The 66,907-nt window shown below is 38.6% G+C and overlaps 3 protein-coding genes and 1 non-coding gene across 9 annotated transcripts; all 4 read left to right on the top strand.

The window, feature by feature from the left end:
* Positions 1-1,931: 1,931 nt before the first annotated feature.
* On the top strand, positions 1,932-2,004 carry trnat-ugu (transfer RNA threonine (anticodon UGU)). Its single transcript has one exon. It is a non-coding gene; the product is annotated as a tRNA-Thr (tRNA).
* Positions 2,005-9,920: 7,916 nt separating this feature from the next.
* glceb (glucuronic acid epimerase b) lies at positions 9,921-26,143 on the top strand. The gene is made up of 5 exons (XM_088296688.1): positions 9,921-10,093; positions 15,094-15,614; positions 16,686-16,931; positions 19,851-20,143; positions 20,757-26,143. The coding sequence occupies exons 2-5, from the start codon at positions 15,107-15,109 to the stop codon at positions 21,486-21,488; spliced, it is 1,779 nt and encodes a 592-aa protein (XP_088152814.1). The 5' UTR covers positions 9,921-10,093; positions 15,094-15,106; the 3' UTR covers positions 21,489-26,143.
* Positions 26,144-33,063: 6,920 nt separating this feature from the next.
* paqr5b (progestin and adipoQ receptor family member Vb) lies at positions 33,064-42,797 on the top strand. The gene is made up of 7 exons (XM_088296216.1): positions 33,064-33,224; positions 34,035-34,162; positions 36,081-36,286; positions 37,003-37,129; positions 38,483-38,579; positions 41,072-41,216; positions 41,926-42,797. Exons 1-7 carry the CDS (start codon positions 33,171-33,173, stop codon positions 42,180-42,182), a joined length of 1,014 nt encoding a protein of 337 aa, XP_088152342.1. The 5' UTR covers positions 33,064-33,170; the 3' UTR covers positions 42,183-42,797.
* Positions 42,798-42,811: 14 nt separating this feature from the next.
* Positions 42,812-57,006, top strand: LOC148336858 (kinesin-like protein KIF23). 6 transcript variants are annotated; one of them, XM_088296212.1, is made up of 23 exons: positions 42,812-42,928; positions 44,025-44,091; positions 44,475-44,603; positions 45,230-45,335; positions 45,444-45,580; positions 45,678-45,790; positions 45,874-46,044; positions 46,641-46,753; positions 48,296-48,417; positions 48,606-48,708; positions 48,784-48,863; positions 48,992-49,111; positions 49,345-49,504; positions 50,195-50,359; positions 50,477-50,643; positions 51,104-51,277; positions 51,416-51,607; positions 51,838-52,143; positions 52,867-53,100; positions 53,248-53,336; positions 54,820-54,880; positions 56,376-56,416; positions 56,515-57,006. In XM_088296212.1, exons 3-23 carry the CDS (start codon positions 44,529-44,531, stop codon positions 56,528-56,530), a joined length of 2,745 nt encoding a protein of 914 aa, XP_088152338.1. In that variant the 5' UTR covers positions 42,812-42,928; positions 44,025-44,091; positions 44,475-44,528; the 3' UTR covers positions 56,531-57,006. The 6 variants fall into 6 exon arrangements, with proteins under 6 accessions (XP_088152338.1, XP_088152337.1, XP_088152336.1 ...); XM_088296211.1 differs by lacking the exon at positions 42,812-42,928 and adding an exon at positions 43,030-43,261; XM_088296210.1 differs by lacking the exon at positions 42,812-42,928 and adding an exon at positions 43,345-43,750.
* Positions 57,007-66,907: the final 9,901 nt, after the last annotated feature.

Genomic DNA, 66,907 nt, shown 5'->3' with positions numbered 1-66,907 from the left:
TCTTCATTCAGCTCAACTGGAACAGTCGGATGTTATGTTAATGTGCAGACACTCTTATGCTTACTGTCATGAGCTAGCATTTCCACTGGCATGCGACTACATAGGTTTGTGGAAAAGTACAATTTCTGATTTTGCTCTTGATCTTTTGGGATGAAACCTTTTAAATGAATCAACGTAATCAGAGCGAGATAGAGAAATAGCTGCAATGTAATTTGATCCATTTTGATTTGGCGTTTACATGTGCCACTACATTTAATTCAAATAGCTAGATAGCTAGCTAGCTAGCTAGATAGATAGATTGATAGATAGATAGATAGATTGATTGATTGATAGATAGATAGATGTGTTGTGCAAAACACGCACACACGCTACTGCCCGTGCTTGATAGAATTTACATCAGGATACATAATTACATATTCACAGTGTGCCACTCTGCAGCAGATTTCTCATGTTAATTACGAGCTAACAGAGCATTTGACACCGATCTGATTATCTCAAGTACATGTACAACTGCTGCAGACACGATGAGACTATTTCCAAGTGGAATTTTCCGGAACATTTCCCTTCACATTCCTACTTATTGTTTTTATACTGTTGCAGAAGAGTCTAAACAAGGTCACAATGACCAAAGAACTCAAATTCCCACAGCTCTGTCTTCATGTTGCTTCTATCTCTAAATACAGTAGATTCTCAGTTTTATTACATTATGAACATTTTTTTTTCCTCTTTGTTGCCCTGAAGGCAATAGTTAATGTTGCTTTCCTCTGCTCGCACAGCAAAATGTAGCACACGCTCCCAAAGATCCAGAATGGAGCCAGAGACCTACATAGAGTGCTCTATCTTAGGTTCACAAGCACCTAAAAACAAGCTTTGCCCACTGGATTTAACTATGCATAACTTAAGCAGCTCAGCTTTGGGCTGTTTGCAAAACCCAGTGCCATCACTTGAGTGTTCACCCCCCCAAGATTATTTCTGCAAGTGTTGTGATAAGTGCTTCATAAATCCTGGCCAACCAATTGAACACAATTGACCATATTCAATAACAGTACTAATTGTCATAACGTGACACTTCACTGACGTTTACATTGGTAATTATATAATTGGTTTGCATGTAAAAATAACATAAGTGCTCTCCCAGCCCACGGGTAATAACATTACGTTTTTCGATGGTGTTAAAATTAACGGCACTGCTCAGGGCAGCAATTAGCTTTTGGTCGCTAAACAGACGACGTTAGCACCACAAAATTAGCTTCGTACCGGCAACTTGGTTGCCACCACCGCTTGCAGCCAATTCATGAACCTATCAGCGTCGTGGCGTGAGTCGGTGTCGATTTCGGATAAACTTCACATTGATGCTAAACTTCACAGGTGGTCTTCTTGAACGGTGCAAAGCGTCAATGTTCAGCGAACAAAAAGTTCCAGCGAGGAGGACGCCTCCACAATCGAGCGTGGCTGCATTAGAATGCTACATTGATTTGTGTATGTGTAGCCCGTAGCTGTTATGTTCCAAAGAATAAAACGGCTTGTTGTATTTATGTTGCCTACAGTCAAAAAACTGAGCCAATCCTCATCCGAATAAATGTGCATGTCTACTCATTTCCACTTCAATTTCTGTAAATATCCTGACTGGTGCTTTTATGCGGTGCTTAATCACGGTGATCAGCAAAGAAGCATCCTAACAGCACTTCCATAGTTCCTCATTCTCATATAAATACAGATGAAAATAAAACTAAACTGCCAGAGATCACACTTATGAGGACCTGACTTAGGAATGTTGGTTTTGGTGAAACCCCAAAGTATGATAACTAGGACTGATTGCTGCTTGGACGTGTCTTGGATGCTCGTTTGTTAGTATTCTGACAGGTGATGTTGGGAGCGGGGGAGACACCTATGCCTGGACTTAATTAGAAAAAGTCATGACATCCAGTATAGGCGCTGTGGCTTAGTTGGTCAAAGCGCCTGTCTTGTAAACAGGAATCCTGGCTTCAAATCCCAGCAGTGCCATTTGTGGAGCAAAGTTATGGATTGTCTGCTGAGGACCTAAACATGTTAGACCATCTGGGTGATGTAACAAAAGGAATTCCAGTGGTTACCATACCTTGACTACTTTTAGACTGCTCCAGTACAGAATGTGATTAAAAACAACAAAAAACACACAAAATGAACTCTGTCATAGTTTTTTTTTTTTTTTAAGCACCATAGCCTGTACACCCCCGTTAGGCACTGAGAGGGACATCTGTAGCTGCAGTGACGCCAAATTTCCTACCTCATCCTGGTTCCTACTTCAGATTGTCTTAGTGTTTGCACATTACAGTCTTGTTTTAATTCTTAAAAAAATTTAAAATAAATAATTCTAGCAACATGCTTTTTTCTCATGTTTCTGATACTGTTGACCATAAGTGTCAAAATCCAGGCCAGTAGGCCTGCTTTCCTGCATGCTTTCAATCTCTCCTGGCTGCAAAACACCTGATTCAAATGAGCAGCTCATCAGCAAGCCCTGTAGAAGCCGGATAAGTATCCTGTTCATTTGAGTCAGGTGTGTTGCAGCGGGAGCAATGGAGAACATGCAGGAAAGCGACCCTCCAGGACCCGAGTTTGACACCTGTGCTGTCGAATGAAAGCTGCTGTTGACTACTAGTGTGGATTGAATGGGCGCAAGAAAGGGAAATAGCTCAGAGCAATGTATCATTAAAAAAGTAGTCGTCATTTTTGGAACGGTAAACTTCGTTAAAAATTTTGAATTCCAAATTGAACTATAAACCTAAATTCCTATGAAGTTGTGGCATTATGTAAACTGTAAATAAAAACCTACTGCATATTCAATTGGATGTGCTACAAAGACAAGAGATTTACTGTTCAAACTGATGAACTCATGACACTCACCTGTTTCTAGTTAACTTGGTCATCGGTGGAATGTTAAAAAAAATAAGAATTAAGAATTCCTCAACTTTCCCAGTCTTTTGTTGCCCCTCTACCAGCTTTTTGGGGGAATGTGTTGCAGCCATAAATTCAAAATGAGAGAATATTTGCAACAAGAGAGTAGTGACAATAGTAACTTTGACTTCAATTTGGCTCAATCAGAATGGTATAAAGTAGACCAACAGCACAACTACGGTAGCTTAGTACTCGACGTAGTAGTTAGTGCCAGCACAGCTCCTTGTGGTAGGACATTTACAGCGACCTGTGACAATCATAAAAACTCCAACATCAGTCAAAAATAAAAAAATTGTCACTATATTCAATGAGAACGTATCTCAAAATTCTAATAGTACAGTGTAACCAACTTTGTTTGTAGTGTTTTGTAACATTTACAAAATTGAACATTCACTTTTTTCTTTCTCATTGATAAATTTGTGTTTTATAAAAGCATTAATGAGTAATTACTATAACCGCCGTATTATCTCGATCTTTGGGTTTATTTTGCTTTGAGGTTGTGGCTTGTGATCTCCAAGTGAGAGATTGCAACCTAGTAAACAGTGACAAGAAATGTAAACAGCCAAGGACATCGACACATTCCCCCAACAAAATATGAAATAATTCATAACATGCAAAGCTTTGACATCTTCTTGACCTCTCCTTTTGCCTGACCCTCCTCCTTTGTGAATAAATACCAGATCTGGACCACCACCGAATAAATCGCATTCTTGTTTTAATTTTATTGAAGTGGGTGGAGCCAGAATCAAAAGCAATTTTTACTTCTTTCTTCACTTGCTGCTGGTCTTTAATATAAATATGATAAGGATTTCCATTCACCGCTGTATTTGCTTCTTATCGTTATGAGCAGCAAGACTACCACAGGTTATCAAAGTGATTTGTACTCTGTTTGCGTTTATGCTTATATTAGCAACAATGATGTGATCAAATTTGCAGCACGTCTTGAAAATGACCTTTTTCAGAGTTCTACGCCAAGCAAACACTGTCTATCTAGCCAATATTTTTAAGCTCACTGTCTGGTCTGTTAAGATTCTTTATTATATCTCTTAATTCCTGCTTTTTCTCTCAGGGGTCCAATGTTGATTTCACAATCTGCATTTATTGATTTCCTTTTGTAGACTACAATTTTGTTTGTAGACTACAATTTTGTTATGTTTTTCCCATTTAAATAGGTTGTTTTTTCTTTATCAAATATTTTGTTTACAACCAACAGATTTTTTTTTCACTAACCTCACAGCATTAATTGTAATCAACCATTGTTAATATGTGCTGATTTCTTCTTTATATGAAAGAACTTATCCCTTAGTAGGGCTCCATACAAAAAGCTCTTTTTTTACAGACTGTCCAGGTTTGCGTGACCACTTTTTCTATGCATGAATCAATTTATAGAGCTCATCATTTTCCTCTTAAGCTATAAAAATGAAATTCTTATGCCAGTCACACAACCCACGAGAATGTTCCTGTTTCTACCGTGGCACCAAGCTCTGTAACCTTGGGGAGAGAGTCAGTAGGAACAGGGACAGACAAACACTTGAGAAATTACAGAGAAAGGACCAGTTTGCTATTTAAACAACTTATTCAATGAACGTTTTCAAGGGGGGAATGAAATATACACGGAGGAAGAAAAGTATGCCATGCGTGATTTGGTGGAAAACTGCCCTTCCTACCCCAAAAGAAGTTGTCATTGTCATTATGTAAAAAAAAAAAAAACATTCCACGATGATGTACACTGCAAAAAATGAGGAGCGATATTTACTTGAAAAATGCAAGTATTTTATTTTCACTCAGACATTCTTAGTAAATTTTACAAGAAGAGTTTTTTTTGTAAATTTTACTAGCTTATTGAATTAAAAAAGCAATACTGATGAGAAGTTTCCTTTTAGTTTTTCACACAGCTCTTTTCCTACACAAGGTCATTAAAAGAGATTGAGGATTTAACCAACAACCACCAGCTTTGAAAACGGTTGCTCTACACCTGCACTATGACTGTGCGAAATGTGGTGAGTATTGTTCTGTTCTGCTCTGCTAGAATTAGAATTAGAAATCCCTTGTAATACACTGGATTGATAGACTGGCGTATTTGGTATAAGTGTGACCTTTGCTCTTCTGCAACCACAGTGTGGGTGAGACCAGATTTGCAAGGGAGATTAATGGATCATTAAGTATGACCCGTAGAGCAAACAAACGCCTCAGGCTACAGTGGAATAGTCTGAGGTCGCCAAGGCTGAAGAAAGCAAGAAAGTTGAAGTACAAAGTCATGTTGATTGGATTTTTAAATTTGATGGGGCATTGTGACTGCAAAAACATGACAGTGGATATGAGAAAAAGATAAAAATAGATTTTTTTTCCTGCAAAATATAGCAACACAAAATTCTCTGTTCTTTTTTCTTCTTTCATAGTGAGTCCAAGAAAAGAGTCTAAATAAATCATTAATTTGCATATACCTGTTCTACCCCCACAGATTATAAAAGGAACTGCATAATAAATTAGCTTGTTACTCATATTGAATCTTGGATGCATGTGATCAGATCCCCTCCGCCCACATCTGTTTTGTGCACAATCAAGTTTGTGCCCATTTCAAGGATGAATATTTGCAAGGGGAAAAAATGTCCACTTGTATCTCAATGTTGCTGTACACTGTTTCACTTTTCAATAAAGGTTTTTCAAGGATTTTTTTCTGTAGCCCTTTTTACAGTAACTTGAAAAATAATTGAATATATGATATTTTAAAGTGTGTTTAAAGACCTTGAAATAATAAGAGCCACAAATGCTATAACACAGTGGTTCTCAACCTTTTTTCAATGAAGTACTACCCTTAATGAAATACAATCAGATTTAGTATCTGTGGCAGAGAGCTCTGTGCCTTTTACGTAAGATAAAGCAAGTAAGGCTCACTGAGTCAAAAAGGACCTCCTAAAACAGACATTAATTGCTATCCTCGTGCTTTCCAGCAAATGAGTCCACTAAAAGGTACTCAGCCTCAAATTTGCCACCCCAACCTTTTATACAGTGGTGGATTTTAAGCTCAATGCTGGGGCCAACTGAATTGACAGCTCTGTCATGTAGCTGCCAGCATGAGATCACAAAAATATTACTCACAGCTCTCACTGATGTGGCGCCCTTGATCACTCACCATCACAAACTACAACCACGAAAACCAACTCAAATCCAAACTATGAAAGCAAACTATATTATAGACTGTATTTTTTGTGTTGCTTCTCAATCTCCTGTGAAGGTCATCGTAATGACTTTCTGGTAACTGACGTGTTTGAATTTTTGTATCTGTACAATGCAATATCATTGCAGTTTTCACTCGTAAAAATATTCTCCGACCGTAAGGACATAAGAGTGGAAAATTTTGGTGACAAGATGATGAGGCCATCCTGTGAAGGGACACAAACTGCCACTTGATAATCAAGGCCTTCACCATCTGACAAAGATATTATAGTGATAGAGCTGTGACAAAGGAGTTTCATGTCTCCATCCACTATGACCATCCCCAGACATATGTGGACACACACACACATACACGCACACGCACTCGCACACACATTTGCTCCCTCATGCCTTAGTTTGATGTCATTTCGGGAGAATTCCACATTAAAGTGTAGGCCTCCTCTCCGTCCAAAACTCAAAATGAGAGATGGGCTTGGAATACAAATGAGCCAAAGATGAAATCACTGTTAGGGGTGGTGAGTGCCTTGTTATCTCTCCCAGCCAGTCAGTCAGTCAGTTTGGAGTTAGTGCCTACTATAAAGAACCATGAACAGGAAGGTGACCAGCAGCCAGAAACATGTTCCCACCACACTCATAACACTTTAAATCCTTCCTCAGGCTGAAATATTATACAGTTCTTAATTGTGAAGTCTGGGCAGCATTTTATTTTTCACTCAACACCAGAATTCTGCAAATCCCCTTTAGCTGCTACTGTCACCCAGGAGTGATTTTTGACAGGAATCCGAAGTGAAACTGCTGTTTGAAGTTCCTTCAAAATTGCTTCAGTGAACCCGCATTTTTGAACATGTCAAATTCAAGCCACCAAAAGAAACACCAAAAATCTCAGTTCTGCATACGTGCTCTGTGTTTTTATCATTCTTTGAAAGTCTAAGCACATTTTTGGTAAGCAAATGGGTTTTGGAGAAGGGTAATATTTTCTTGTGAAAATGAGAGTACATTGAAAGTATCATTCAAAATGAGAAAAGCTCTGTTTTTCTTCAGCTGGAAATGAGGCCTTGGATGAGATGGAAAGAATTAGGACAAGTTCTAAATTTCTGTGTTTGGCGGACAACCTTGCAGGTTCTGCAAACACACTTTCAAAAATGTCAGTAAAAGTCTACTAGAATATCTGAAATGAATTTGTAATTAATGAGATGCACTTTAAAATGTGGCTCCATTTAAACTGAGTTTGGAGGTGATTGGTTGATTTAGAACGCAGTCACACATAAATTGAATTTGCATTGTTTATTTTGAATCAGTACATTGTAAAACTGAATCTGAATTGTACCATTTGACTTCATTAGTTTGGAACTGAAGCCCAATACGGAGAGAGGGGCACTTATTTTGCCCGTCCGTCCTCTGTCTGCAGGCCGGGCACCCTTCCGTCATTGTCCCTTCATCCCTATTCACAATAATAATCGTCTTCATCCTTTTAAAACACTTTTTTCTCCCGCCCAAACAAAAAAAAAACCCTAACCCTACAGAAATGGCTCCGAGCCTTTTTGTATTGTGTAATCCTGAACCCTTTCGTCATTCCTTGAGTACAACCTCACTCATACGGCTTGATGATGACATTCAAAAGTAAAACATAACACAACTGATTATTATATGAAAACTGTTTTATTTCCTCTCTTTAATTTTAACATTTAATTCTCAGGCAATATCTTCTTTTTTAGCTCAAATTAAGCATAACAACATGTTGCCTTGAAATGAATACTTTAGATAAAAGAAAAGAATATGACAAAACAATTATAAGCATGCCTTTGTTAGACATAACTCATATAATTTACCACAAAAAAAATGGAACTCACTTGAATAAGTCCCCTTTTCGACATGCATTTACACTTTAATTATAAGGAACAAAACACTTGTCACTTGCCATAAAATATGTCTATATGCACATGAAACATGATATTAATATGTTTCATTTCTCAATTCATTTATAAAACTAATCTACAACCTTAACCCAACAATAAAGAGTTTGAAGCAAATAACAAAATAACCATTTACTGTTTTTTTTTTTTTTTGCAACGGGTTCTTGAATAAAAATTAACAATCAAGGATGGCACAAAACAATAAACCAAAAATGAGAGTAAAAACTCCTTTTGTCCATTGTTTCTCAAATGCCGGAACAATGAAATGTTTAATATTACTGTGCAACTATTTTTGCCCTACATATTATTCCAAATCTGTAAAAAAACATTAGGCCTACCCATGCTGCAGGATAGGGCAGTATGAAAATTGGTATAAGCGCAACTGAGCCATGTCTGCCATGAAAAGTAATTATTAGTTCTGATTTATCCATCCATCCGTTATCTGAACCACATATCGAATGTAAGTATTGTTTTTATTTTAAGAACAGCATTATTGTTGTTTTCTTAGAGGTCTAGCTTCACTCATCAGCGATGGAAATGTGGGACATTTTATAGTGTCTCTCATTCTTTGCCAACATCTTACATCAAACATGTCTTGTACTCTCTGACCTGACGTTTTTGTTTGTTCTATCTTGCAGTTACTTCACAAGATTTGGCATCAGTATTAAGAAGGCTTGAATTATTGAAGCCTTTGGTAAAGTCGCCTTGGCTGCCTCATGCAAAATACATTAGAGGACCAAAAAAAAGCAACACAATTTCCTCCGTGCTCTTTACAAAACATATGCACAACTTGCTTTACACATATTCTGTCAGATCAATTTATATTGTGTTTTTTTTTTTTTGCGTCCTCAGTTGCCTCAGTATCAGTAATCTGGATGTGCAAATCCTCCTGCGGAGACCTCATCTCTACAAGAGCCAAGCTCTTCAGTGCAGGAGAAGCAGAGGGATAGATGCGGGACTACTGCCGTCATTTGGCCAGTGTCCAGTGTTTTGATCCTTGCATTGTTGTGTGCTTGTTTGTCTGCTCAATTGCAGAGGCGGGCGATAAGTTTTAGACCTGGCTCAGACCTGGGGAGTTAACTAGGAAGTGACTTAAATCACCTCTTAATAATACCATCATGGCGCAAAATAATGTACAAAAATATTATATAACTATGTGTGGTCTTAAAGATGAGACAGAGGAATTTCTCATGTTTGAAGTTGACCATTATTACTAAAAGTTGAATACCATTATTACCTTTATCTTCCAATACCTTGACCTCCAAACAACTTCAAAGTTTTATACTATAGTACAGGTGTTCACAAGAGCGGTCACTATCAAATATTTTTAGAATCGCTTAGTCTATAGATTGTTCCATCGAATATGCAGATAAAATAATTATTTTGCTTTAAAATGTATTGCAAAAACACTTTTTTGTCTGTACTAGAGAAAAAAAGATTTGGAATAAGCGCAAAAAAAAAACAATTATGTAGGAAAATTTTCAGTATATCATGTTTCTGTTTTGTTTTACGTTGAGCTACACCGAGAATTTAAATAAATAAATAATCAAGGGAAAAGAACGAGACGTCCCAGTATTTAAAGCATAATTTCAGTGAAATGTAGCAATTCTACTATTTTATATTTTTCTGGATACTGTTTTTCTCCAGCCTACTACTACTATGAGAATATTTGAATATATATTGTCAATTTGGTATCTATTCAAGAGACGAAGAACCATCGGGTGATAAATCGTATTATGTTGTTATTAACAAAGATATTTAACTTCAGATGATTCTCTCTTTTGTGTACATGGAGCGTTGTCAAAGAAATGCGCCATTTTGATTGGTTAGTGTAGTTGTCGTTTTATCTCGCGATATTAAAAATCCTTACAGCTCCAAGCAGACCCTTGACTGTGCTGTGATCAGTCGCTGTGTGCTTGGGAGGCGGTACGAATCGTTTGTCCTCCCTGGTTGATTCTGCCTTGGATGAAGTAGGAATCTTTTAAACTGACCTCCAGGCGAAAACAACTACTGTCGGCGTGGCCGAACAAGACTCAGCTCCGCAGCGTTGACCACCATTGATGCCGCAGGTAAGGTCGTTAAACAGCACGTCTTTTTGCCTTCCTTTTTTTTAACACACTCATATGCACAGCTAGCTGGATCACACTTGTATTTAAAGAGCTCCTCCAAAAAAGAGAAAAAAACCCTCATCACCAATTGTCCTCTCCCAAAACATAGTCTTCTTTGAAACCACTTTCCTGTCCCGTGTATATAACGGCATCGAGCGCATTGGCTCGTGATAACGGAACTCGAAAAAGAATACAGCAACTTCAAAGCTCACCGTCCTGGTTGGGATATGAAACCACCCTTAGCTCGTATGCTAACGACACGTCTGCTTAAAATACACTGGCTTACTTGCTGAGGCACTGTGCTCCCTTTTTCTTCAGTTGCGTGTGATTCTCGTTTTTGTTATTGCTTTTGTTGTGAAGGGGCTGCACAAGGAGGCTCAACACTTGGTAGTTTCGGATCAATACCAGCAACTATGTGAACTTATGCACCCTTGTCTATTCCTCGTCAAAATGCACGCATCCTGCACGGGACTGTTGCATTTTAATCTCTTTTCGACGTTTTCATCCCGATTCCGTCCCTTTGCAAAATGTACGCAATGCAATGACGTAAAAAACGGCTCGCTTTTCTACTACGGTCCTGTTATGATGTACTTCAGTGATGTCGACTCGTTTTATTTATATTTTCTACCTTCGTAAAATAATAGCGATATTGAAATGATACAATGGCAACGATCAGTAAAACATGGAACTAATAAATCTGTGTATATTTATTAATTCATGTTATTCAATAGACAGCAGTTTTTGCTCAAATTCATACCCACGAAAACCAGCCCACAATTCTCTTTTTTTCCCCTCTCAGACTTAGAATTTTAGTGTTTCAACAGTAGAAAAGTAAAAACATTGCTGATTAAAACTGAGGTGTACTGAGTCAATTGTGTGAATTGTATTTGGATGCCCTTCGATCGTGATTATATCAACACACCTGTCAGACTTTTCAAGTCATACTGGAGTACTATGCATATCCATCCATCCATCCATCCAGCCATCCATCCATCCATCCATCCATTTACTGTCTTTTTGTAAATGCAATAAATCTCAGGTTTTTATTTTGTATATAAAAGCTTTAGCATAGTATGCATTGGTGTTCCTATATTTGAATACATTAGTTAATCCTACATCTTAAATGAGCTGGAATCTATCACAGTTGACTTTGGGGCAAGAGGTGGGGTAGACTGATCACCAGTCAGTCAGGGCACATATAGACAAAGTATTTACATGTAAATGTACACTTATGTAAATTAAGTATCTTCTAGTAACCTACCATGAATGTTTTTAGAATACGTGTAGAGGCACATGCATGGGGTGTCTATGTAAACGCCACACAGTATGCCTGCAGTTGAGATTTGAACCCCCACCCTCAGACCCACAGAATTGAGAGGCATGTACAATCCTGTTCTTTCTATTTAGGTCTTATTTAGCTCATGTCGTTCAGTTGTTGCGGTATTGGGTAGCCTTAGGCTGGATTTACACTGTGAGTCTGACTTAAAATCTCATTAAAAAAAATATATTGTACATTTTCAGGTCAAACATAGCATGTGACTTTACATTTGGGGTGGTTGTCTTTTAACATTTATTTGTAATGTTTGAGTTGGCGCGGGTTTACACATCACTAATCGGTGTATTTTAATTACGTCACACTTGATGGGGTGGATTTGATCGAGTGTTATCGCTGCTCTCACATTAACACATATCTGATACATATTGAATTTGTATTCATATTATAATCAGGCCAGATAACAATGCGAATATATTTTAGGCCATGCATTTTTAAAATTTATGTGATTCAATTTAGTTAGGAGTTGAATTCTTGAACCATGTAGTGTAAATCAAGCCTTAGTATTTCATGTTTATATAATCTAATACATAAGCTAGACCTGCATGATACTAGAAAAATGTGCGACATTAAGGTTGAATATAGCAGTATAGATATTATTGTGGTATTTAACATGGACCCAAAGAAATATTTTTTTTATTTTCTAATGAAAGAAGTACATTATTTTAATGCTACAAAATAAGCAAGCTCAACGTCCATCCATCCATCCATCCATTATTCTAGCCGCTTATCCTCACAAGGGTCGCGGGGGTGCCAGAGCTTATCCCAGCCGTCTTCAGGCAGGAGGTGGGCACTTTTACACAGAGATTCAGGATTGAACCCGCAATCCACCATTTATTTTGGTAACGCGTCAGTTCTCTGGAATGATGGTTAATAATGACTGGTCTCGCTACCAACCACTTCCTCTCAGTGATTGACTTGCCCTAAGGACAAATAATTTTAAACATGTCTGTACATTTTCACATCACTTGCCTGTTGTGTCCATTCTTTTTTAAGTGGATTCTTGCAAATAGATAATGCAATGTGGTATATGGCATTTTTCACAGGTTGCGATTTGACTTGGGGTGGTGGGTGGAGTGTGACATTGTCTCTGCATTATAAAATGACAGTTGTGTGGCTTGGCTGCATTTAGTTTACTGTAAATGTTTTTGTCTGTTAGTTATCCTTGCAGCACTACTAAGGATTTAAAATGCAACCATCAACCCAACTTTTGCAATTATTATACACAAGATGATCTAATTGAAAATGTGTGCGCGTATGTAAATGTACCTTTTTGACACATTTCAATTAGGAACAGGAACACAAGATCGCTATAGACATTTGTTTGTTGTTGCGGTTTGCAGGTGGCGAGATACAGGAACAAACATAACTGTGTACAGTGTATCGCTATAAATTAGCGTTGATTGACTAATTTGGTCCTCCTGGAAAGCTGGAGTGCGTGGGCCTTTTTCTGTTGCTTGGCTTGGCACCTGCTTCTTTTTTTTTTTTTTTACTATAGACGTTGTAGTACATAGGGCTGTGCAATATGGACAAAACTTAACATTCCTGTATTGGTAATTTATATCCCAATAATGACATTGATATTGTAGTGTAGGGATTTTATTTAAATTTACTTGAAAGAAAGCCTTTTAGGACCACAGAGCCACCACAAGTTGTGGTGGGCCGGTCAGAACCATTGGCACTACATATTCATTATCTGACAAGTTTCAACTTTCAATTGTATTGCAACCATTTATAAAAATAATACACATTTATGTTTTCATATATATGTTTTATTTTGGATGTTATGCAAGGCCACATATTGTGCAAGTTGTTCCACATAAAGAGATGAGAGAGGTCTGTAATTTTCATCATTGGTGCATGTCAACTGTGAGAGAAAAAAAATGGGAAATCACAATGTCTGATTTCTGTAAACAATTTATATGTATATTCTTGCAAAAAATATATTTGGACAATCAAATCTTTAACTATAAGTTTCACTGGCAATTACAGAAGTCAAACTTTTCATGGAGTTTTTGGCCATGTTTGCACACATTGTAGGAAGTATTTTGGCCAACTCCCTCAGCATATTTTCTGTTGGGTCGAGGTCCGAAATACTGTTGTCTCCGATGACAATATTTTATTTCTTCAATACACTAACTGCATAAGCAACCTTGATACCGGTATGGAAGCGATGCCATGGAAAAAATGTTATACATCTCTGGGAGACTCTGGCATACCCGCCACCCGAGTGAGGATATGGTGTACCGAGAACGGATGGTTGGAATTTGTAATAGATTTTTTTAATTGCCTCTGCAATATGCTCAAGAAAGAAATACATATCCTGATTGATTATTCCTCCGAAAGAGTCTAGGTTGAGCTGTTTTAATTACAGTGCAAAATCTATTGATCCATTCGACTGAACAAAACATGAACATGTCCTTTCTGTCACGATTTGGCAAGGAAGTTTGATGTGTTGGAGGTGGACCCGGAAGCAGGGAGATGAAAATGGAGTAACTTAATATGTGTTTAATTTAAAGTAGAGGTCTTCAAATGAGAGCCGGTGTCCTGCTGGAACACACCTGATTCAAATTATCAGGATCGCTATCTAGCAGGCAGGACACCGGCCCTCGAGGAACGGGATTGAGGACCTCTGATTTAACAAAACAAAAAGGCAAACAAAGCACTGGGAAAATCAAACATACTAAAGTTCAAAATAACAGGGATCAAAGTAACAAGCAAGCTCAAGGACTCGACTTGACCAACAATAAGACTTGACTTGACAAATGAAATGCGACAATAAACCCACAAGGATTGAAAGAAAGCAGGGAACTTAAATCCAGACAAATTAACGAAACAATGAGGAACACCTGGAGGAAGCAGAAAAGGTAGGAGGGAGCTGATTGGCTAACGAAGGATTGGTTAAACCATCTGTGTCTAACATACGGCCCGCGGGCCGGATTACACCCGTACGGCCCAACTAAATAAACAGCCGCCAAATTCACCAAATGGCCAATGTTAGTTGTTCACAATTAAGATACTTCTATAAACTTAATTCTATGCATTTTTACCATAACCTTAGATCTTTTAATATGAATAATAAAATTCAACGTGGCGGTCAATCCGTAAACCCTTCTTTCAAAGTGTTATTCTAGATATTTACAAGCAATGCTCACTTAAGTAGAGAAAGTTGAATATGGAATTGACCTGGATGTCACTTTTAAAACGCAACCTGGTTTTATTGGGAAAAAAACATAGTAGTACCCAAATACATAAATGTGTTAAATATGACACATTCAACTACTGGTACTACCAGGGTAGCATGCAAATAGTGATCATCTGCGTAATATTGACAGCAATATTTTAATGTTAGAGATCATGATTTGACTGGTCCGGCCCACTTGGTCATAGATTTTCCTCCATGTGGCCCGTGAGCTAAAATGAGTTCGACACCCGTGGGTTAAACGAACACAGGTGGACACAATTAGCATGTGTAGCTTGTATTTTGACAGGTACCGCTCCTATTTCATATATTGTAGCTGACCCCACTGCTGACTATTAGCATAATTAAAGCATATATCTAAAGATAAATATGTGCACCCAACAAATTTGTTCTTAATATTTAATGCTGTTTTTGTTCTTCTTTTAGGGGCGTCGTGACCATGCGTTGCCTGGCTGCTCGAGTCAACTATAAGACCCTCATCGTCATCTGCGCCCTTTTCACACTCATCACGGTGTTGCTGTGGAATCGCTGCTCTAGTAACACCTCACTACGTTTTTTGCCTCGAGCTGCTTTGGTGGCACCAAGTCCCAAGGAGGGGGATGCTAGCTTCGGCAGCCAACAGCACCCTCCGCAACCTCCAGAACCTCCGCCTGTTGTCGGTGGAAGCAAGTTTGAGGAAATTGACTGCTTGATCAATGATGAATCCACGGTCAAAGGCAGACGTGAGGGTGCTGAGATCTATATGCCCTTCAGTTGGATGGAAAAATACTTTGAAGTTTATGGCAAAGTGGTGCAGTATGACGGCTACGATCGCTTTGAGTTTCAGCACAGTTACTCAAAGGTTTATGCGCAACGGGAGCCCTATCACCCAAATGGGGTCTTTATGTCATTTGAGGGATACAATGTGGAAGTCCGTGACAGAGTGAAATGCATAAGTGGAGTGGAAGGTAAGGCAATTTGCAGAGTTCTACTTGTTTTCTAACAGAACTGCATGTGCATGCCTTCAGTTGTTGGTTCAGCTGTATTTTCTGAAAGGAAAAAGATTTAATTTCTGAAAACAAATAGAAAAAAGATATAGACACTTAGAAACGTAGCTACACTCAGAAAATCCACGAGTGTAATTTACAATTTTGTAATATAACAGTTTATATCCTAGATATGATATAAAACGTCTATCACAAAATGTAATGTTATATTGCTTATATAGTCGATTTGTTCATCTATTTAGTTTCTGGACAATGTGTACCTATATTAATTAATGTCAAAAGACATGGAGTCGCTTGTATTAGATTTAGCAGAAAGATAATTTCCATCTGTAGTCCATTTATCACAGAGGTGGGCATACTTTGATATAAGTGAGAAGTGCCGGTCCTCCATACCGCTGCGGACCGACCGGCATTATAACAAAATGATGTGAACGTCTTCGGTTCACAGTGTGTTTTTGTTGAATTGATTTCAATGATTATTAATTTTGATCAGGCCACATTAAAAAAACATACATGATTTATGAAATTGCATGTTAGAGCAAGAAGTTGCTACTATTTGCAGCATTGCGACATTAAGAATGTCTTCCATTTGAAAGAAAAATTGGTACAACTTGAAATTCTTAACTGAAACAAAAAATCAAAATGAATCGTGAAATCTGCATCTTGTTTTAAGTTTGAAGATTACTGCAATGGTGAAAAGCCATGGACGCTAATGAGTTAATTGCACATGTCTATGTGGTGTTCAAGTTGACTGCCTTGGCATGCCGCAGACTGAGCCAGGTGACAGAATGTAAGGTTCTGCAACTTTTTTTTTGTGTTCAACCAATTGAGTGCCATTAATTTTGCTGTAATTGCAAATTTGAATCTCAGGTGAGCGGTGAGGAACAACAAAATGGTAATTATATAGGTGTTACATAGGGGTGAGTTTTTTTTTTTTTTAATGACATTGTCAGGCTTGTTGTTTTTGGTTGACTGAAACTTTTATGACATGTCCCTGTAGGTTGTCAACATTCTCTCCTTTCTCTGCCACAGGTGTGCCTCTTTCTACCCAGTGGGGTCCTCAGGGCTACTTCTATGCCATCCAGATTGCCCAGTATGGCTTGAGTCATTACAGCAAAAACCTAACGGAGCGTCCACCGCACCTGGTGGTCTATGATACAGCCGAGGAGAAAGATAGCCGAGCCGGCATGGCAACTTGGAATGTGCCAAAGGGCTGCAGTCTCAGCCGTGTCCAGGATAAGAGCCGTGCTTCCTCAGTTCGCCAGTTCAATGCTCCGGGTATGTACGTGTGCCATAAGGCTATAGGGCCTTGGGGCAAAGAGTTTATCGCTTGTTAACTGCGGCTGTCGGAGGTTCGATAGGAGTTCCACCCTCAGGACAGAATGATTTGTGTGTGTGGTGTGACTCAACGAAACATTGTCATAATCGCAGCAAACTGCGTTGGTTGGCTGTAGACACTCTGCGGTGTGACAGATTCCTAAAAATAATTTTACTCAAGGAGTTACTGTAGTAGACATTACACAATGATTAGTGCCAGACTAAATTCATAGGCTCAGAACACTGACGATTTTATAAACCCTAGTCCTGATCAGTGTACAGGGAAGCGGTGTGGATGATCGCGTGACCACTTGGCCAAAAAAAAAAAAAAAATCCAAAGTGTGAATATTCTGGTTAATTATGTACCTTCAGTCTTCTTCTCTTTCTATATATGGTTGGCATACAAAAAAATGCCATACAGCACACTTCACAAATATACAGTGTCTGCATGGCGGCGGTAGACGTGCATTTATGTGATTTTATTTTTTCAGTGCTTATTCATATATTCATATTGAAGCTATAGTCTAAGGAAAATGTGACTAAATAACAGAAGTGAAAATTTCCACCCAAAGCTTAGCGTGTGAGCTGTCATGATTGCACCTGCTGTTTTCCTTTCTAGTTGTCCTCTACTGAGCTGCTGTCTCGACTGTAATTTTCCGCTCATCCTCCTCCCCCTTTCAGCCTCTCATCATCAACAATTTCTTTTCAGTTGCCAGGCCGTACACGGTTTCCCCCCTCCCTCTCCTGTCCTTGCTCACCTTGCTTTACGACTCAACTCCCAAACATCGCTTTCTTGTCTTAACGTGTTCATCAGTACTCCTTGTCTTTTCTCAGCACTTTTAATCCTCCATTCATCTCTCTTTGTCTAGCTGCACATTTCAGGCTGTTCTCTAGCGCCGTTTACCGATTTCCACGCAGGTTTCTATCTTTTTGTGTTGTGTAAGCATTGTGATTTGCAATCATACTGCATCTGTTGCAAGTATGTGTTCTTCTCTCTCATTAGAAAGACCATTTTGACATACATTATGTATGTCATTGTATTCAACTGATGTCTTTTTCTGTCTACTTTTGGTTCAGTCGACTTTCTCCTTTGAAGTTTTTTTTTTTTGTTATTGTATCTAGGGCACGATTGTCAAGCCCCATCTCAAATCCTCTGACAAATGGATCAATTGCCAGTCCCCTGTTATTAACCTACTATCTGGGATCTGCTTATTCCCGAACTGTCCACTACTGAGCGCCTTTATTGCCACGCGTTTTGGTTGACCGAAATCCACTGCTCCATTTTCCATTGCTGTAGAAAAAAGAAACATGTGCAATAAAGTAAACCACCACTATTATGCGACTGTATTTGAATAAATTTGCTTTTCAATGTGTCATATTTCCCATTCAGCCCTAAGAAACAAAGAAAGAACAAAGTTAAAACTGCTGTGTTTCAATTGGGGGAGAGCAGGTTTGACCTACAGCAGAAATCACACTTTAATAAGATTCCAAGTTCTCGTGACTCCTGTCATCATTGGCTGAGTGGTATTTTTGTCCGCTCTTTATTGTGAACATTTGGCTTTGTGTGACTAATAAGAAATATGTAACAGTTTGAGTGGTAATAGTTCAAGAAGACCACTTGTCTATTGTTGTGACTTGAAGATCAGAACACAATATTTGACCAATTCGTGCACAAATCCCAGTCATTTCAAAGAGCCAACATACATTTTCTTACAACTGGAATAAGTTAGAAGTAGGTCTATAATCACAAGAAAGAAAAGCAATTGAGTGTGTCATTAGCAAGCACTAGGAACAACTCACCATAAGGAAGACAGCTTGAACTGTGGCAGCTTGCCTTAACTAGTTGGGATGAAATGGTGAGAAAGGGACTACTGCATATTTTGACAGCAGTCATCTTTATCATTCCTTCCTTTGAGTCACTCTACATCTGTCTTGTCATGCATGAATAAAGTGATCATTGACTGTTGGACTTTTTTGTTTGCTTTTGAACATGGTCAGTCACTCAGCTGAATTAAAAAAAACAACAAAAAAAACGACGCATAGTATAGTTTACTACCGTACTTGACAACCCTGTCACCTTCAGCTAAACAGCCCCAGTCAAGTGAAGAACAGAAGAGGTGCAATCTCGTCTATATTCTTTCCCCTTCCTCTATTGATGGCAGAGTAATCACAGGGCCAGAGTACAAATCCACTTACTCTCTGCATTCTCTTAAGTACGTAATGGATTCACGAGTGCATTAAAGAGTCGTAGTCATCCAGAGGGGCCTGCCAGACTGTCTCTCTCTCCTTCATTTCTCCTCCCGATGACTGCCTTTGTGTCCGTGGTCCTTGCCATGTTTCACTATCTTGGAGGATGTTAGTGAGAAATATCTCTCTGCTTGTCAACTGCCTTCTCTGTTGGCTCATTTTCACTCCTTTTGCTGTCTGACTGCCGGCACCGTCTCTTAAGACCCACCATTCCATTTACTTATCTTCCTTTTTGACGTTTTCTTTTATGGGGTCTTGATTTTTGAAGTATTTGGGGTGTTTTTGACTGTGCTGAATAGGAAGTAGCATGGCCAAAGAGAGGAGATTATTCTGAGAACTGCGGGCATTTCGGGGCATAGAAGTGAATTCACAAAACCGACTGAAATAATTGTGCTGCACTTGAGCTGACATCTTTCAAAGAAAGGTGTTGAGGCAAACAAGCGTCAACTTGCAATTTCAGATTAAAAAAAAAAAGTCACTTCATTGCCACCTGGTGTTATATTTAACCTATGATTTCTCACTTATTGAACCTGCAAAAATTGTTTAGGATTGTCTACATTTGTCAGAGCCTTGGTTCTTATGCTGCATATTAACCCATCGGACACGACTCTCTCTCTCTCTCTCTCCACACAGAGTCTTCAGAGGCAGTGTCCCTCCCTCTGGATAACACCAAAGACTTCATCCTCAGCTTGGACATCAAGTTCACCTCCAACGGCAGCTTGTCTGTGATTCTCGACACTACAGAGAAAGGCACGCCCTTCACCATCCGCTATGTTACCAATACGCAACTCATCGCCTTCAAAGATCGTGAAATCACCTATGGCATAGGGCCACGAACCACTTGGAGCACCCTGACACGTGACCTCCTCACTGATCTGAGGAAAGGCATTGGTTTGTCGAACACCAAGGCTGTCAAAGCCACTAAGGTCGGTTGGTGTGTTGCTGATGATGCACATACATGTTGTGACGCTGTCCCACGGCTATTGTAGCTATCGGAACCTACAGTTGTGAATACTGCCAAACACATTTGCACTTTCTGTAGATTGTGGAACCTCTCTCTCCATTTAGTTTGGATTAACAGTAGAGTCAAAATTGTCCCTTGGGAAATCGTCGCAAAAGAGAAAATTTCTTATTGAATGGAGCTGTTGCCATTATAAAACCTTTAAGTCTACTGCCAATATTTTTAGTAACATTCTAAAAGAAGTTAACTTCCCAGTAACATAAAACGTTAGGACAAACGTGTCCTCTTCTTAACCATAACTTTGTTGACCGATGATGCGCCCCCTTGTTTATACACATTGCCTATTGGAATTAAGGAAAATGAATGTTCACTTTTGTGAATTTTTAATGACTTTTGAGATTCCACTGTAAATTGCTCAATCATTAATATACATTTTGAATCAAATGGCACATTAACGTGTCAACTAAAATGCAAAATTTTGAGTATTATTTTACTGTTGTTATTATTATTATTATTATTATTTGTTTTAAATGACCATCATAGTCTTAAATGTTTTTTGCATCTGGTTTCTCCCGTAGATCATGCCCAAGCGTGTTGTGCGATTACTCTTGCAAGGACGGGGATTTGTGGACAACATCACTGTCTCCACCACTGCCCACATGGCCGCCTTCTTTGCCGCCAGCGACTGGCTAAGGCGCAACCAGGACGAACATGGCGGCTGGCCCATTATGGTCACACGGAAATTGGGTGAGGGCTTCCGGCCGCTAGACCCCGGCTGGTACTCGGCAATGGCCCAAGGCCAGGCCATGTCCACCCTCGTGAGAGCCTACCTCCTCACCAAGGACCACGCTTACCTCAGTGCCGCGCTGAAGGCAATCGGACCCTATAAGGTGCCGTCAGGGCAGCACGGGGTCAAGGCTGTATTTATGAACAAATATGACTGGTATGAAGAGTATCCCACCTCACCTAGTTCCTTTGTCCTCAACGGCTTCATTTACTCCCTGCTGGGACTCTACGATTTGAGCGAGACAGCTGGTGAGAAGCTGGGCAAAGAGGCCGGGCAGCTGTTCAGCCGCGGCATGGAGTCGTTGAAGGCCATGCTGCCGCTTTATGACACCGGGTCGGGGAGCATCTATGACCTGCGCCACTTCATGTTGGGCACTGCGCCCAACTTGGCACGCTGGGACTATCACACCACGCACATTAACCAGCTCCAGCTGCTGGCATCAATAGACAACGCTCCTCTCTTCAAGGATATAGTAAAGCGCTGGAAAAGCTACTTGAAAGGGAATCGCGCTAAGCACAACTAGACAGACTTCAAAATCCAGCGTGTGAGTTGTGGGTTGACTGAACGTGAAGAGGAAGCTCATAGTGTGCGTCACTCTGTATGCATTGCGACGTAGTGTTTTTTTAAATCCCAAGGATGCTAAAGTAGCTGCAGCTATCAACATTAGAACGCGTGGGCTCTGTTACGGGTGTTGTGTTCTTTCAGCATCAATTGTAGCACAGATTCTTTCCAAAACTCATCTTTGTAATCGTGCAGACTTAGTTTAAGTTCACGTGCATTTCTTTTTCTCTTCAGAAACAGATTTTTAACTTTTGATGGCGAGCCCATTTCAACAATCGGCATCCTCCTCAGATGCATTTTTTACGTTTCATCTTAGATATATGTGAAAATAACAGAATTATATTTATTGTGTTTAGAAGTCAAAATTGCCAATAGATAAATCTTGCACAAAATATTATATATATATATAAAAATTACAATTCCATAACAATGCAAACAAGCAGCTATAAAGGTCCCTCACAACCCTGGCCATGTACAAGCACTTTGAGGTACTGGCAAACAGGAAAATAAGCATCTAAAATTTAAGTTTTTTTTTTTTGCTAAGTTTCATGAGTATTCACCCAATTTTAGAACCTCAAAAACGGCATATTTTTTCTTTGCAAACAGCGCATCGCCATGGCGACATTGTGCACCAAAATAAAAAACTTTTAAAAACATTTCATCCTTAACAGCTTTAGATGAAACACCCAAAATTTCATGATCAGATCAATTCTTTTGGAATTTGTTATAATATGACAAAAATGGCACAAAATTCCAAAGTAAAATAAAAATGACCGACTTACTGTTAAGTTTGGGATTTGACTCTAAAAAGACTTTTTGTAGGTCTTGGGCTGTAAAATATGCCTCCCAATTTTCAGAGATCAAGATGATACCTTTAACCAGGGGTACTTTGTTAAAAATGTATAGGGGAAACCACTGAAACATTTTTGCGGAACTGCACAATAAACCTAAAAATTATAATTGTTTTTGCCAGGCTTGAAGTGTGTGCAAAGTTTCATGAGTTTTCGCTGAGATTTAGACCCTCAAAAACTGTCATTTTGCTTTGTAAACAGTGCATCGCCATGGCGACAGTGTTCAGCAAATTAAAAAGCTGTTCAATAACTTTTCATCTTACACAACTGATAATCAATCTGATAAACTCTCCTGGAGGAGTTTGTTAAAATATGTTCTCTATAAAAGACCAAAAATGGCGCCCAATTCCAAAATAAACTAAAAATGGTGAACTTCATGTTAGGTTTCGCGTATCAAATACTTTTTTGACTTGGGTTGTTCCATATCCCTCCTAAAATTTTCACAGCTCTAGTTGAAACATATAACTGAGAATGCTAAGTTTAGAAGAAATTATAATGTGCAAAATTTGATGCCCAGTCTCATTATATATTATGTTGAAAACTGATTTTCTTTTCCCCGCTGTTTTTGTCCTAGGTGTTGATGTTACAACCTAAGTTTGAAGTCAATCAGGTTAACCATATAGATCAACAAGGGGGAAAAACTATACCACTGCAAATGTGCAAAAATGGGTCAAAAGTGTACGTTGAATTATTTAAGGCTCACTTCCTGTGCATTTTAGGGTATAGATACCATGTGTTTTTTTTTGTATGCCTCAGATTGCTACACAGTCCTCACAATTTTCGGTCAAACGTAATGGGACGCTGCTCCATTAAACCTAATTTCTTTTGTACTTCTGTATGGTAACTTTAAAATATCAAAATCTTTGCCAGGCCCAACATGTGTACAAAGTTTGATGAGTTTCAATTCATATTGAGTCCCTCAAAAATGCAATTTATTGCAGAGAAGTAGTTTGTTTAGAAACAGCTGCTCAGGCCCAAATAAGTTGCATTTGAGTGCCACAGTTTGCAGTGAAATGGTGGCAACCTTGGTCAACTAGGCTAAAACTAACAATGCTGCTATAAATTCAAAGGTTAGACTTGCATATGTGCAAGTGTGTTTTCGGCTTTCATGTAGGTTTGAACTATTGTTCTAGTTTCATTGGTTGTCGACATATCTTTTATGTTATAATACTTTCGTAGCCCTTTCATTGAGGTTCACATTTTTTTTTTTTTTACCATCACTCAAACTTATGAATGAAATGTAGATGGCAGACCAGGGAAATGAAAACACTGTAGCATTTGTACTATTGGCTAAATGTATGCCAGTGGTCTTTACCCGTCAAGATTGCTAATTTAGTTATTTAACTTAGTTTAGCATGATTTTATGAACATAGGCAGCTTTATGGTCTTTTTTTCCTGTTACACAAAGTGGATGAAAAGGAGCTGTTGAAGTAATCATTGGTGAAGTTGCAGTCAATATTTAAAAGTTCATTAGAGTTAATGAGGCTTTTGCCGTCAAATATGGTGAAAAGACAAATCTGCACAGCTATTTGTATGAAACGGTTTTAATGCCTTTTATCATTTTTTATTGACCAGTTTGACACACTATAAATAGTTCTCTTGACGCAACTCATCATTCCAATTTGTGAATCGAGCAGGCAACTTCACTTGACAAGACAATTTTGAAGTGCAGCTTTTTGAAAAATATTGAAAAGACCGAATGAGCGCCTTTAAAAAATTTCCTCTCAACGGTGGCTTCTCATTTTCCCTCGGTGCATCATGCATCACACAAGTAAGCCTTTTTAAATACAGTGAAGTGTAGCCAGCTTTACTGTCTGATGAGACTGAGTCTTGCCAAGGAATCTACAATTCAGACATCTAATGGGCTGGAGTGCCTGCACGCAGTTAGGGTGAGTCAACATCAGCATAAAATATGATCGGGCTCTCTGCGTTCAACGAGGACTCTAAAGAGACAAAGTTGTCGTTTTTTTTTTTTTTTTTTTAAATGGGAGATTAAACTAAAAACAATGTTCCTTATAACAATAATCAATGAACATCGACCTCACATCTCAAAATATTTTGCTTGAAGTAAAACGACAATGTTACGATATATAAGGGCCAGAATTGCAGAAGAACTTTCGTTACATTATTATTGTGCTATTTTGCCCATGATAGTCACACAACGGGGAAATGTGATCATATTTGGTGGGCTTATCGCGACAGCTACGTTACCAATGACGCGAAAACTTGTAGAAACAGTCAGATGCACATTTAAGCATATCTTAGTGATTGCATTTTTGTGAATATCGATACCATTCTGACATTAATTCAACTATCTGGTTTGTTGACAGTTTTTCAGGAGAGAAAAAAAAGGATTTTGTAATATGTATGTGCATATTTTAAAGCAGCCATACATAGTGGAGGACTGGCAGAATAGGCATTGCCTCTACATTTTACATGGACTTTTGCATAATTCAAATTCAAATTAACTCACCCGATTTTGACCTTTGTGCGTCAGCTTCTGTTCAGCAAAATTACTCTTGTCACTCATTCACTCAAATCGTTGACGGACGTCCTCGCAAATGATAATTGGGTCCATTCATGACAGCTTTTTTGATTTGCACAAAGTTGCAGAGGTGCCAGAATGTTAAAAACATGATAAAAATGATTTAATTGATTGTTTAGATACTAAGTGTCCATTTCGGTATATTTTAATGATATTTTTTTCCTGAAATTGTGACTATAAAATATGACATTTCTTTAAAATGTTCTATTTTTCAAAGATGTAATGTGGCCCAATTTCTGTCATCAAGCTCCACTCGGCATGATTCTGAACTGATCTTGTAAGTTATACACAGCTAACTTGACAGGAGGTTAAATTAAGTTCGAGTTTCCTTTCATATTAGTGAGTCACACTTTTCTCTAGTGTTTTTTCTTTCATATTTCATAGTTTGCAACATGATTTTTTGTTTCTGTGAATGCTAGTGCTTGTTTAGTTTTTGTATTTTCTCCACATGAAATCATTTCACACAGTCTGTCATTATTATCACGGCAGCTCAGAAATTCAATTTTGTTTAAACCAAAGTTGCAGAGTAAAGAATACTTAAATGTGTATATTTTTGTGCAAAACCTTTCAAGCATTTCATGAACTTTAGTCATTGTGGCAGACAAGTCCGTGTGACTGTGCCTTTTAACAGATTCTAGTAAAACCTGCTCTACTGTTTTAAACAGAAGTGGACAAAAAGCTGTACACTCCCGTGGATTTTATTTTACATTTTCATTTAATAGTGAGTGTTGGTTAGGGTCTGGTTGTCTATCTGTTTTTTTGATTAAGTTGCAGAAGCGGTTTGCTGCTTAGACAAAAGCACAAGTTCTTTTTCAGATGTTTACGAAAAAAAAAAAACACATTTTGAATAAGTCAAATTTTGCTGAATTTTTCCTGATATGAGGCGCACCACTTACAAAGAATGCGACTATTATTATTCAGTGTGTATTAACAACATTCTTTTTCTTCTTTTTAGTGACCCTCAAACTATCTGCTTGCATAATTGCCACTGAATCAAAGTAATTTATGCAATAAAATGTTTACTTTGGTTGTGTCACCACAGGAGTCCCAGAGTGGTTGTACAGACTTCTCAGTCTAAGCACAATGAGCAAATGCTACCATGTTTAGTCCGGTAAATAGATGTTTATACACAAATACAAATTTGTGCTTTAAAACTAGATTTTTTTTGGGGTTGGAAAAATTGTAAGAGGAGAAAAAAAATAAAGTAATTTTCTTTATCTTCCTGTGTGTCGAAAACTGTTGTCGTTTGGTGAACCAGAGGAAACTCGTATCTTTCATGTTGAACGGTGCATGTTCAAAGAATTTAAAGGCAAATCAATTTGCACGGTTATCCTCGAGACAGTGTCAGCCATGAGAGATTTCAAGATCTCTCATAGCCAATCTGAAATTAAAAGCACACAATCAACAGCATTTTTGCTTAGGATTTATTTTTATTTTTTTTACTTTAAATTTAGGAGGCTGCACTCAATGGCATCTCGTGTTTTAACACTTGACCTTTTCAAACAAAGAAGCCTAAAATTGTGCAGCGGTATGCTGTGGAAATTACCAGAGCTTTTGTGAATGCTAATCTGGTTAAAAACTTTGATATAGTTTCTTTGTCATCAAATTGTTGATATTCACGATCATGTGGATGGAAAATTTAACAGGTTATGCATGACTTCTGACATCATATGATCGATGTCATCCTGTTGCTGAGCTTCGTTTGACAGGAGGAGTTACTCCAATTTGTGCCTCAGACTCATGGCCATGTTCAAAACCGTGAATAGTGTTGTAAATGGATATGATGGAAAAGCGGCTGTCATTATGGATGCCGCTCGGCTTCTCATGGCTCCTTCAACAACTCAGAATGAAATGCACTCAATCCCCCACGTGTGTGGGTAGGCCTATTCATTTGTGGATTTTTAAATGACTGCAGGGAATATGTAGTGCAATATTAAAATCTTTGCGTGAGCTGATATTTGTGAAAAAAAAAAAATACCCCAAAGGAGGTTTTAACTTTGTTGGTTTGCTCTTCAGCAGTTCATTTTTGTTTTATTGTACAGGAGCTTTTTGCACTGGGGAAAACAAAAATCACAGTATGTGATAATTTTTTCCGTTTGCTTCTTTTATACATGTAGTCGAGCATGCAATATATCAAGATAGTGTGATATACATTCGTTTAATTACATATATTTTGGTCTTTATAAAATTATTATAAAATATATTCTCTGCCCAGTCTTATGTGGCTCCCTCATTGTGCTGTCAAAAAAAAAAAATGGTACCTCTTGCCATCATTCAAATTGCAAATCTCATTTGTTGGTAATAAATGAAAATAATTTAAATTGGTTTAGGTCATAAATGTGGGTCAACGCTTCTGATAGTGTTTTTGGGCAGTACAAAAGGCTGAACCAACCCTAATGCTCCGCCACCGCTTTAATATTGACTATAATTAAGCTCAATTGCACCTGCACTCAAGCTTGGCAACCTATCCACGCGGTTCATTTATCTTCATTGAATCTAGTTGAGAGTATTTGGAAACCCTTTGGCTTTCCGGGCTCAGTGGTTTTAGGTCATTTTATTTGATTTTTTTTTCAGCCTTCTTGTGATCAATCTGTTTTGCATGTCATGTTCATTAATGTTGAACATCCTTGACTTGACATCAGACAAACAACATACCCAATTTAAACCACCCTTCATGCCAAAACCTCTGAAGAGAGACAACCCAGATTAATATTTTAACCTAATTGCACTATTCTCATGCATTGAGAGGCACAGACACCTCGGAGGGACTGTGCCTGCTTGCATTTTTCATTACCCTCTTGCATTTTTGCTATCTGACCATAATTTGTGTAGCGCAGCAACATGTTCATCCATCCCCATGCTTTCTTCAGCTCTAATGATATTACCATCCCTCCTGACTGCTGAGTGCAGTCTCCCCGTCCTGTGATTAGCCTATCATGAAGCCAATAAGCTCCTTCTCTTCATGGCTCCTGTGTGGGCCTTCCTGTCAACTCGGCTGCCATTCAAATGCCTTTGAGATGGCCTCTGGCTTTACGGGCTTCATAAATTCAACCACTTGATGAAATTAACACTCTGTTGACCCCTCCTGCACTTATTGGCTTCCTGTCCCTGTTTTGGGGCGTTTTCAGACAGTGGTTTTTATCTTTTGTCACCACGTGGCCAGCATTTTCCTTTTGTCGTATAGTCGAGACCCAATTTTGTAGGCTTTAAGAACAATAAAGAACATGCTTTGTTCATGCACATGAGAACATATGTATAGTTTTCAAAAGCTGTTTAAAACGTGTGCTGTAGCGCTAAAAGCATCTCGCTCGCTATGACATCCAGTCGCCAGAGGCCGAGCGACACTATTTGTTTTCAGAGTAAATTTGTGGCTGAAGCGCGAGGCAGCGACACTTCCTGTTGCTTAATTATGTTCCATGTGAAAACTTGGTCCGCTTTTGTACTGGAGCAGAAAAATCGAAATCTGAACACGTCATTTTTTTTTAATAGCTGGCCATGCTCCACCCAAAATGGGTCTGCAACCCACTTTTGGGTTCCGACCCACGTCTTTAGAATCACTGTCTTAAAGGACCACTTGGTTGGAGGCTAACCGCAGAATGACAGTCTTCTTATGAATAGGCTACATTCAATCTGTTTTTAGCTGTGCACAGTTTTCAGAATATATTGAAAACAACCTTTTGAGACTCTCTCTAATACTTCACATTTCTGCCTTCAATTATTTGGTAAAAGAAGTGTGCTTTGAATTGTGACATCATGGTCTCGCTGCAACCAAATTACCCGCTGTAGCCTCTACTCTGAGTCTACGTTGAGACAAAAGGGGCAGCGTCAGCTATAAATATCCTCCTTGGGTCCTTTGAATGGTCCTCTGTAAATCCAAGTTAATGGGGCCTGAGCATGGACCTATGAGAGAACCTATTGAACTTTGATTTCTGCAACTAAGCTTTTGATCACACTATCTTGTCACAATGTTTGAAGAAAAGTGCTTTTTTTCCTGGATTATTTAGTATTTTGCTATTTTTATCTTACACAATATTTTGTAGAAATGCTGATAATATTTGGCAATGATTCATTTGCATAAAAAGACGACTGTGGGTGGGGTGCAACATTGTTTTTTTTCAAATGTTAAATTAGGTGCCTCTTTATTTGAACCATTATTTGCCACTGAGTTGTTACAACAGAGGTGTAAACTACCACATTGAGAAAATATATATTCTTTTGCTTTATATATAATATATTTAAGCAGTAGGTAATAAAATAAACATATTAAATAGTATTTTGAGAATTAAGTCCACCGCCAAGAATTCTGTAGATCAAGCCAAAAACGAAGACGGTCGAAATTCAACTGAGAACAAGAAGTGCCTGGAGTGAGCAACTATTAATAATGTATCAGAAGAATGCCTGCTGTTCGTACCACTCATTTGGATACACATATGTCGGCAACACAACATCAGGGGACACTGAGCGAGAGCTGCATTGAAATAGATGTCTGGGTTTTTTGTTTTGTTTTTTTGTCACATAGGCCATTATTACAAATGTAAAATGCGTAGACATACACAGTTAATTACTGTTTAGTGAAGTAACTGAAAGGGTATAAACAGTAAATTTAATTTTACTTTGATTTTCAATGAATATATTTAATACAAAGTACTGCACAGGGGCATGGCTGGGTAATCATATTACTAATCTATTTATGCGACATGTATAATTATCTGTCTGAACAAACATGCGTATTTGTGGAAGACTCGCTAACCACTATTCAAAGTAGTAATCTGTAATTCATTCTAAACATTTGCATTTTTTAACATAAACTGTTGACAGCGTAACTGTAAGCCTACTTTCAGTACAACTTGACATCGACTCGGTAAGTAAGAATGACAAAAGTTTACCCGCATAAACATGACATATGTGAGTGGTCCTCATATACACTAGATTACTGTTTTCTTAATTATTATTAATCCAAACTGAGAGGAATTGCCTGCTAGCCTGACAGTGATTTGTCATAATCCGGTGAGAAGAGAGAAAGTATGGTTTTGCAGATGTAGAGGCTCTTATTTGCCGTCAAGAGATGCAGGCCTGGAGCATTTGACTTTTTCCTCATTTACATCCATCCATCCATCCACTTTCTGGTAGTTGTCCCCATTGGAGTCATGAGTGAGCTGGAGCCTTATTGAGTACACCATGCACCAATTAATCGCTGGGCATGGAGCCTACAACTAAAGGGTCATTCGCACACTAAATCATCCTTACAAGAAATTTAGTCTTCAAATAACCGAGTAGACACATGTTTGAAGCATTAGAGGCAGTCGGAAAAGACTCACGCAAATTCAAGGAGACCAATCAAACTCCACAAAGGAAGGCTCAAGGTGAGATTCGAATCTCAACCTCAAAACACGGAGGTGGCTGTGATAACCATTCGGACACTATGCTGCCATCCACAGCTGTATTCCCAAACAAGCACTCTTGCAACACTCACAGTTTCGATGCTCTTTGAATGACATTCTAGAATAACAAAAACGTTCTATTAATAAAATAAATTATAATGACGAAACATATTCCCCAGGGAAAAGTTAAAACGTTTAATACGAAATGAAAATAAGCACCAGAAATTGTAGTCATAAACACGTTCACGCCCCTTTAGAGATTCTCTTGAAAACACTGACACCTCGTGGTCATATGAGGTTGTTTAAAAAAGGCAACATTCTCGCTCTGAATGCGGCGATCATGTCACATGGGTCAAATTTATTCATTTGTCACTCATTGGCTGACAAATAAAATAGACGCTAACGAGTGGGTACACGGAGAAGTCTTCATGATCCTGTTCTGATGTTTTACTGGACTACAATGAGGTGGATATAGCCTCGTCCTGCCATACCATCTGACTTTGAGCGAGAGGGCCTTAAACATTTGGAATGGATTCTCTAAAGTCTCAACCATGTATAAAATCTGTTGACGATGTGGTCAGTGGGTGGATATTCACTCACAAATTACTAGAAACTCGCTGATGGTTAAAAACAATTCCCTGGTCGAGGTGAGATCTAAAATACAAATTAATGACATGCATGCCCATGATGAATTGTTTAGTAACCTTCTGTACAAACTGCAACTCTGCTATCCCTTTTCGGTTGTATTTATTTATTTATTTATTATTATTATTATTATTATTTATTTTTTTTGGTGTTCTTCAATCCTATGTGGATGACAGTGAGATCTATGTCCCGCTGAGCAAAATAGATGCTCTCTATCCTTGGGACCACTTTTGTCATGTCTTGAGGAAATCGAAGCTTGGATGTCTCTTAATTTCTTGAATTTCAATGAAAAGAAGACAGAAGTTATGGTGTTCTGTCCCAGTGGCCCTTCTACTTTCAACCTTGTTGACCATGGCCCCCTTGCATCTTATCCAAAGCCAACAGTCTTGAATTTGGGTTTTAAATTGGACAGTGATTTTAAATTTGATCTGCAGATCAGTGTTGTTATTCGATCCAGCTTCTTTCATTTTAGGCAGCTGGCTAAGGTGCAGCCCTTTCTTTCCCAGCAGCACTTGTAAACGGTAATCCATACCTTCATTACATCTATGCTAGATTACTGTAATGCGCTTTATTTTGGAGTCAGCCAGTCCTCCCTCAAGTCTACAACTGGTCCAAAATGCTGCTGCTCGCCTTCTAACTGCAGCTTGGAAGACGTAGCACACAACCCCAATCTTGACTTCTCTTCACTGGCTTTTAGAGTTCGCTTCAAGATACTTCTGTCTTCAAATTTTTAAATGGCCTCGCCCCAGCATACCTCTCCGAGCTCCTCCACCACTACGCACCTGCCCGTTGCCTCAGGTCTGCGGACCAAATGCTGCTGGAGGTGCAGAGGACTAAGCGCAGCCTCAGAGGGGGATTGTGCCTTTTCTGTTGCCGGTCCTTCCCTCTGGAATGAGCTTCCATTCAATGTTAGGCAAGCCCCCTCTCTGTCCACTTTTAAAACCCGTTCAAAGACACTTTTTTATTCTCTGGCTTTCAGATGAACATGAGACTGTCACTGTTCTGTTGTTCTTCTGGTATCTACTGTAAATGTTGGAATTTGTGTTCTAATTTACTGCTAATTTATATCACACCAGATGTAAAATGCTTCATGACAGCTCCAGCTGTTGTGAAATGCGCTTTATAAATAAAGTTGTATTGTTTTCCTAATGAGATGCTCTTGAGGAGTACCGGTACTACATCTCATGGTAATTATTATATTCCCCTCCTCAAAGCTGCTGTGTTGCTCTGGTGTTGCCCCCCTGAGAGAGGTTGAATGAGATCCCTTGGTGCTCGGCAATAACGCTCAAATTAGTTCTTAACATTACATTGTTGTGTTTGTTAGTAGTGTCAGCAAAAGTGAAGCAACCCATGATCCTAGCCGACAATATGATCAAGATATTTTATCATACTGTACATTCACATAGTATTTCTTATTGTGTTACTAGTCACATTACATTATCCAAATCCTAAAGTTGTAAGGTATTAAGTACATTTATTTTTATATTATCGGCTACTGACTTCAGCACGTCACACTTTGTAAAAGAAATGTGCAAAATACCATAATAACAATAATATATAAAACAATTAAAACACAAATGTAATGTAATGTATTCTTTCCGAGAAGGTCCAAACAAGAAGTGTTTGTTATGTTACAACAAAGAGCTTTTTTGGGCTCTCATTGCCCCACAGTATTAACAACGTAACTCGGGGGGGCTCTGGCCGGAATAGCCCATCTCTCCTTGGCTTGTCTGAATAAGAATGATAGTGGCATGTCAGTAAGGAATTGACTTGGCCCAAGCTGTGTTTACACGCTCATGGCCTTTCACACATTTTTCATTCACGTGATGGCCTGAAACATACTTTTTATTATGAACTCACGCACTATACGGCTTGTTGGAGCATCTTTCAACACTATTGAGCTTTTAATGTCAGTTGTTGAACACTTTTAGTCAACGTGTGTCACAATGTTGTGATCTGTTTGATCCTCTGTCTGTCTCTCTGTGTGTGTGTGTGTGTGTGTGTGTGTGTATTATGAAGATAGAAGGAGGAGAAAGAAGAAAAGGGAGTGGCACAGGTATACTGGATATTCTCGCTGGGTTTGAAGAGGGGGGAGGAGAAGGGTGGAATCTAATGGGGCGGCATGGCAACACAACGCTTTTAAAGACATGAGGCACACCCCGCAACCTCAAGTTAGCTCACTTGCAAAGTAGAGTAGAGTAGAGCTGCACTTTGGGGTAAGCATGCTCAGCCTCATGAAATTACCAAGGGTCGTCACCATCAACCAAGTACCCAAAGTAAGTTTGCTGTGTCTTTGATAGCTCATAGGGTCATTTCGATGGGTGGGAAATCTACAGTGCTCTATAGTCACTTCAAAGTAACTGGAAAAACGCAACAATGTTTTCATTTTAGGTAATTGTGTCGTTCAAACATGGTTTTATTTCATTTTAAGTATGATGATGCTCAATAGAACTTTAAAGCACTGAGACTAGAAGAAACTCAAACTGCACTCAAGTGAAAGTGAAATTTTTTTTTAACAACATATTATCCTGCAATGCGATATTATGCCATGAGCGAATCACATCTCAAGCAAATAAAAATGGAACGTAAAACTTAATATGAATGGATTTCAAACACTTCTTTGCATCATATCAATTTTGCTTACAATTCTTAATTTTTTTTAAAATTTTATTTATTTATTTAATCTGAAACGACGACCATGCTTTATACCTCCCGCTCAAACTGTGGACAGCCGGCTTTGAAAATGGATGGCTACTTTTATTAGTTGGGATTTAGGTATGGATAAATTTCTAGGCTAGAGATTAGGGGCACATGAATCCTGCAGGCATGTCAATACCGGATTAAAACAAAACTTCTCAAAGCTTTCCCTATAAATGTTTAAAAAAAAATAGAAGTTTAAATGATCATTAAGATTGTGTTGGCCAATTTTGAGAGCATCAAAGTCCCCCTGATTGCTTTAATCTGAGTCAAGTAGTTTCTGTAACAATTATGATTGACTTGTAAGTCTTCTTTTTAACTGGCCCAAACTACAGTATAGATTTTCCTTACATGCAAGCTTTGATAAAGAATTTTATTTTCTCCTTGAGGTTTTCCATGAAGACAGCATTATCTCCGGCTATCGTTACCACCGCAGCTCAGCTACTGACTGCATTTTGAGCCTCTTTCAGTTGACCAATGAGACGGTCAACATCTGGACTCACTTTTTGCCCACCTGGTAAGCGCCTGCAAAATCTTATTGTCATGTGCCTGTGCTCATTGTGTCTTTGATATTCTTACTCTTTCATACTTTCATGCTGGAATTTAACGTTAAAATCAATATCAATTACAGAGTTCAGTGTTTGGTTGTTGAAAGATGTTTTTGCGTACATTATATCATACGAATCTCTTTAAAAGGTTGGCAGCTATTGTGTGTGCTACAGTAAGAAGGGGAAAGTTTTTTACACATGTTTTCCTAACACACAGATTGGGTTATTTTTACCCAATTTTGGGTTGATTATTCTGAAACATCAGACTGTGTTGAAGATTGGATTTGGCCGCTTCCAACATTCTGGGTCAAATCCTCAACCAGATGCATTTGGTATAAATAACCGACACATTGGCTCATTCCATTTTGGACCCAGCACTGGGTTAACTATTTCACCCAATTTGGGTTGCTTTTCCAGCAGTTTTAACCTTGCATGATCATATGCTGCAAATGATTCTGTTATTCTTGTAATTTTTCTGTCATATATTGTCATGTAGTGCTACTTTAAGGAATAGAAATAAAGCATGAGCAGTAAAGCCAAATGCCCCAATGTTAGTAAAATAAAGTTTAAATTGTTTCAAGTGGAGTAAGCTGCATGACAATACATACTTGTTTGATTTTATTTTTTATTTATTGTTTGTCTTCTTTTTTATGTTTTGCCGCGTAGCTCCGTGTGTGCTGGACCACCAGCAGCAGTCTCACAAACGTTCCCTGGTAACACATTGCCAGCCTTGAGTTTAACAATAGACACTAGAATAGAATACGTCTTCACTGTCATTGTGCAAACAGAATGACAACATTAGAAGTGCTGTATTTGAAGGGACACAATTATTTTATATTGCATATGTTTTTTTTTGTAGAGTTGCATTAGTTTGTCCAAATACAAAAAAAACAGTTCCAATTATTTAGAATTTTTTTTGTTTTAATTTTTTAAGATTACTTATATTTTTACCTCGCCAAAATCACGTTATTGAGTAAACATGAAAAGCATACCTTTATACCGTCTGATTTTGATTATGTTGTAATTTATTACACTGATTATGAGACAGGCGGCACGTTCGCTGACTGGTTCCTAGGTGAGATTGCGAGTACGAGTGGTTGTTTGTCTTCGTGTGCCCTGCAATTGGCTGGCAACCAGTTCAGGGCGCCTACTGCTCGAAGATAGCTAGGGTAGGCTCTAGAACGCCCGCGACACTTGTGAGGAGAAGTGGCTTGGATAAAGGACAGATGGATTATAACGTGGCAACACCGTGATTGGCTGGTGACGAGTCTAGGGTTTACCCCATGGCTCACCACTTCTCACCCAATATCAGCTGAAATAGTCTGCAGCTTACCTTGCGGTGAAAACAAGTTCCATAATGCTATAAAATAAAGATGATGCTTAAGATCCACACAAATATCCAGACCAGACACCAGAAACATCCAGGCATGCAATGGGTATTCCACAGTTCTGTGCCTTGCTCGAGGGCAATTCAATAGTAAAGTGAGAATGCAGACAAGCAACTCTCCTACAATGTTGTATTTTAATTTTTTGTCCATAGCGCACCTTGATCCATAACCCTTCAATTCCAAAACCCAAGCCTTTGCAAATGAGCCCCTGCTCTCCAATTAGATACTAGTAGGAATTCAGGGGGTGAAGTGGAAAAAAATATGCAATGTAAAATATGTTGAATGATGTAAGAAATATCATTCATACTTTTGCAGGTTTGGCCTTCATGTCATTCACTGTTTTGACATTGCATTCCCAATGTGCATATTTGCCCACGTAGTATCCATTATATATCATCCACTTTGCAGCTTTCCAAATGACTGGACACGACTAAACCAAAGTTTTTAGCCACAAGGCTGAAAATGTGTTTGAATGACATTTAATTGTTTCTCCTTCCAGGTACTTCCTATGGAAACTTATAAGCTTCGTGCTGACGCAAACTGCATGGCAGTACCCGTTCACCTGGCCTCTGGTGGTCTTAAACATTTCTAGCTGCATATATCCACTAGCATCAAGCTGTGCTCACACGTTCAACAGCATGTCAGCGCGGGTGCGACACATGTGCTTTTATTTCGACTATGGAGCCTTAAGTCTCTACAGCCTGGGTGAGTGTGTTGTGTGCACGCCACTCCACAACACTCGTAATCCAAAGAAATAGCTCTTGCTATGATGCAGTGCAGTTGTTCATCACTGGAAATTATTTCAAGACTCCAAAATGCCCCTAAATGGTGGCGCTTTGCCATTAAGGTCAGAATCAGTGCAAGTACATTTTTCTTCTACTTGCGCATGTGCAACCAGTAAATTTGCTGAGAAAAAAAAAGAGATTATTATTGAATATTTTTTGTTGCTCTGCTCTAAACTTCAGTCCATTTTTTTGTAATATAGAAAAATAGTTTTTAGATTGCACCCCTAAAATTTCAAGTTATGAATTTTAAGTTTCTTTAGAGCGCTCTATTATGATAAACATATTGTTCAATTGATTCCGCTCAAGTCCCAAACAAAATTAGTTGAATTGGTTGAGTAATGGTTGAAAAGAATTTTTCCTCTGTATAGAATGTTGCAGTTGTTCGCAATGTTTTGGTCATTCACTGTGTATATACAGTACAAACGTTATTTGAATCGTTTTATGGATGATTAATTAACTAAAGTAACCAAGGCATGATAATGGATGCATTATTTTTTTGTTATGTGCACTACCTGGTCTCATGTACCCACATATCATGGACAAAATATTATCGCGAATACGCCAAGTCCAACTATGCAATTTACAGACATGAATCAAACTGAGAAAAGTTTCTAAAACCATTGTGTTGCATTTCAGGTACTGCTATTACGTATTCAGCTTACGTGTTCCCAGACAAGTGGGTAAACAGCGTCTTTCACCAGTGCTTTGTCCCTGTTGCTCTGCTTAACTCCATCATATGCACCAGCCTAGCCTGCTACTCCAGGTATGGTAAGAAATGACTTGTAAATCGGACTGTTATCTCTTGGCTTGAGTATGTCATTCTATTTTATTGTGAATTATGTGACAGCTGTGGGTTAACTATACAGTCGTTTGGATGCAAATATATGTATCACAATAAGGAACGTTATTTTTGTGGGTCTCTACATTATGGGGTATTAGCTATATTACAAGCACACACTGGGAGATGCTTTTTACACCCCAAACAACGCCGAACACAGCTGTCGATACAGATTGTACCAGAACCTTTCTCAGACTCTTATTGTCTCACGAGGCGAATTCACAGATGAGCTTGGATCAGGGTCGCAGTGGAGAGATGGTTGTATTTATTAGACTTCATTCATTTGTTCTGATTAAAGGTCATTTAAGATGCTTATTTTGGCTCTCAATTGCTTCTTCACACAGCCGCACGTATCTCGTCCGTGTTTTTACCTTCTCGCGCTCTCTTACTTGAACTCTCAATACACTCAACAGCATTACAAGACTTCATTTTGCTTCGAGTGCAAATATTTGAATGCTATACACGCGGTACCTGACCTGGTTAGGGACGGACGAAAAAGCACTTCCATCCTTGCTTAGTCCATTCTTTAAATAAATAAATAAATAAATGTTCGTCCTCCATCCCCAAAATGGGTGTCCGTCCAGGAAATGCCCATCTCTCCATTTAAGCTCGGCCAGTAATATTGAATATGTTTGAAGGATAGTCAGTGTAAATCATCTCCCTGAGTTACTAAGCACAGTTGAGTTGTAGATGCTATCATCATATGATGTGCATACATGAAATGCCTCACTGTTTGTCTTGCCCATCTGTTGACCTACGCGGCAAGAGGTAAACATTTTGCACTGCCCTTGCAATGCGCCTAAAATGATACATGTTTTTGTCATTCATCTTAAGACAATCTTTCCACCACTGGCTTTTTCAACACGTGGTGTCTTGTCATTGTCATTCGAGACAAACCGCGATTTACTGCAGTTGTAGTTTCAGCTGGAAGTGGGTGGAACAATAAACACAAACACAACTTGTTTGACAGAAACCTCATTTATATTAAGTCAAATATTCTTGCATCGTCCCATTTGAATGAAACAAAGGGTTAATAGAAATAAACTCATGTGTTTGGGTGAAAATTATGCAATTTAGACTGTTATCACTTTAAGGTATCCTTCGAAAGATTCAGCCCCAAATGCGCTCATTTTATATGTATATATATTTTTTTAAATAATTTTGGCTGTACGTCATTTACTGTTTTCTGAGTATTTCCATGTTATCATTTTACGCATTTATAAAAGGCAATGCCATATATGTGGCTATTTGAAGAAGATTTCTTTTCATTTGTTTCAGATTCCCTGAATGCCGGAGTCCGAGGTTGAGCAAAGTGCTCCGTCTTGTTGCTTTTGCCTACCCTTACCTGTTTGACCACATTCCTCTCTTCTACAGGGTAGGGCCTAACTGAATTGCTCACGTGCATGTCCAAAATGGGAAGAAAACAAAAGGGGAAAAAAAACAAAAGATCTCGTTCTTCAATTTTTACTCCATGCCTCATTCACAAATCACCAATTGTTTGACTGGCGAGCACTACTAAGTCTATCTCAGCTCTTGGTATAGACCAGGCATCACCAAATGGCGGACCGGACCGCGGGATGGTTTGGACCGGACCCATGGCCAATCTATGATGATTTTTTTTCAGGGCACATTCGCAAACGTTGGCGCTGCAATTCTAGTAAATACGGAAAAGGCGTCACTGATTTGAGCCAATCAAATCTTTTGTTTACGATCCACTACCAATTGCGCAGCAGACCGGAAGAGAGTGCTGCTGACAATATACCTTGCTTAAAAGTTAGCAAGGTCGATGCGTGTTGTTTTAAATGAATGGACGGAGAAATTTAGTTTTGTTCTGGCTGCAGCCAATTCCAAACCAGTGTGCATCATATGCTCCAAAACCGTCGCAACATTCCGAAGCGCCACGACTAAACAAAGCACCGTCCTTTTGTACACAGTTATCCGCAGAGGTTTGAGGTGAGCGCACGCAAAAACATCGAACTTTGAGTGCAGTACAACAGATTTTTACATTTTTGTTTACATCCCAGCGGCATGCAAACGAATGTTCACTAAAAGTATAATGGATTTTGGGAAAACATAAAAAACGTTCAAGTGATGGGGAAGTTGTGAAGGAGTGCTTAAATACGGTTGCACAAACATTATTTAAAGGAAAACACAAAGCCCAGATGTGTGAAATAATCTACCAAATCCCAATGGCCCTGACTCCGTTCCAACCCAGAATTAAGTCACTGGCAGGGCAGTCACAAACTAATTTTTCTCATAAAGACAAGTTGAAAAAATATTCAAAAGAAAAAGTAGTGTCAAAGCTCATTTTGAATTAGTTTTTCATGAGGACAGCCATTTTTATTGATTGTGTACTGAACATGTTGACCTGGTTTACTTGGATAATTAGGCTTTCCGTTTTTTTAGGCTGATAATTCTTTGACTTAAAAAAAAAGGTAAAAGATGTGAACTCAATGCTTTGCTTAGCACTTGATATATTTCTGCAGGAGATATTTGACTGTTTTTTTTCTGGAAGTGGCAAACTTAGGTTCCTGGAGCCACATTTACTTGAATGTGAAATAAACGCCTTATATTTGTTTGACTGGCAAAGGTGTTTAATGGGAACATTGCTAAATATTTAGTATATAAGTGCGCTCTGTTGAAAATGACTAAATATCGAAACTATATAAAAATGTGAACATAGGCTAGACATTAAGGGAAGTTGGACTTTGGTTCGGACCTTTTAATTGGAAGAAATTTTAGTCGTGGACCTCTGTGACTTTTAATTGAATACCTCTGGTATAGACTCTACACGAGATCCTGAGCAGGATCGGTTGCAAAGAAAATGGGCGGATTATTTTTAGCACAGTCATTCACTGTCAGCTCATTGTCAGCATGTCATCATCCACACCATACCTACAATATACACAATAGCATGCATTCATTTTGTTTTAGTAGCAAAGGTGGAGGGAGTGTAACGCAGGGATCACCAACCTCTATGATGCTGAGAGCTACTACCAATTTGATGCATACTTCTGAAATAACAAATTTCCTTTAATAACGTTATTACGTTATTATTACTAAACGATAATCATTCATGTGAAGCCACCAATTTCTCACAACAATTAGTAAACAGATATGTGCAACATGCTAATGTCCACCTTTGGAAATGATCAATTTTACAACATTCCCAAGAAATCACAATGTCTTATCATATGGTTCTTTAGGGCTTCCTGGTGCACATGGGCACCACATTAGAGAAACATGAGAGTGTGCCCCATGTTCAGTATCTGCAACCCAGTGGTCCATTGGTTAGCGCTGTCAAAAGCAGTGTCAGCCCATTCTGGACCGAATTCGCAAAAGGATTGCATGGCCTTTACCTGGCCCTAACCGGTGAAAATAGAGCAAACAATCATCTAATTTTCAATGCCTGCGTAGATGGTGCAAACTGCTCTCAGGGCCAGACTTTGTATGTGTGTTTGCCTTGATATATCAATAGCGCAATATCCTTTGTGAATAGGACGTTCAGATAGAGCAAACTGCAAGCGCAAATGAAGGGTGGCCAGTTTATTCTTTGTTAGTTTGGCCCCCTGTGCTCCTTCTCGCTGCTTCTGGGTACTCCAAATTCCTCCCACAGTCAAGTGGGAATATTTGACATCATGTCACGGCATTTACTGGAATGACTGTAGTGTTTCTTGTTGTTAATTGCTGTTTTTTTTTCTTTCTGACTTATATGAGTGGCACACAAAACAGGTCGTGGGTTAGTTTTGTTGTAAAACATCAAATATAGTCTAATACTATTAACTAAGACTAAAGCTAATACTTTTCAAAAGTTATTTTGAGCTGCTACAGTTATTTTATTATATTTACTAATGCACTCTTTTCCAGCTGTTCCTTTGTGAAGGAGAAGGCTGTACAGACAACGACGCCAATGTCTCCCACTACACCCACATCGCAATGGCTTTCCTTACTGGCTTCCTGTTTGCAACTCATTTGCCGGAGCGCCTGGCGCCTGGCAGCTTTGACTACATCGGTGAGATAAATTTGAGATTGGGCAGCTAGAATGACCTGAGTATGGTTTCATTATTAGATCCGAATATAGATATGTTTATGTATAAATTATTACTTAGATTTGTTTGTGCTTGATTTTGAGTGTGATGGACATTGTGAATGTATGAATTTTATTCAATGAAACCCTGACCCTGACTGTGGATTGTATCATAAAGATTGACCCACGCATGCACAACCACTGAAAAATGCCTCTGTGTATCTTTCACTTAAACCTGTATCTCACTGAGAGGCAAATACTTGCCAGTGTTAGCGAAGTCACCAAATGTTGATTTTTCGTCAGGGTCTTTGCAACTGGTTACGACATTGAACAAACCCTGACTAAAAATCAACATTCACTACATTCGCAAATACTTTCTGCTAAGTGGGGTATGGGCTTTAATGTTACTGTTACCGTTGAAGCATTAAAAACACTCAATATTTCCTGAAAGCTATTGATGTAAAGTTTTTGTAGTAACATTTTGAACACAAAAATCCAAGAAATGAATGTCTTACTAACTTTTCGCAAATGTTCACTATGCGAGCCCTTGGTTACGCAACATACATCAACCGAAACCGGTTGTACCCATACCAGTTCCTAAGGCCTGAGTTTTTGTAAAATGACATGAAAAGCCCTGTGCATATGAAGATGCCTTGCAACATGAACATTAATTGTGTCATGACTCCCTCTGCAGGTCACAGTCATCAGCTTTTCCATGTCTTTGGCATCCTTGGCACCTACTTCCAGATGATGGCCATTGAACAAGACATGGTATTGCGACGTTCCTGGCTTCTTGACCACTCCCTACCCACTACCTTTGCCAACTCATGGGGTGTAACGCTACTTTGCGTACTAGTCAACCTGACCATCCTCCTCTTCTTCAGTCTACCTCTCCGTTCTGCACCAGTCGGTCAGCAAAAGAAACATAAGAGACAGGCGAAGGCACAGTGAATTTAGGCTTGGCAATGGCTACATCCCCGGCATGGAACTCTAAGATGGTCGTTGGATAGACCAATTTCTATTATTATATTATATACAGTGTGTAACATTTTTTTATTGGAAGCTGATAAGCTGTCTATGTGAATCACAAGATTCCATCTGCACTGAAAACAGTGATTGTTAACCTTCAGATCACTGTGATGCTGCTGTTGGATGTAATGGCTGTAATCTCAATTGATGATCTGCCTAAATTACACAACACAATGAAAATAGCTATATATAAATAAATATTTGTGTAACAAAGTTTCTTAAAACCAAATGTACGCTTAAACCACTATGCTGCGATGTGAAAACAAATGTGTACAAATTTGATTTCCTGAATTCTCTGTTAGCCACACACGGGGAACAATGAAGGGCTCGAAGCAAACAATGCCTGTAATTCATTACGCCTTTTGTTAACTGCATTTAAATCTCGACCTTTTCATCTGCTATAGTTCTTGTGTCAAGGTGTGGAATTTTGCACTGATCGTTTGTGTGATCGTTCTGAGATTGTATTTATTCTAAACGTAAGGATATTTATGCATTGTATTGTGTTTTTTTTAAACGAATAAACTGTGACATACTTAACTGGTGCAATCAATTGTAACTTCTCCCAGAACACACCGTTTGACTTTGAGTGCGTGTCTGTGTGCGTGTTTCACGCCATTGTAGTCACATCAATCTCAGAGAATTGATCGAGCCACCGTCGCACTTCATTTGTAATGTATTTTTCAAGTTGTACAATTGAATTCAGTGTTTGGTTTGGTTTTGGGGTTTGGGGTATCTTATATACGTAATTTACCAATGATTCAAATGTAAATAATGCCATTTTGTTTGGTATAGCACAAAAACACGCATTTCATTTGAAGGCGTCATAAAATTTGAAGGCGGAACTTCCGGCCAGGAGTGTTTCGTTCTCCACTGTGATTGGTTGCATTTACAAGATCGTTGAAACCGTTTGACAAGGGGGAATTTCAAAAAGAGGGACAAGCTGCTTATGCATTAAGTTTCGTTTCCGGGAGTTAAACAGCATAAAAAATGTATAGACCAGGGTATGTATCACCTTTTAATCTTACGAAAGTTGCATTTTAGCTGAATTTAAGTTTTCGTTTTCGTGGGTCTTGGGCAGAAATGATTAGACATATTTCGGATGATTAACAATCTGCGTCTTAAACAGCGAAGCCTGCTCGCTCTCCATATTAGGCACGCAAGATAACCGGGCTAAATGTTCAACAGCACAATGACAGGATAGTACAAAATCGATACCTCGGTTGATTTTTTTTTTTTTTTTAATTGTTTTTACGTGAACTGACAGTTTACCTGCACACGTTTGCTTCTCGGATTAGTTCATTGTAGCCTTTGTAGTCTCTTTTGAAATGACAAATATTATGGGACCATATTTGTTAAAAATCTCAATGGCACGTCTCTTTTTTTTCAAATTGGCTCTTTATTTTATAGTTTGCTTTTCGACTTTTTTTCGAAGAAAGCAGTATGACAAAAAGGTTGTTGAACCACTGCTCTGGTGCACAATTCCATGCTAGGTCGGTCTTAAACGTTCATGTGGATATGTTAAAAAAATGTTTGAGGAACCATCACTGACTACCGACTCACAGTCGTCACGTTCACGTTTTCCAACAAATACAATTCCCAATTCTAAACAAGTGTGCAACTGCAGCAAATGTATATTCTATGCAACAGCCTTCACATTACATTTGTGTATGTCAAAACAAAATCTGTCACCCGTCACTGTATGTGTAATGTAACGTTCAATGGCTCGATTAATTTAACAGGGGTGTTTCTATTTGTTATCATCAGGAAATGCAAGACTCCGCGCAAGCCTGGCATAAAAAAGGCTTCTCATGCAGAGAAAGATCCTGTTGGCGTAAGTAAACGAAACTCATAACTGGTTGAATGTCACTTTTTATAATTGTACCATACATTAATACTTTTTGCTTATGTTCTGTTCTCTTGATGTACCCATTGGGAGGAAGAAAAATCCTAATGCGTACAGTATAGATGAATGGAAATAAACTATTGATTTTATGTATTTGAAATGTACTCAACAGTGACACTAGCTATTTTTGTATGTTGATCAAAGACACTATAATAAGTGTGCCAGTAAGACTATAAACCACATAATTCACCAATTATGGGAACCTCAAAGAAGTTAAACCAATAAGGTACTGTTTAGTTAAGTGTCATCACAAAACAACAACAATAAGCATCTTTGATGATTGCCACACTTTGCTGTTGTTTTATTTGTAGGTATACTGTCGTATACGCCCACTTGGAGCAGAGAATGAGGAATGCTGTGTTGAAATGATCAGCAACTCCACTATTCAACTGCATGCTCCTGATGGCCTTAAAGCCAACCGCAATGGAGAATTCAAAGAGGTATGTGTGTAGTGTCTCATTTGAACCAGGCCAACATTATTTGCAGAGTCTTTACTTTGGTCTGAAATTGGACTCGACCAAAACTGCGGGCTGATATTTGCGCCACTATTAACAGAATCTAAATATTGTTGATTTGAATGTGCATTGCTTAACTTGAATATTTAAATTGAAAACTGAATTATTGAATTTAAAAACTCCATTTTAATGACCTAAATTGTATCTTTATTGTTTCGTTTCAGTCTGAATTTTTCAACATATGTTTTTTTTTTTTCAATTCAAATATTCAAGTTAAGTTATTCACATTAAAACAACAATATTCACTTTCTAGTGGCACAAATATCAGCCCATAGAAAACGTCCACCAGAATTGGTGTTTCACTTTGCAAATGTGTGTGTAATCTGAGAGGCATCCCCATCGCAAAACCCGTTTTCAGTTTTCAGTGTGAAAAACATTAATATTGTAATTGTTCCACTGTCTGCTTTTCTTTAAGTATCATTCATCTGTTATTTGAAGTTACAAATTCAAACATCAGGCCTTATTTCAATCAGTATGTTTGCGTTCAAATTCTGTCGGGACGTCGCACATTGCATAAAACTGACATCCATTGTTTGTCACCAATATTTTAGACGCAGTACTCCTTCAAAAAAGTCTTTGGTATTAATACCACTCAAATGGAGCTGTTTGAGGAAGTTGCCAAGCCGCTAGTGGAGGACCTTATTCAATGTAAAAATGGTGAGCGCTTACGATGCTTCGCTTTGCTTAACTATTTTTACCCCTACCTACTTTCTCCGTGTTCTGACAGGGTCCTTGTGATTTTGTTTTCCCCTGCCCCCCTCCCAGGTCTGCTGTTTACATATGGCGTCACAGGAAGTGGTAAGACCTTCACCATGACTGGCTCGCCTGGAGAGGGTGGACTCCTCCCTCATTCCCTTGACATGCTCTTCAACAGTATCGGCCCCTTCCAGGCCAAACGTTTTGTAAGATGGAAAAAAATGAATACAATACATGCACCATCTAATGAATTTCAGTATTTTCAATTGTTCTGAAACAGAAACAAGATGCTTGATTTTATAGGTGTTCAAGCCAGATGACAAAAATGGGATTGACATCCAGAATGACGTTGAAGCTCTCCTGGAGAGACAGAAGCGAGACTCTCAACCTTCAGTGCCCAAAACGACCTCCTCCAGGTACTAATCTACAGCGTGTTCCTTTTGTTTTCCTTACCAGGTACATTGCTAACAAGTTATTCAACATACCGCTCCGCATATAGGCAGAAGGCGGACCCAGAATTTGCGGACATGATCAGTCCACAAGAGGCTTGTAAAGCTGAGAATGTGGATGAAGACTGTTGTTACAGCATCTTGGTGTCTTACGTTGAGGTCTATAACAACTACATCTACGATCTTCTCGAAGATGCACCTTTCGATCCCATCAGACAAAAGTAAGAGGCACCGTTTGCTTGTCACATTTAAAAAAAAAAAAAAAAAATCTATATTTTCTGCTGTATCCCACGTATAAAAGTAGCGCCTGGTCTACAACTCCTCTTGCATTACAAACACTCCAAAATGGTCCATGGAAATAATGCACAATATTGTATTGAAGCCTTTTCCTGCTCTAATTTTGAGTCACTTAAAAAAAATCACTTCTCTTTTGTTAGGGAGCTTGATATTGGCACGCCTGTAAAGAATGACTTTTTGTATGTGCCCCAAACTTTTTATTGTCGCCTTAGCTTGACTGTGCAGTGGCCTTTTGTTATCTGCCTGACGTTATTGTTCACAGAGTAGATGAGGCCTGGAATTTAGCACAATTAACATAAACTATGTTAATTGTTAGTTTTGTGACATTTTGATTTACGAGCTCCGCTTTGAGCTGTTACTGTATTTGTCCTCTCTGAATGGCTTCAGCTTTTCTGTGTGCCTGAGGCTGTAAACACGATGTCTCGGTGTACGCTTTAGCATGTTTTCAATTTTCACTGTCAAATATCTGTCACAGCTATGTTTTGTGCTTCAAGTTTTTGTTTGCTTTTGGATCTTTCAGAGCTCCTCAATCCAAGATTCTACGTGAAGATCAGAATCATAACATGTATGTTGCTGGCTGCACAGAAGTTGAAGTCAAATCGACTGAGGAAGCATTTGAAGTTTTCTGGAAGGGTGAGTGGAAATTGGTTAAATTACTCCTCGTGAAACTAATATAATTTACTACCACTCTAATTGTTTCGAAAAAGTACTTGATTTAAAAAGTGGGCCAACACCAAAGCTTCTCGAATTTTTAGGGACATTGCAATAAGCCAGCAATATAACCTGAATTTGTACGATGTTGTCATTAACTTGCGCTAATGATAATAGTCAAGTCATAATTACAAACAATTGCAAAACAAGTTTGACGGAAACTGAGTGTGCCTTCTTTTGCTGTGTGCGACAACAATGTATTTCTAAGCTGAGCACTTTTAGTAACCTTGAAATGTCATGATGTGACTTTTACAAAACAAAGACTGATGGTCATCTTGCAATGTATGAGAAAATGTGCTAGATATTCACTTGAAATATTTAAAAAGCACAAAGGTACATTGATTTCCAAGTGCACTAACTTTAAGAGTTTTCTGAGTTGTTGCAGAGCCCTCCCGCCAAAGGTCTGACTAAGCAATGAGGGAAGTGGGTTTTCAACCTTCCCTGAAATTGCCTAGAATCGGGTCCAAGTATCCACGGATGTGGTGTGTTGGGTTCTCTTCTGCGTTACCACAGAACTGCCTTTTGTAACTGTTTGCAATGACATTGTCGAGCCTTTTCTTTTCATATGCGTTCGCTGCAGTAACATTGCACTCGGGGGCGTAGTCTGCCCTCTAGTGGTTCAACACATGTAATTCCATGGATTACACTACATGATGTCCGTTTCAGTTATGACTGACAGAATGACGCTTGTGTAACTACTACAGGCTGTATGTATCACTCGGAATGTATGGGGCAAAGGAAATGGATGGTGTGGAATTTTTTGCGATCTCACTGTTGACATTTACGTCCTTGTCTGGGACATCTCTAGAGAGTAAAAATCTCTCCAAAGCATCATTCATGCTCATGTCAGCGCTGCCGTTCACTGAAAGCTATGACCGCGACGAGGAAGTTTTCATTCTTCTCCGAAAATAAATTACAGAATAATTCCAGCAAGTAAGAAGATGCAAATTGGAAATTAGCCAGCTAATGAGCTTTAAACAATGTTTACGTATGAATTATGAAACCTCTGCCGGCAGTCTCTCCACGGTGTTATCATGCAAAAGATTGGGGGGCAGTGAGGTGGTGGCGTATTGACGAAATGTACAGACCGAAGCGCTTTAAAAGGACGAGGCGATGACGTAAGGGTGCCCAGGTCTCGAACGATGGGTGGACCGGTAAAATGGGGTGAAGGGCCCATCTCCCGTCATTCAGATGAACTTGCCTTGTCTTTTGTCTTCATGAATGAATTGAGTCTTGGGTGAGTGTCGACATCAATAAAACTCCATTTATTGGGGAAAATGATTCCATTAAACTTTCACGAGATTGGATCTTTGGTGTTTAAGAACTTGCAAATATATTGTATTTAAAAAAAATTAAAAACTCTTGTATTAACGTATTTCAGTGTTTTCTGTAAATGTGATCATTCAAATCAAGGATGTAAATATGTGGAGCTTTGCTAAATGTGTAACTGAGTGCTTCTTGTAGGGCAAAAGAAAAGAAGGATTGCCAACACGCAACTGAACCGTGAATCCAGTCGTTCCCACAGTGTCTTCACTTTAAAGCTGGTTCAGGCACCTCTTGATGCCGATGGCGACCACATTCTGCAGGTAATGTGCTGCTCCAATCGTTACTCAGAGTGTTATATATTCAAGATTTGAAACAAGTCTTCCTTCACGGAGATTGCCATTACAGATCTCTTCCTTTACAGCCCAAATGAATGATGGAGGGACATAAAAGTAGGCAGATAGGTCATGTCAAAGCCATCATGTTTCTGTTCATTTTAAATCTGTTATAGGACAAAAGCCAGGTGAATGTGAGCCAGCTCTGCTTGGTTGACCTAGCAGGTAGCGAACGCACCAGTAGAACAAGAGCCGAGGGGAGCCGTCTGCGTGAAGCAGGTTAGTCTATTTTATTGTAAGTAATTGTCAGTAAAAGCGAATTCATCCTCACATTTTTTTCTTTCTCGCCGCCAGGTAATATCAATCAGTCTTTGATGACTCTGCGCACATGTATGGAAGTGCTGCGAGAGAACCAGATGTGTGGAACTAATAAGGTGGGTATCCTCTAAGATTTGTGCATGACATTGTTCCACTGATGTTTTGCTGCTTATGAAACTGAGGCTGTAGATTCTCAGATGAGTCTTTTTTTTCCCCCCACTTTTGCATTGCTGTTCTTTTTCAGATGGTGCCATACAGAGACTCTAAAGTGACTCATCTGTTTAAGAACTATTTTGACGGCGAAGGAAAAGTTAAGATGATCGTGTGTGTCAATCCAAAAGCCGATGACTATGAGGAAACAATGGTAACATTGTCAGTTTTCTTACAGCTCAGAGTCATTGAGGCAATTTCAAAGAATTACTGTACTTAATTTCACTGGCGATTTGCTGGACTGTTTACTATTTTTTAATGGGTGTATCAACTTGTTTTTTTCCACACCTTTCCCTCAAATTCTGTGCAGCTGACGTAAAAATTGTTTTCTATAATGTCTTATGTAATGTTGTGTCATAATTTTGTCATCATTCTTTGGCGCTGCAGCTCGTAATGAGATTTGCAGAGATGACACAGGAGGTGGAAGTTGCCCGGCCAGTTGACAGGCCAATCTGTGGTCTTGCGGCTGGGCGTAGGCAACGGAATCAGGCATTCAGGGATGAGCTGTCGCGTCGACTGGATGATCGAGGAGGTCCCATTAACGCTGGTAAGGACGAAACAGTTAAATTCAAATCAATCTCACAATGCAGTCGTATGGAATTTTCAAATCGGAAAGGCTGCTGTCATGTTTATTTTTGTCGTTTGATAGACTTAATTTTTATTTATTTATACAGTATAATGTCTAGAGAAGTTCAGCTCATGAGAAGTGCCTGCCAGATGTTTTCGTATCATTGTTTCATGAAACATGAAGAGTTTATGTTTCAAGGCCACAGATTTGTTTGCATTATTGTTGGAATCTGATTTAAGGTTACACCACACTTGTTTGGTGGGATTTTGTGTCGTCGTTGTAGCGAATGCTTAGAAGACTGCAAGCCAAAGGGTTATTAATAAGGAAACTGTCTCTCATAATGATTGCTTCATTAGTTAATTTGCCTTTGGTTTTGAGTAAGCTGTAACCTATAACAAAGCATCTATGTATAATAAATGTTTTTGTTTATTGTAATACAGATTAATTTATTGCCTGTGTTTGTTAAAAATATACATGGGCAGATGGCCTTGAATAAAGTAATTTTCTATTAAATCGCAATATTTATAATCACAGTTCGGTTGCTTTGAATCATTAAAGGCCTCTCTGTAAGTGCATTCGACTATCCCTGTCTTATTCTTCCATGTGGCGGAGACGTTGCAAGTATCTCTTGACCAATGTTCTGATTTTGCATTTTCATGTTTCTTACAGTAGATGATCCGGCTGTGCTCAATCAACTCATGGAAAGCTTTCCACCTCTGCCTCCCTGTGAGCTGGTGGACCCAGGAGATGATCAGACGCTATCACGCCTGATTGAGGTTCTGGAGAGGAGGCATCGCATCCGCCAGCTGATGGCAGAGCAGTTCAACAAAACTGGTACGATGGATGGAACTTAATTACATTTCTGATTTTATTTTTCTTCCCCACAAGGCAGCACTTGAGTTCTTTTCAAGTCTAGTTTCTTAGTAGCTCACATTGTGCTTTCTTGTGCAGCCAATATGATGAATTCCATGCTTCACCAGTTTGATGGTCAGCTTGGTGTTAAGCAGAGCTTAATCCAAGACCAGCAGAGCAAACTGAGCGAGAAGGACAAAGTTATCATCAACCAAAAGACAGAGATGGAACGGCTCGAAAAAAAGTCCAAGACACTGGAATACAAGGTATCTTCTAAGTTGTACATTTGTCAAATTGTTTCCCAACAATTCTGTTGTGGGCCGCTATTACATTTTCATCAGGTAAATCCTGCTTTTACCTCAAAATGATCATTTCACGACCCTAATCTCTTAGGGATATAATGATATTGAAAGCTCCCACTCTCGGTATTGGTGTCACGGTACAATACATTAATCCTTCGTTTTTTGCCGTTAATTGGGACCGGGAAAAACAGAAAGTAGAGGTTGACTTATTTTTTTTTAATTATTTATTTTTTCATTATTTCAAATCTTTTCTTTTTTCTATTGGATTTACTGTTTCTCTAATAAGGACCTGATCAACAAAATTCATCACAGTTAATGTGTGTCCCCAAGTGGACATATTTGGAAATATATCTGTTAATTTGGATCCAACACCTGTTGTGAATTCCAGTGACAGCACTTTAGTTCAAATGTTTCTTCTGTGTAGGTTGATATCCTGCAAAAGACAACCAACATGTATGAGAGCAACAAACGCTCACTCGAGCAGGAGCTGGAGACTCGTGCTCAAAAGCTCCAGCAGGAACTATCGGAGAGGAGGCGAATGGAGCAGCACATGCAGGGCATGGTCACAGATGCCAAACACAAGTGGGAGAAGGAGTGTGTGAGTAGAATTATCAGTAAAAGACCTACAAAAGTAAAAGCCCATGCAAATAAGAATAATGGTTCATGGTAGAGGTTTTTCTTCTTTTGTGACACAATGGTCATATAAACCGAGTGGCACCGTACCTTGCTTGTCCAGGAACGACGGGTGAATGCCAAACAGCTGGAGATGCAGAACAAGTTGTGGGTCAAGGATGAGAAGCTGAAGCAGCTTAAAGCAATCGTTTCTGAGAGCGGCAACTCGGAGAGACCAGAGAAACCAGAAAGGCCCTCAAGGGACCGAGATCGCAACTTTGGACAGAATAGGTCTGCCTCGCCATCACCGCTTCCCGTAAGTGATACGTTTATTCAAATCAATCCAAAATAAATACTTTGCATTGGATCATATTGAGCAAGTGTGTTTGAATGTCCAACAATCAGACCCTCAAATTAGTTTTTCAGGGTGTGGTAGATCCATTTGCTATTAATGGCTGCTGTTTTTTATGCTGAATGTGACATTGTGTAATTCAGACTGCTTTAACACACACAATGCTTTGGCCTCGTTCCCTCATCACTTTTCAGAATCTCCGACAAACGCCTTCCCATCAAAGTCAAGCTCAGATTAGGGCAGTTCAGGACAATTCCCCCACCTCCACTTCATCTTATTCTTCAGTAGCCAACTCCATCTCTGAGTGGGAGCAGAGGTGCCCTATAGGCTCAACCCCCCAGTATAGAGAAGCGGGGACCCCTCAGTGCAGGAGCCAGACTCCCGCCATGTGTCATGACGCCAGCCGAGCGGGTCGCAGAAGAGGCCTGCGCTTTGCCTCAGAAATTGAGGCCCCTGCAACGCGTCTGGTCCATGGACTAGACCTAGAGGCAGGCATAAGGGTTAGTGTGTGATAGTCACCTAGATGTATTATAACATGGTTTCTTTTTGATATTGGCAGTTATAATATGTATAATCATCCGCTAGTTTAGAATTGCATCTTTAAGTGGCCTTGTATCAGCGTGACATGCGGAGATGTGGCTTACGTGGTTCAAATGGTGGCACGGACGTCAATAATGTAGACTTCTGTTCTATTGCTTTTCCCAAGTAGTGCCTTATGAGTAGTTCAAGTTTACTTTTCCTCAGCAGGATCTTTGGACTTTTGTAATCGATTTACATTATTCATGTTTAAATGTATAATGCTATACAAATTCAATGGATATTGTACTCGTTATTATCAAACACTCTGGTTTTAAATTTGCATGCCGTGTCACTTTCCTTCGTCTTTGCATGGCAACTCAAACTACTGGGATGCTTTCCTCCGCTGTATTCAGATGTGGGGTTGAATAAGTGTGTTGCTGGAAAAGTCACCAAATTAGTTGCAATTTCTTTTTTCTACTCGGCATAATTCCATGTTTGGTTCTTGTTCCAAAGTAAACAGTTAAATTGTATATTACTGTATGTACAGTACCCAACTGTGAATGTGTCAAAAGAAACATAACACTATCACCGTGACTTCCAGTTGTACAGTTATTCTGGCCACTCTCAATGAAAAAAAATCCATGTTGAATTGTCACAAATCTGAATAATTTCCTGGTTTTTCTCTTTCACACTGGGCTCGTCAGCCGGCTCGGGAAATTAATCCAGTGCACAGACGGTCACACTCTGCAGGTGGGGAGAAATGGGTAGACCACAAACCATCTTCAAATGTCGACCTAGGCACTGTCATGCAGCCAATAATACCCAATGCAATCCAAGTGTCTACCCCGAGTGAGAAAGCTCTGTCTAAATGCCACAAGTATGTGCTTAGACATCAAGAGCTTGCCTCTGATGGGGAGATTGCAACCAAGTTGATCAAGGTAAAAAAATGATCGGTCACTCACTGATTCCATGTATTTGATTTGATTTCAGACATTGGTTATTTCAGGGACAAAAAAGACTCCATTTGTTTTTTTTTCTTGTGTTGTCATTTTATCATGCTATTATTCTCTGTTTGACCACCACAGGGCAATGTTTTTCGAACCAGAAGTGGGGGCCAAGCTGTAGAATTCACTGATGTTGAGACACTAAGGCAGGAGTGCCCAACTGCACCAAGGTACCCTTGTCTTTCAGTTGAACCTCCAAAGTAAAACACAGTCTGTTCTGTGACGCCGCTTAACCTCAGCTCTTCAAATTTCTCATATGAAATAAAAGAGAATTTGCACCTCAAATTGCCATGAAGAAACCATTTATTACTCTCTACAATGTTTTAGGTTACTTTGACATGGCTGTCAATGGTGTGTTGAGTAATGAGACATTATGAAACGCTGTTAAAGCACTGATTGGATATCTTTGTCGTCACCTTAAGGTCCGTGTACAGTTATGCTCTTTGATCTCACAATTTAGTGCACTAGTAGATTGACAGCCTTGCCAGCAAGTTTATTTTAGGTAACGAAGTAACTGAAACTAAAAATGAAAAAAAAATTAACAATTGCTGTAATGAAATAAATGTTTTTTTTAACTGAAACAATATTTTGTTTACCGACCTAACTAAGACTAACATATATTTAAAAAAAAACAAAAGTTAAAATGAAATAAAAACTCTAAGGAAAAATTAAAAAATAGAATAACAAATGCCAAATGGAAGATCCCAGATTATAGTCCGATTTACGAACTAGGTGTAACTATTTGCCTTTTAACAGGAAATACTTAACCCTCCCATTACGAAAGACTTTTTCATTATGGTTTTTACACTGTGACCCTCACCATCAGTGTGAAGGGTTTCAATTTATACGATATGATACAAATTTCAGGCCACATCAAAAAGACCTCAGTCTCCATTTTAAGTCTCTGGTAAAAAATATTTACATAATGTGTAATCTAAAATTTCCACACATAGAACATTAGTACTTAAATATAAAATTTCAAACACATTTGGGATTTCTTTTGTGCATACACTATTACACATAAATGCTTTTTTAGATATGTTTGATGGCAAGCAGTGGGTGGTGCTTTATTGAACAATTTTGAAATCCTGGGAAAGGACTGCGACACACACACACACAGACAGCCTCTTTAGTGTCCGTGCATTATTAGAGTAATGGGGTTTTTAAGGTTTTGACGGCATGATGTCATTTTCTGTCATGTTTGAAATGTTCCTGTACATAGTGAATATTGCACTGAAGCTTTATAAGAAGAGAATCGTGATTCGAATCGAAATTGCAATGTCAGGAAAAAAAAATCGCAATTCTAAAATCGCCGATACAGTGCGGCCAAGCTACAGTATAAATTCTTGTTCTTTTTTAAATGTAGTGAGTGTGGCTCATATCCAGAGACACTGGATAGCAGAATTTTAATAAATCAATTATCGAAATTCTGCTATCCAACAACAGCAATTGGAATTGAACAGAGCAAACCGTTATACACAGTCAAAGGAAACAGTTGAATGGCAAGTATTGGTTAGCAATAAAAATAAATAACTTAAAAAACGATTTCAATTATGTTTTCACATAATTTACCTTGGTGTAATGCAATAACCAGCCGAACAATATCAGCTGTGAAAGCTGTCTTAATTTGACCCAAGTCTTGTCTTGTTACAGTCGCAAGAGAAGATCAGGCTCTGCAGAGACGCCAGGTCACGTGGAGGACCAAGAAAACTGGGTATGGTCGATTTTATTTTATTTATTTATTATTATTATTATTTTTAATTCATTTATTTATTTTATCAACTCCACTAATTTTAACAAAACAGACCGCCAATTATTTAGGGAAGTATATTTTCCTCCTTTTTAAATGTATTTGGATTTTTCAACTTTGGATGCTGGTGGTGCTTTGATCCATTGGCCACTCGTCATGATCAGCCGATTTTCGTGCAAAGTATATAATAGGCATATGTCGATCAGCGACTTTCATTGCCAATCACAGTACTTTTGCAACATGAAGCCAACTATAAACCAGCCTGTGTGCAGTGTAGCTTCCCAACCCCCGTTCCTTAATAATGCACAGGAATTTTTTTTTTTTAATCAATTAATTTTAAAAAAGTTGATTATTCAAATAACTGATATTGAGCAGCTCTAAATTGAAAAATATTTAGCTCATCCATGTGATCTGTACCGGACTCAAAATCGACTGATCTCACTCACGGATTCTCAGTAACGGATTCTACAGCATAAAACCCTGATGAGGGTGGCACGGATCAGTGGTAGCATGGTCGTCTCCCAACTCAGAGGTTGGGTGTTTGCTCCCAGGTCATTGTGACCATGTCAAAGTGTCCTTGAGCGAGATACTGAGCCCCCAGTTGTTCCTGATGCTGCTTCATCAGTAGGTAGATAAGGTAATAGTGTGAAACGCTTTGAGTGCCCAGGGTAGAGAAGTGCTATACGAGTGATAGCTCATTTACCATAACACCCCCGAATACTTAGCTTTCCGATCATGTTCTTCATGTACCACTCTGTTTGGGATATGCAGAATGGGGATGTTCCACTGGAATAAATCGGGATTGTTGTTAAAGAACCGTGTAGTGAGCTGAATTCCTGGATACTAAAAACCCTCAAAGGTTTTCTTTGAGTTCAGAAAGACAAGTCAAACAGTATTCAAGGACTTCCTCTCATTTTTAGCCTGCTGTAAATCAGACTCGCTCGCTTTCAGGCATGTATTATGAAATATAATCCAGATCAGTAAGAAAATACACATGGTCTCATATCGTTTGGCCTTGGGAACACAAATTTAGGAAACCTTAAAAGGAGGTGTCCATCTTGCAGTATATTGTGTGTCTTCACCAAACTGACTGAAGAACTCCTCGTCTCATGAACTCCAATGCAATCTTCAAATGAAACAGCAGGGGGAACCGTAAACCAAATATTGAATTCCTCAGTAGTTACCTACACAGTAATAGCAAAGCAATACCATGTACGTAATAAACATCTAAATCTTAAATTTGTGACGGTAATACCTGACGTGTTACAAGCATCAGATTTTAATAATGTGATTTTATTTAAATCAATGAGGTTTGAACATCACATGCATGTCTGTTTCATTATTTAAATTTTTGTAATTTATTTTTTTTTAATTGAAGTTTTGCACAGCGCCCTACTTTCTAAAGGTGATTTACACACAATGAATGTGTATGTCCTTGTTTTTTTTTTATCCTGAACAGGCTCCCGTTGCAAGCACAAGTGCTGCCTTTGGGCATCAAAAGTAACTTTTTCTGACTTTGTTCCTATTACTGTTGATTTTCATCTTGAGTTATAGTTGCTTAATTTCTCATTATGTCTCCTTTGTCTTGCCCCCTGTAGACGCAGGAAGCCGTGAAGATTTTTTTTCTGAGTAGCCACATGGCACACTACCTGTCGGCCTACTGGAACATGAAGGAACAGTGCACATTTTCATTGAATTTTTTTTATTACTTTTTTTGCATTTAATCCTATAGGGACATTTTACAGTGCAATTACAATGCAAGCAAAATGACTAAGATACATAATCACAACGTGCTGGATTAGTGCTGTTATTTTTTAAAACTAAATCTATAAACTTTAAAAGACTAATAACCAGAACTTTTTATTGCCACACACATTTACACTATAGTTCTTTTTTTCCCCTGCACATCACAAGCTCGTGGTCAAAAGATTGTGCAACCTGCATCAGCTGTATATATGAAGTGGTGTAGAAGATTTTGTTGAAATCTATGTGCTGTAAATAAGTGTAATGGTGCCCCCCACCCCTTTCTGTTTAGAAAAATACATTATAAGGCATACTATTTTTGGTGGCATTAAATTTATTCAACTGAAGTGTCCTGCTTAATTTATTAGACCACATTAGAGTAGAATCCTTTAAAATCTACGTAGTGCTGTTGAAATAATCGTAAACTAAACAATGTGCCCGAAAGTCAAAATATGGCAAGCAGAATGTATAATTTAGATAAAATAGATATGGGTAATAATTGAATCAATTGGTTGTCCCACATAAGGTTTTTGTTGGCGAGCCAGGTCACTGGTTGGCCTCAACGCGGTCACTTTCAAAAGTGACTCATAGGGAATGTATTGTGACTGTTTGGGATTGTAGGGTTGAATGATTCATTCCTTTTGAAATGAAAAAATGTGTGAGCTGTCGAATTCATCCAGACTGTTCGTTACCATGAAGGAACTATTTGTCAGTAAATACCTAAAGGCTGGATGATCCGGTTTTCAATAACCAGCTCAATTTTACTTATCCTTTTTTTCAGGACAGTTATATTATCTTGCATTTTCTATTGTCAATTTGTTTTTGGATAATCAAAACAAAACTAAGGAATTTAAAACCACTTCTGTCACGGGAGGGACAGCTCACCATTTGTCCATTCAAAGTCCTTGTAAATGTGCTGCTTATAATGTCAAAATAACGGGACCAACTGGCCCCAAAATGCATGTGAACCTCTCCACTTGGGCCCACTTCAACCTTAAAAACCTCACAAACGGATTTGCCTTTCCATGGCTGACTGAAATTCCAGTGAGGAAGTCAAGCAGCTTACATGCACAGTTTTTTTGTTTTTTTTTAATAGGTCATCTTGATATGCAAATAAAATGTCTTCCAATTAGCTTTTTGTAAGGTTAATTGTTAGGAGGTTGTTATATATTAGATTAGAAAAAATTTTTAGATTATAGAAAAAAAATTGCAGTTCTCGTCAAGTTTTCTATCAAAATTATGAAACGAAAGGAAGCAACTCTTTTTTTTTCTTTTTTTTTTTTTTTTACCTTTTACTCGTAACACACTGGTCTTGTGGAAATGTTTAAATAACTTTATGAAGCTCGCAAAACCAATTTCCCTCACGGGATGAAGTTATCTGTCTCTGGAGCATGGTGCACAAATGTTTGGCATGTCTGCCACACACTTCTTGAGCTTTAGTCGGTACGTTTTGCATCAGAGTGAGCACTCAAGCTTGCTTCATATTTTGCAGTTTTGGTGTCCTAAAGAAAATATGTAGTTTCATGAACACGGGTTGGTTGGCGTTCTAGTCCAGGGATGGACCACTTGTGGAGGGCCACATAGGACATGCTTCACCAAACAAATGTATGACTAAAAAATGGCTTTTTTAACAAGAACAAAATCAGTGAGCAACACATATTTGACTGAAAAAGTAATCTTGTCTTTCCATTTCGTTTGTGTTGTCCACAACACTTCCAATCTGTGTTGTAGACTTTAGTAAGTGATAAGACTGTGCGAAATGGCTTCATCAGGCCATGTCAGCCATCGGCTGCTTGTGAAAATATTGACCCTTCCTTCCTGCCTGTTTAACTAACAAACCTTCCCGTAGCGCACAAGCAAATAGCACATGACAGGTCCCACTTTATTAAAGGACTCGTTTAACTCAAACACACGCTAATGACTTTTTAAACAGGCCTCAACCCAACCAAGCTTTCGCCCCAGTGTTTGCTTTTCGCACTTGGTCTGGAACATTGTTTTTGTGGACGTTATTTCTGAATTTTCATAGAACAGCGTTTGGAAAATTCACAATTTAATTTTTATATAGTGATGATAAAACAAAACCAAAAATCCTTATACTAGTTCTTGTGTTCTTCATAGCTTTGTCTTTATGCAGTCTTGACTATGAGCTTTAGCTTGTTTTACATTTTAAGTATATTGTCTTAAGCCATGACTTCTCCATTGTCTAGAAAGATGTGTGGCAGCCTTTTTCTTTCAAGCCCTCACTTATTCCAACCTCCCGTTCTTGTCTGCTCCAGTCAACAAACACTGTTTGGCCAGCCGTGTGTGTGTGTGTGCGTGTAGGTCGGGGTGTGTGTATTTGTGTGTGTTCATAGTCAATACGAGTGATTTATGCTTTTATAGGGCTTCCTTGTCAATTGTTCCATCTCACCTTGTTGCCAATTGCTTTAAACTTAAATCTTGCGTTAAGTAGGCGTCACTACATATTTATGAATGCCATTAAAAAGGCTGAAAATGTATTGCTATATTTTTTAATCTAGCTGCCTTTTATTATTGCTGGTTGTATTTCACTCCACTGTACTTACTCCAGGAGAGAAACACGATGGGTGTTGAGTGTTTTTTTTTTTTTTTTAAATATATAATTCAAAGCACCAAAAGTGTTATGCTTAAATTTACATTATGTGCATTAAAATAGTCTCCCTACAGACGTTAAAAGTGCTGGTTATTCTTTACATGTAATCAATCCAAAATAACCTATAATCTCTTCATATATAAATGTTGCACCTATCTATAGGATTAACTGGCTAAAGCACGTCAACATGAATAAAAAGAACAGGATGCATGGGAGCTGCGTTTAGTTAAGAGATTTGCAACCAAACACAAGCAATAATCCCACCACACGTTTGAGCCTTAAATCCTTCGCACATCATCAAAGTCATGGATGAATACACATGTATTTTTTGGCCAACTCCTGTAATCCACTGTAAATATTGATACCACCTCTTGATATGGCATAAAGTAATGCAATTCCCTACAAAGGCACACTAGTTGATGCAGCTCTCTTGCAAGTGGGCTGATGTTGTCCAGTGAGTAAATCCACATTAGTCTGCGCTTGCGAAAGCAGTCGAGCCAAAGCTGGTGCTATGTTTCTTCCCTAGCCGAAGGCAAGTAAAGCTATAACATCTTGAGAGCCACTGTTGAGCTTGTTTGCTTACTTTGCATGTTGATCTTACTAAAAGCCTCTCACACTCCCTTCATACACACACACACGTACGCACGCACACACAAAGCATGAGTGTACATAGCTTAAATACACACATTAATGACAACTGTAATGTCATTCTTTGTTGAGTGCTTTTAACAGGTTCACACTGACCTTTTAACGTTTAAACTTCCTCCACAAACAACCGTCACCTGATAGGCAAACAAATCTTTGTGGACGGGCAGGCACCTCCCATGATCCTTTGAGAGAAGCTGAACACAAGAACATGCCATACACTCCCTTCCACAAGTATTGGAACGCTGAATCCAATTGGCTTCATTTAGCCGTTGACGTCAAAAGATCAATGTTTACATCTGGATTTGATACACAATTTTGGTAACATTCTTTATAACCCAACATCAAATTTTCAGGTGAGAAAAACTGTCGGAACAATTTGAAATAGACTTCAATAAAATGTGCCTGTGATATCTTTGTTTTCTGACCATTTCCTTGCAAGAACCATGAAGCTTATGATCGAACGACTTCACCAAACTTTTGCAGTCTTTTTTTGTGATGCTCTTTTGTGCTTTCATCACAGCTTTGTTCATTTTTTTTTTTTTTTTTAGGGTTTAACTCCCTACACTCTCCTCTGTATCTGGTAGAATGCATGCCAATGGGCTTCAAGTCTGAAGACTGGCGAGTTGGAAACCATCCACACCAGTGGAAATGACTCATGAGCATTTATGGCCTGACCTTGGTGACTTTAGTGGCAGTGATTTGTTAACAAAAGGCAAACTCTGACTACATACATGAATAATAATAATTTTATTCGGCATTTACATCTTTAAATGCCATTCAGAAGTCACTGCCTCACCCCGTGCCGCTCTTTGCAATACCACCTGTTGCCACTGGGGTTCACTGTAGCCTGCTTCAGTCGCTCAAGCCTCCAAACAAGTCTATTGGAACAGGACAGACTGACAACAGCCTACATTTTCATTATTGTGGCTGTAGAAGCTGTTTGTCTTTTTAATACAATCTTAATTTGCACCTTTGCATGCGAGGCAATGCAAATAAATTTTGTGAACCACTTGTTTGGTCATTGCATGCAAGGGTGTGAAATGGGCATTTCTTCACTTCAGTTGTCGTTCAAAGTTGGAGGCATTACATTGTTTATATTTCACATTGAATTTAACTCTTTTCCAGCGCTGGGCACTTGACCCTTTTTTGCTGGTATGACCCCCACCCTCCGGCCATGATCAGCATAGCCTTCCGGCCTCAAAACTCCGGCCTTTATCATAAAAATCATATCTTATTATGGTCTTATTCCTCGCCTTTGTCTTATTATTCTTCCTTTTTCTTCACGAACGTGCAATTTTTGTCGTTTGCCCATTTGGCCGCGACCACATCACAGGCCTGAAGGCTGATTCGTGGGCCAGGCTTAAAATCCTCCTCTTCCCGTGTTTAATTGAATCCTTTTTAAAAAAATGTGTTTGCCAGCACCCCCCCGCCCCAATAATGGATGTCCGTCCGGGCCGGAAGGTCAGATTGTCCCAGTTCTGCAGTTTTCACATCGTAAATCATTCACCACAAATGATTAAACAACAAAATACACTTTAAATATACAAATAATTAGTTAAATCTATTCAGTGACACCCTTTATCCAGAATGTATTAAACATTTGCCTGTACAAAGACAATATTAAAATATGGCATAACCTCAACCAGACTTTTGGTGTAAGTGATCATTTAATGAAATTTTCCAATTTAAGATGATCCTTCCACTATATTTTAACCATGAACTTGCTATCTTTTAGGTGTTTTAGTCCGGATAACAGCACCGTTTTAAGACCCACTGACTGCACTGACTTCTTCTCCCCAGCCATCTTGCAGACAAATCCCCAGTCCTGTTTGAGGCGAGGTCTGGGAGGCCGGCACTTCGAATAGAATATAAATGACATCATTATGTAATATTCAATCTGTTGCTGCAGCAATATCCTCTTCCAGAGATAGCACCACTCCCTCCTTCCCTCGCTACCCACCCCATATACTCTGGCCTCTCTGGTCGTTGGTTCTTTTTCATGAAGAATATTAAAGACTTATTAAATTAATCTGCGGGCGTTGGCGCATGTTATTGCATTGCAGAGATTTGTGAAGCGAATGGAGCCATTAGGCTGCACCGTAAGCTGATTTATTAAGGGTAGCAGGGATTCACCAAATAGATAACCCGTTTTATTTTGCATAAGTGAACACTTTCACTCGAACCTGCTTAGGTCGCTCTTATTTCTTTCCTTGTTTTTTTTTGTACCCTGAGCCTGTGATGTACCGAATCATCATATGAACATTTTTTCGCTCAAACCCATCAACGATTTGTGTAATTACGTTCGAATGACCTTTTTACATTAACACGCTCACTGAAAATGGTTAGTGAATGTTGAAATGAGGTGTAACTTTTTTCAGAGTTCCTCAGCACCTGCATAGTAATTAAGCGCTTGCGGCATATTATGCCAACATTGAGGGTGTCAAACAGAGAGGATGAGAATGAGAGGTGAGATGACGCTGCTTAATGAGCGCATGTGTGATATGTATGTGTGTTCTCAAACTGCAAATTAATCAGCACATTTGGCACCAATTAAATACCTTACCTGAGTGTATGTCAGCAGTTTAAATTTAATTCATTGAGATTTTTTGGGGGGCTCCTCTGGGTCAATGGTTTAGTGGGTGCTTTTATTTTCAGTTTTTTTTTTCTCAAGCTTTGAAAGAGTCCACTCAATTATTCCCGCAGAATTGCTTTACTGGTTCTCTGCTAGATTAAATATTCATTATGCTAAATAGGGGATTTTTCCCCCCTCCATAAATCGCGGTTAAATTTGGCTTGCAGTCTCCGTAAAGCCACGTGAGAAGGCTTGTGGTACTTGGACTGCCTCGTTTGTTTTTGTTCTGAAGTAAATCATGACGTGTTCCTGTTTTTCTACTTTTGTGTCCTCATGGCCAGGAACAAACAGAACTTTTCGGAAAGGGTGAAAACTTGGAATTCAAAGTGACTATGGGAAAAATAAACAAATGTGTCTGTTGGCCTCATGACAGTGGACCAACACCTACTAGTCCAAAATAAAATGGGGTGACAACATATTTGTGTCGGCGTGTCCATATAGTATAATAGGAAAGATACTACATTTCAGATTTGATCAGTTTCCCCGAAAACATTGATTACCTATTTTTTTTTTCCACTTTCTCAACAGAACTGACCTCTCTGATTGCAAATCCAAAGGTCTCTTGGAAAATAAATTCAGGAGTATTTGAAATTCCTGGGTGGATTGGCCTGCACTGCGCAGGGTAAGCCAGTGTTTATTTGTTTTCAGATTGCAGGGGGGATCGAGGTTGTGTTGACACAGAAGGCATTTGCTTTGTCTTCTGTTCACATTATGAAGGGCTTCTTAGTGCAGATGGCCTGGAATAGAACAAACCTCAAGCAGCTGTGTACGTGTCTCTTCTCCCAGACAAAAAGTCATGTTTCTTTGCCAACTAATATCTTCTAGCATTTGCTACTGTGGCATTATGTTTTATCGGTTTTTAGATCTCTAAACCTATGTTTCTTATGTGCAGCCAACATTCCAGCCTCTGGCCTCAAGCTGTTGTAGTGGGGCTAAAACAATGCAGCATGAGCGATACAGGTCCTTCTTGAATGAATTGCTCCAATGCAATGAGAACCAGCTGCTTTCGAGAGGAGCATCTGAACACAAAATCAAACTTCAACGCAATGCTTTCGTCCAATCCTTCACGAGGATATAATAAACTCCTGCCAGGCCCCCGAGAAGCTATTTTGAGGTGGGAGGGCAGAAACTAAATAGACATGCAGTGAATGCGAGCACTGTTGGTAACATAACACGCCCTCCTAACAAAATGAAAAGTAGTTAGTACAGGAAACATACATTGACAAGATGAACCACAACCAATTTGAGCGAGGACATTCCAAATAGTTGTCCGAGCTACGACCAGTGTGTGTGTGCAATGGCCGTCATGTTCCCTCTGTTTCACCTTTACAATTGTTTAACTTTCACTTCTAGACATTTCTCTGGGTTTCATGTTGATTATGTCTCTTATGTAAACAGTCTTGTATTGTAAAACTCCAATCAGAAACACAGCGTTGAGATTCAGCATTATGTATATTATTATTGATGAAACGGGACTACAGCAAAAAATATAAATTATTGTCATCATTTTCAGTTACTTTGCAATTTAAAATTTGATGACTACCCAAGAGAGCCAAAGAAAATCTGTCAGTGGCCACCTAACGTGAAAAACAATTGTCTTTGTTAACCTGGTCCGACGTACTATACATGATGTGGCGCAAGCATCCCTTCAATAAAACTATGCTATATTTATCTTCTACTTGTAGAGCGAAGCGCTTCAATTTAACAGTGATTAACCTTTCACCGCAGTCGTTTCAACTAAAAGATAATAGCCAATTACGGTTGCTGTCTTATGTCATAACATTACTCCAGTTATTCTTCCAACAAAGCTCAATCCTATATGAGAAATTACTTATGACTAATCTTGAAAAGCTCCAAGACACCATGAAATTATAAATGAAGAAAACAACAATAATCCCCTGAGGCCAAATTCAATTTTACACTCCATTATTGAACATGGTGTGGATGCATAATATAAGAAATGCACAAACAATGAACTGCCGGATCTGCGACACAGTTAAAATATATATATTTTTTACAAGCTGAAAGGAGAATTGAGCCTTATTGTTATGAAATCATAAAGCTGTTTTGCAGCGGTGGACGCGTCAGTAAATTTTGACAGTCCGTCATTCGCCAGGGGGCGGGTCCCCCGTCCTATTTTAAGCCGGCCAAATCTGTCACCGGCACAAAAAAAAAATTTTGTTCTTATGTTGCAGTGATTGTAATTTGTGCGATTGTATTATCTATGTTGTTTTGATCAAAAACGTTGCAGCTGTAATGTACGAACGAGAATGACTCGTTCACTCGTTCACTTACTCACTTGGCGAACAGGACGTTATCTCACTCATTCCTTTGTTAATACCAATAGTGTGGTAGCATGTTCAATAAAATCCCTCCTTCATCGGATGCTGGCTGCTGATTGGTCGTTTGACATCATGCGCCTGAGCTAAATTGAACTGAAAAAAGAACGAATCACTTGAGGAAGTGATCCATTCACTCATGTTTACTAAAAAGGTTTGTTCTTTTTGAACGAATCATTCACAAACGACCCAACAGTACAACAAACCTGAAGGAATCAACAGTGGCAGCTTCCATGCAAGGTCGTGCGACTAGCACAGACCAAAAAGGTGTTGCAAAGAAGTATCTTGCTTCCAGGCTTTGTAGACCAGCTGATATTTTTTGAAAAACAACTTGCAGGTCTTTAGCAAAATTGTTTACTGTTGCATAGAGTTGTTCTTTATACAGAACAATCACAACAAAAAGTCAATTTCATGTAAAATATGTTTAATACTATTACATAAATTTTTTGTTCCAAACAGACAATATTGAATATTGTTCAAGACTGATATAAGTATATAGAGCAAAATGGGTTTTGTTAATAAAATAAAAATACACATCATTTTCTGATACTAAGTACGAAGGGTGTACGTTTGCGAGTTTTGGCAACGATAGCACGTCAAGGTTCTTTCAAGGTTGCAAAGGTCCAACAGTTTTACAGGTTTTTTTTAATATTATGAGAATTATTATGTTCTGATATCAATGGTTTTGAAATAATATCATATGAAAAAAATAAGTATTATTTGGAGTTACCTTTAATTATTAGTGGTTTATTTACAGCAAAGCCATTGTTACAGGATCAAATTATCGCATCAAAATCTCATCGCATTGAATTCTATTGTTCAAAAACAGCTATCGCTTTGTGTCAAATAATTTCGAAAATAAATAAATAATCTTGCACTGGATAAACACTCCATTTATTAAAAAAACAAATAAATAAATAAATAAATATAATTCTAAAACCAGCAAAAATGACACAGTTAAAAACAAACAAAAAAAACAAACAAACCTGCTCCAAAATAAATTAAGAAAATGGAACTACCGTAACTGAATTAAACCAAAAGTCAACATGAAATAAAAACTAAATTTGAAAAATCCAAAACTGTTATAACCCTGGTGACAAGCCATCATCATGCTATTGTTGAGTCCTGACAATATCAAATTGAGTATTGTATTGTGCACTGACACTGTGTTGTCCTTTTGTTCAATGTGAAAGCTCATCAGCATCCTCGACAGGCTCCTGGCAGGAGGAGTCGATGGAATGGAAAACCGGGAACAAAAGGCTTGTTGGTCTATTCCCAAAATTAATCTAAATGCTGCTCTACCTTTGCTAATGGGACTTGTGCAGTCGATTATCTTAATTGTTCCATTTACGAAAGCTGCTGGATATTTCGGCGCAGGGTCTGAAAATTCCGGAAGGAGGGTGAAACACTCTCTATGATTGTAATTGTCACCAGATTCACTTACGAACATTCGGTTGGCCATAACTATAGCGAGGGTAATTGCAGGTCATTCGAAGTAGGTTGGAGGGTAATTGTGATAATGAGAGGAGAATGAGGGTTTAGTGTTAATGGTTCAGCACATCTGATGAGATGACGCCTTTGATCATCTGAAAGGGTTGCATTTCGCGATAGTTCCCTAACTCAACTGCATATCACGCGGGTACATGGATTCACCTAAAAAAAAACAAACAAAAAAACAACACATGTAGAATCCAGAATGAAATCAGATTAAATAAATAAATAAAAAAAGAAATCACTTGTTACCTTACCAACCGTGTATATATATATATATATATATATATATATATATATATATATATATATATATGTATATATATATATATATATGTATATGTATATATGTATATGTATGTATATGTATATGAAGTAGGAAACTAAACTTTCCACTCCTCTGTGGAACCTTTTTGTTCGGCTCGATTTGACACAGCGGAATAATCGTGCTCGCCCTCCAGCTGATGAGGCTAGTGCACTCCCCACTATAATTATGTATAAATGTAAATTGACTTTGATTGTATAAA

Source organism: Idiotropiscis lumnitzeri, chromosome 5 (assembly GCF_059441095.1).
Source record: "Idiotropiscis lumnitzeri isolate Australia: NSW breed Sydney's pygmy pipehorse chromosome 5, RoL_Ilum_1.0, whole genome shotgun sequence".
NCBI lineage: Eukaryota > Metazoa > Chordata > Actinopteri > Syngnathiformes > Syngnathidae > Idiotropiscis > Idiotropiscis lumnitzeri.
The sequence above is the reverse complement of the archived record's forward strand: the minus strand, read 5'-3'. Positions and strand labels throughout refer to the sequence as shown.

Coding starts and splice junctions, on each gene's coding strand:
- glceb (XM_088296688.1), top strand. CDS start 15,107: ATGCGTTGCCTGGCTGCTCGAGTCAACTATAAGACCCTCATCGTCATC. Junction 16,932..19,850: donor TCGCCAGTTCAATGCTCCGG/GTATGTACGTGT, acceptor CTCTCCACACAG/AGTCTTCAGAGGCAGTGTCC. Junction 20,144..20,756: donor AGGCTGTCAAAGCCACTAAG/GTCGGTTGGTGT, acceptor TTTCTCCCGTAG/ATCATGCCCAAGCGTGTTGT.
- paqr5b (XM_088296216.1), top strand. CDS start 33,171: ATGCTCAGCCTCATGAAATTACCAAGGGTCGTCACCATCAACCAAGTA. Junction 33,225..34,034: donor CCATCAACCAAGTACCCAAA/GTAAGTTTGCTG, acceptor TTTCTCCTTGAG/GTTTTCCATGAAGACAGCAT. Junction 41,217..41,925: donor TGGCAGCTTTGACTACATCG/GTGAGATAAATT, acceptor CTCCCTCTGCAG/GTCACAGTCATCAGCTTTTC.
- LOC148336858 (XM_088296210.1), top strand. CDS start 43,701: ATGACAAAAAGGTTGTTGAACCACTGCTCTGGTGCACAATTCCATGCT. Junction 43,751..44,024: donor GGTGCACAATTCCATGCTAG/GTCGGTCTTAAA, acceptor TGTTATCATCAG/GAAATGCAAGACTCCGCGCA. Junction 48,418..48,605: donor ATGGCGACCACATTCTGCAG/GTAATGTGCTGC, acceptor AATCTGTTATAG/GACAAAAGCCAGGTGAATGT.